Below are 65033 nucleotides of genomic sequence, written 5' to 3'. Positions count from 1 at the left end.
TAATTTTCTTGCATTGCATCCTGAATGTTTGAAAGTGTATCAAGTTATACCTTTTGTCTCTTTGAATTTCTAATCCTCCCTAAATTGATGAGTTTTTTTGTGAACGAGATGCAAATATAGCTTACACGTCACGTTGTATAAAATTTTTGAGAGGTCATGCGACGACTGACTTAAGTTTTGGTCATTCAAGAATTGTTATTTGCATATGCAAAGCTTATTCTACCACATCTACATTGCATGCGCATTTGACGCACACAGTCAGCAGATAAGTTCGGTTAAAGTCTCTCTAGTGAGCTGTAGTGTTCGGCAACCGGCATTATTCGGGTTCTGAAATTCCATACATCAAATCATATATACTGGTTTGACCCAGAAATGAAAAATCTTATATCTAGTGGGTGGATAACTAAGGCTCGTGTTTGGTACATAGAATTAGAATAGGATGGATAACCTATTAAATAAAAGGTATGTTAAAAAGAGAATGATAAAATTAGGATGATACATTTACACATTTATTTTTATCTCGCACACACTTTTATTAAATTATGGTTAATATCTTCTTCAATTTATTCGATCTGATGGCTGACAATTGAGAAGGTTGTGTGAGCAGTAAAAATGTCTGTGAATAGCACTATCCTAAAATCATGATCACGTAGAGGATAGAAAATGGATTACTCGTGAAGAAAATTTATCCATTCCTATCCTCCTTAATATGGTAGGGTCGGAAGGGTTGAATTTTCTGCATAGTCTCCTCTAATCCTTTCTAAATAAAAATTCATTCACTTCCATCTTTAATATACTTTGAAATGTGTGAGTTTGTTATTTCAATCTAATCATGTATACCAAATCAGTCCTAAGTGACTATTTTTGTGGACTATACTCTATAGTGTGGGTACTTATATTCACTTCTATTAAATCAAGATACAATTCTGAAATAGGCAAACCCTATTTATTAAGCCAAAGGTAAGTGAACACTGATAAGCTTTTAGGCCCAACATAATTCACTACTATCATCAATTATATTGTTTCAATTTAATCATTTATTATTAAATGTTGAATTTTTATTACAAAAAATCTCAATAATATCAAGCGTGGAAGACACCCATATCTATATATATATGTCGGGAATCGACATAAGATTTTATTTTTCTGCACATACTACATTCAAAAGATGTGAAATTGATATGACAGACGAAAAAAAAAATGTGGTGTGATAGTAACGATACTTTCATTTAGGATATAGGAAGATGTGACATTATAATTAAGATTGGATAATACGATTACAAAAATGAATTAGTGCTTAATAACATAGTATTATGAAAAAAATTAAAATTAATTAACAATAACTCCTAAATAATATATTTTTGTACATGTTTATATCGAGTTTAATAATATGAACTTTCCATAGGGTGCATTTTTAATATCAAATTTTTAATATGCATTTTTAATATGTATTTTTTAATATGCATTTTTAAAATGTATTTATTTAATATCCATGTTAAAGTTTGCTAAAATGAATTAAGAGGCTGCATTTGATTATATGATTACACTAAGATTCAATTTTCAAAAGACTACAATTAAATTAAAAATGCTTAAATATTGTTAAGTATTCTTAGCTATCCCATCATATTGAAAATTCTCGACTCCGCCTTTGATTAAGTACTAACGATTCCTCATTACTTCATTTAAGAATTATTCTCAATTGAATGACTTATGTATTTACACGTTTTATTTCTTTTTTAAAAGGGGTTAACTGGTGGGTTCGTCACGACAATCTATTTTTGGGGTCGGGAAGAGTCACAAGGACATTTTGGCATCTCTCTTCATTATCGTATGATTCACCAATATCAGAAATTAACCCAAGATGTGCCCTCTTAAATACAAATTTGAAATTCATTTCTAACCACTGGATCACACCGTGATAGTTATATTTACATGTTTTTAGGATTATGAACTTGTCAATCAATCAAAATCCTACTACTTAGAATAAATCATCAAACAAACTGACTTGTATGTAACCTATTTTGGGTAGATTTAGGTAAGGATTATCATTGATGATACCATATTCTTTTTTTTTTTCTTTTCATTTTTTCAACTGAAAACTGTAAGAACCTAACATCCACCAGACCATAGTAAAATAAGTAATGAATATTTTATTTATTTATGGGACACCACCTGACCTAACTAGCTTTGGCATCTACCGTTTCTCACTTTATATCACACCTAGACAGAAAGAGAGACATGTGGCATATATTTGCTGACATCTTCTAACTAACTAATTATGCCTACCTTCGATTATTTTTCTTATTATAATTTTGATCAGCATTTTTTTAAGAAATTATTATTGGTATTCTAAAATTCAATTATACACTTTAAATTTTTTATATTTACAATGAAAAATAATCTTATGAGAAGTACACAATTAAAATTTTGAAGTATCAATAGTAGTTCCTCTTTGTTATAGTTAGGAATGTAAGCTAGCTCGAAACAATTGGAGCCCACCTCAGGTCCGGCTCATGTTTGACTCATTAAAGTTCAGCTCATGAAAAAATCAAGCCAAGCCTAGTTCGACTCGATCAAGAAATAGTCAAGTTTGAGCATTGGTGTGTTTGGCTTGTAAAGCTCGTGAGTTGCTCTAAAGTTTTTATGAAAAACTCGAAGGAAGGCTTGAGCTAAGCTCGGTTGTTCAAGCTTGACAAGTAATTTTTTTTTTTTTTGATAAGGATAATAATGAATAAAATAAAAACATGTCTTCAACTCTTGATTAAATGTTTGGTAAGGATAATATTTTTGTTTTTTTTTTTTTGTACTTCTCGTATATGCGTATTTAGAGTGCCAAGTCCAACTAATTAACTAAATTAACCAAAAAAAAAGTAGAAAATATTGTTTAATAGGATTTTTGTTTTAATTCTTGTGGGCTTCAATGAAAATGGGACTTCAAGTTGACTCTCAAAAAAACCCTAAATCATACAACAAAATAAGCTAAACTAAGATTTAATTGTCGATTGTTCACTGTTCCATGTGCTAATATATGCTTTAGAACTTTTTAGAGGTAAGATGTTGCTATAAATTTAGTGCTATTATTTCCATGGTGATTTATACAGAATACTATATCATGATTTTTGTTTTTACAGAACATTATAGTATCATGATTACTGAATAGTGATTACTACATAACACATTTAGACATGTAAGTTTTGATGAAATAAACGTTTGCCAATTTTGTCAACAAATCAAATTTTGACCTACAAGGACTTACGTGCTGCACACAATGGTATAAATTGCACACAAGGGAGATGAAATCATAAAAAACTGGATGAGTTGTCAAGAGTTTACCTGAAACCTCCGTCAAACAAATAAAATCAAGTTCAAAAGGGAACAAAATAACCTTAATTTGATCAAATTATATCAATTGAGGTTTAATTTAAAGATTTTAATTTAGTTAAGAGCTAAATTAAATACTTAGTTCAAATCAAAAAATAAATCCCACAAAATCAATTGCTCGCCTATAAATACTAGGCTTATTTTCAAGAGATGGACTTTAGAAGAACTCAACCCCCTCTAGCCAAAGCAAACACCAAACACCCAAACACTCATGTTCTTCAACAAGTTCGTGGAGAATCAACAAGCACAACAAATGCATGTGCCGATTCATCCACTACTAAAGGCAAAGATCACTCACCATATTGTAGGATGAATTGAAGGAAAACTTTAGCTAAATGAAGATTATTTGAGCAACATACATTGATTACTTAACAATTCAAGTGCGGAAGCTAGTACACATGGACTAAAAAACAAATCTCAACCATGAAATTCAAAGCCTAGTTGTGTGGTGAACCATGACTAAACTCAAATTTACAAGAGAGGGTTGAGAATCCATTATGCCTTTATAGATCCTCTTTACATTTTCAAAGGCTTCACCCAAGGGAGGCCTTTTTTCCTTTGCTCTCATTTGCTGCTAAGCTTCTTGGATTTAGATGGTGGAATAAGAATCTCCAAGTTCCCAAGATAAGAAACCTCTAATTTCTCCACACGAAGGGGAGATGTGAAGAAGAGATGAGTTTGTTAAACCATTTAACTTATTGAGTTTGACTGATCAAGGCTCATTCGACTATTAAATCCGGAACTAACTTAAGTCTCATTTCGAACTTATTCATTTTGATTACTTATCTTTTAATTCATTCGCAAATCAATGTGTTCCTTCCGTCGTAATTCTGTCAAAATTTTTGTTATGTACTGATGTGGCATATAAATTGACCCACAAGTCTAACTAAATAAAAAATAAATTAGAAATAGGTCTAATACTTTAATAATTAATTAAAAAAGTTGTCAACCTAGAAACTCGGTCCCGCAATCACCTTTGATCCACCCCATACTCCTCTACCTCCATCTATGGTAGCCTTCGCCCATTTATTCTCTGGAAAAAAAAAAAAATTTCTCAAGACACCCATCTTTACACCCTTCATTGAATGGATTAGGATCGAGACCACCTTTGGTGACAGTTTGGATTGGTGATGATTTCTGTGACTCCACCATCAACATTTGGGCAATCAACAACTTCACAACCTTAATCTTGGAGAGCTTCTTGGGCTCTTCCCCATTGATCTTGGTGACACGGAGAACTACAAGCTCTGCCTTGAGATAATCTCACTGTGCAAAAAGGTGTTTTGCCTTAATTAATTATTAAACTCACATCAGCAGATAACATAATTTTTAACATAATTGAGACGGAATGATCACATTGACTTGAGAAACCTATTTTCAGGGACTACATTGATCAATTTTCAATTTCAAAGACCATCATGATTGTGTGGGTCAATCTCATGGATCATTTGTGATTAGAACTCTTACATCTTGTGGGCCCTATTTATGTGTCACATTAGCACATAATAGAAATTTTGACAGAATTATGACGGAATGACCACATTGATTTGTGACATCTATTTTCAGAGACTACATTAATCGATTTTCAATTTCAGGGACCATCTTAATGGTGTGGGTGAATTTCAGAGACCATTTGTGATATAAACCCTATTTGGAGTGGGGAAATGATATGTGGGGTATGGCTCCCCTAGGAGGAATTCTTTCTCAAGAATATGGGTATAAATTAAAACTAAAAAAAGTTGGTACAAATGTTTTAAAAAGTTGCAAATTAAAAAATGTGTATAAATTAAAAATATATGATACAAATTTTGGACATAAAATATAAATACATCAAATATAACGTTTCTAACATTAAATATAAATAAATACATTTAAAAATAGTTAAACAATATTTATCCATAATATTCAAATATGTTGATTTGTAAATATTTTATTCTTAAATAATAATGTGGATCAAACTCAAAAAAAATAAAAAATAAAAAAATAAAACTTCGACCAATGAAATAAAAAACTGACGAATAATTGCTCAATCTTGAATTTAATATTGTTTTTTTACCTCTTACACATCACTTTTAATTTATAGCATCAAATTAAATTAACTGAACAAAATCAAAATCAATAAACAAAAATTAACAAAAGTATGTAAAAAGTAAAAAAAAAAAAAAAAAAAAAAAACGTGTGAATAACGCTTCCCGTTAAAAATATGAGAGGGGGTGAGGATCCAAACTCAAAAGGATTAAATGGTGCTATATAACATTTATCTGTTAAGAAAGTGGGTCCGAGTGGTTAGGATTTATTTGGTTAACCAGAAAGCATAATACATTATGAATATAAAATTCTAGTGGGCAGAGAAGGAAAACGGAAGAAGAAGAAGTACATATATGCATGTGACATGTTACATGTTCAGAAGGTAGGTAAGCCACCTCCCATATTAAATAATACAAGAACCTAGCGGGAAAGAAATATAATAAAAATAAACAGTTGGTTCGTTAGTTAAGAGTTTGGTAGTGGTGGCGTGACTCATATCACTTAAAGAGAGAAGATCTTGTTGCGAATTTGCATGTGCACATACAGTGAGGGTATGGGATTCCTGCATTAATGTGAAATGCTAATTGGAATCTTTTAAAAGCGGGATTATCTGTCATCTCATTTTTTGCATAATATTTTATATTATTGATGCGATAATTGACGTTAAATTGTGAGGTATCAGAGAGTTTATAAAAAGTTCCATTTTTTAGAGAGATCCTTAGCATTTCCTCACTGAAAATTTTAGATTAAGGGGCTCTTTTGAAAATATTTTTAAAATGACTGAAAGTATTGGTTACAGGATTCACTTGCGTTTCTACTAAGATTGATTTTAAAATCATTTTCACAAAAAACGTTTTCAATCTTTTTAAATGAACTTCCAAATAAGCCTTTAAACTATCCAAGTTTTATCCTGTTTACGTACCGTAATCAAAATTAAAATACGACTTTTGATTACAAAGTATTCTTGTACTTAAGAGCCGAAAAGTAAGTAAGGTTTAGAGTTTAGAGTTTTCAAATGAACAGGCCCGATTCAACCCATTTCCACGTATAGAAGTTTTAATATTGTACATTAATTCTCTATGATAAATTCATCAAATTGTGAGAAAACAGAGAGATGTCAGACCAAAATGATGAGTTAAGTGTTTTAACTTTCAACATCTTAAGGGTAATGTTAGAAAGACTAAATTTTGTAAATTAATTGACACGAAAGTTAATGATTAGATTATTACTTAAACGTTGATTAACATACTTATTTCTTACTGGTGACATGTCATTTAGTTTGCAAATTTAGTCCACGAATTTAATCTCCCTAACATTTTTCCATTTTAATGTCAGACAATGTGATGCATAAAGTAGTATATTTAATCAACATCTAACGAGATAAAATTATTATTGACATGAGTTTATAAATCAATTGTCAAATTATGTGATGTTTATATGTGGTGTATATGCTATTGTAAAAAACTACGATTCAGGGACAAACTTTTGACACATATTTTGTTAAGCCACTGCGTAGTGTATTTCAGTGATCCGAACCATCTATATTTTAGTACATCATTTCTAAATTAAACAAATCTAAAATCATTAAGACATTCATTTGTAGTAAAAATGAATGAATACAGTACTATAAATAAATACTAAATTTAATCCAACGGTCATATGATTTCGAATTGACATGATTTTTTTTTTTTAACAAACGATATTAACTATACTAAGGGAGTGAGATTAGCCTCACAATTGACTAGTAATAATTTGATCCTAAGACCTCTTACTTACAGGTGAAGAGAAATATTACTAGACTGTAGTAATAAGTGGTAATAAACATGATCTTTTTAGTGAGACATAAAAAATAAATAGTCGATCATTAAAAATACGTTACATGATAATTTACATCAATCTTACATCAAATGATAAGAGAAATTGCAAATAATACTCCAAAAAAGTTCAGAAAATAATATTACAACCTTTGATCATTATTTCAAAGTTTGAATAACGTTTTTATTATTTTCACAAATAGTTTTTTGTGTCGATGTCAAAATATTTATCGATATTGTCATAAATATTTTCATACACAACAGATATTTAAAGCCTTGGCCGGCCAAATAAAGTATTTATTTTTGTTAAATCATAATAAAGGATTTTTCTTCCGCCATGAGGGTGGATCATTAAATTGCAGAGAAATCCAGCCTTTCATTGCTGGTGCTCTGATTGACTTTACAAACGTAGAGAGAGTAGTACACGAAAAACCCTAACTTTCAGTTTCTTTCTCTTTAGAGGTTCGTACGTAACCTCGACCTACCCCTTGATTTAGTGTCTTCTTTTGTCAAATTGATTGAATGCTTTTAATTTTTCTTTTATTTATCCAAACGTTAGCCACCTTTTTATTTTGACTTTTTCATTCTACTTTCTCTTCTTACTAGCTTTCATGCACGCGCACGGCGTGCTACTTGCAACTTACACGTTTTAAATATATTTATATGCATAAATTGACAAAAGTAAAGTCAAATATTTGAAGTAAATGAATAATTTTAGATCATGCTAGAAGAAAGCCTTCGTAAACCAATTAAAGCTGTGACATCCCACATCGCTCAATGGAGTGATCCTTATATGTATATTCTCATCTCTACCTAGCACGAGACCTTTTGAGAGCTCACTGGCTTCGGGTTCCATGGGAACTCCAAAGTTAAGCGAGTAGCGTACGAGAGCACTCCCAGGATGGGTGATCCATTGGGAAGTTCTCGTGTGAGTTCCCAGAAACAAAACCATGAGGGCGTGGTCGAGGTCCAAAGCGGACAATATCGTGCTAAGGTGGTGGAGTGGGCCCGAGAAGTGGTCCCCCCAGGGCCGGGATGTGAGAATTTGGTATCATAGCCTAACCCTGGTCGCGTGTGTGTCGACGAGGACGTCGAGCCCCTAAGGGGGGTGGATTGTGACATCCTACATTACCCAGGGGAGTGATCATTATATGTATATTCCCATCTCTACCTAGCACGAGGCATTTTGGGAGCTCACTCGCTTCGAGTTCCATGGGAACTCTGAAGTTAAGCGAGTAGCGCGCGAGAGCACTCCCAGGATGGGTGACCTATTGGGAAGTTCTCGTGTGAGTTCCCAGAAACAAAACCGTGAAGGCGTAGTCGGGGCCCAAAGCGGACAATATCGTGCTACGATGGTGAAGTGGGCTCGGGAAATGGTCCCCCCCCGGGCCGGGATGTGACAAAAGTAGTTAAATTCACATAATAAAATTGGTCTCTATAGAATTTACATTAATAATAGAGAAAATAATATTTAATAAACAATTGATTGAATCGTATTATGGCTAGCCTATTGTAAGACTAAGCCCACCCCCTTCCCCCTTAATGTAGATAATACCATTTATTTTAAACAAAAAAAAAACAATCATTTGACAATTAATTTAATCACATTATTATCCGTTTGCGAAAGATCTTTTTTATAACCGGCATTACACGTCTCTTAAGATGTTTTAAAGTGTTTAAAAATAAAGAAAATAATATTTAATAAATAACTGATTGAATCACATTATTGATAGCCTATTATGAGATACTAATAAAAATAAAGAAGCATAAAAAAGTAAATGATTAAAAAAATACTATTAAAATGATGAAAATGCCCCTATCTTATTTGATGCATTATTTTGGGATGCCTTTGAAGTTTTTTGTTTTGAGGGCATTTTTGTCCAAATATTTTTTTCTTGAAGCATGGTGACACCAAATCACTATTCACCTTTTCCATTCTCTTTATATATAACTAGCTTTGATGCACACGCTCACTCGCGTGCAGAAAATATTTTTTGAATCACGGCATGCTACACGCGACTTACACGTTTTAAATCATGTTAGAAGAAAAGTCAAATATTTGAAGTAAATGAATAATCTTAGATCATGCTAGAAGAAACCCCTCATAAACCAATTAAAGTAGCTGAAATCACATAATAAAATTAGTCTATATAGAATTTACATTAAGAATAAAGAAAATAATATTTAATAAACAATTGATTGAATCACATTATTGTTAGCCCATTGTGAGGCAAAGCCCACCCCTCCCCCTTAGTGTAGATAATATCGTTTGTTAAAAAAAATCATTTGACAACTAATTTAATCACATTATTATCCGCGTGCGAAAAACTTTTTTGTAACCGGCATTACAAGTCTCTTAAGATGTTTTGAACGTGTTTAAAATAGAAAGAATAATATTTAATAAACAACTAATTGAATCACATTATTGCTAGCCCATTATGAGACTAAGCCCACTTCCTTTCCCCTTAGTATGGATAATATCGTTTGCTACTAAAAAAAAAAAAATCGTTTGACAACTAATTTAATCATATTATTATCCGCGTGCGAAATTATAACCGGCATTACACGCATCTTAAGATGTTTTGAACGTATTTAAAAATAGATAAATTAAATCACATTATTGCTAGCCTATTGTGAGATACTAATTAAAAAAATAACAAACCACAGAATCATTAATTATTAAAAAAAATACTATTAAAATGATGAAAATGCTGCATTATTTTGGGATACCTTTGAAGTTTATTGTTTTGGGAGCATTTTTGTCCAATTATTTTTGGTAAAACATTATGACACCAAAACACTATTCTCCTTTTGTGTTCTCGTTATATATAATAGATAGATATAATATAAAATAATATAGATACAGATATAGATATAGATAATGTTGTTAGATAATAAAAAATATTATTTTCTAGAAAAAAATTTATGACCATTTTCACAAAAATAGCTAAATTTCAAAATTATTTACTTATTCATGATTATTCGATAAATAGACGAGCTATGTGTTTTTAAATACCGAAATTTTAATAACTTTACCCAAACAATCAAACGATTTATGATTTAGTTAATTTGTGAAGAACTAATCTTTAGATGGTGATCTAAAACGTAGACGACACCAGTTGCTAACTTCTGTATTTAAAAACAATAAATTAAAGAAAGAGCTGCGTACCTACTCATTTCCATGTGGGCTTTCGAGGTGGGACAAGAAGCAACAACATGATAACAAGCACAAAAGGATATAACTCTACCAGCTCCGAATGAACTCCAAGAGGCATGCACATGAATGACTATGAGAGAGAGAGAGCGATCTATAGAGAGAGAGAGAGAGAGAGAGAGAGAGAGAGTGCTTGTAATTGCATGGTTGGTAGTGGTTGTTAGAGAGGTGACGTTGGAAAGGCCAACTACTTGTGTTTCCCTTTCGAATTCATCAAATCCTTGGGGGTTTCTGGGGCCACTTCCCAATTGTGCTAACTTTTGGATCTTTCTGTTTTACCATTTTACCTCCTAAATGGTAAGTGCGGGGTCTCTGTCTTCTGAAAAGACAGGGATAAAGCCACGTCACTTGCACCTAAATCTGGTGGCATTTGGCTTCAAGACAGAGGACCGTGACACAACCTAAATCTAATATATGCCCACTGTTATCGGCATGGCAAATAGCAGACATTTGGGGCCGACTCAATGAATATTTTAAGTAGGATTTGACGATTATATTTATTTATAGTAGGATAGAGAATGCTAAATTGTAACACATTCAACAAATCAATGATACTGAAAGATTAGGCAAGATAAAATACACAAAAAAGTTTGGTCGTCGGAAAGTGTTTGTAGTCTTATTCTCCTTTCGTTTGATACAGGTGGAAAGAACCAAGATCTCCAAAGTAAGGTCGTCAAACTATGTACTTGAACAGTGTCAACTTACTAATAACTATATACGTGTATGTAACATCTTTATCTTTTAAACATTGCAACTTAGGTACATAAATTTAGCTTTCGTAGCATCTCTGCATTTTAAACAATATGAGCAGTTGAACACTGCCAATCTTCTGATAACTATGAACTAATGTACATAAATCTAGCTTTCGTAACGTCCCTATCTTTGAAGCAATGAGTAGTTGAGCACTGCCAAGCTTTTGATAATTATGAATCCACCTTCTATAACATCTGTTTTCATTATGTATGTATTTTCAAAACATTTTACACGCAACATCGCGCAGACACTTGCTAATTATAACTTGTAATACAAGAAAGATCAACACTAGAAAATAAATTCCACAAAAATTGTCCGTTAATTTCATTTCTAATCAATTCCCAGTTTTCTCTTCTTTTCACTAATGCATGTATCAGCTGTGCTTGTATACAAATTATACATAAAACATATAAATTTCACTTGGTTCTTCCATTTCTCCCACCTTTTCTGCTAACAGCTTCGCAGAGTCTGCACGGTAATGTGTCGAGGCTCAATGCGCGGGTTTTAACGTAATTAGCCATTACCCCGCATCTTCGCCACGCATGGTACTCGGCATACGCAACTGGGTCGTTGGCGAGGGACTTCACGTACGACGCCAATTCCTCCAAGCTCTTAAATTTAGTGCCATCGATTATCGAATGGGGAGGAACAAAGTCCCAGACATTAGGGGCACCAAAGTAGATTGGAACTGAACCGGAATCTAGGGCATAAAATAGCTTCTCCGTCACGTAACTCTCTGTCATTGTGTTTTCGATAGCAAGAACAAACTTATAGTGAGACATGGCACAATGCAAATGGTCCCACCATTTTTGGGTGACAGTATCACCGGCACAATCGGGGTAGAAAGAAAGGGCCATGTTCAAGCCACCGACGTTGTTCAAGCACTTGCCAAATGAATGGTGAGGTAATAAGCTGAGAAGCTTATGGGCAAGAATATTTCTTTGAGACAGACAGCGCGATGATGACCAGTAAACAAGTGTGTCCTTCAATTAGAATTTCAGATAAAGTCATACAACTAGCGGTATATATTTGAAAATGTACATCATGCGACAGAGATGAACAGAAATAAGTAAAACAGTATGCAAAGAACACAGAAAGAACAAGAAACCAAGCACTTACATTGTTTTTATAGGGAGACACATGATAATTTCGACCATTGTGAAAGAGTGCACCGGCATAGGTGGACTGCACATCATCTTTGGCGTGATAACTTATAAATATATCCTCAACACCAGATCGCTTCCGGCCAGCCTCAAGATCCATGTACACGCGAAGTGGATCTCCACTGTGTCTCTAACAAAACCAAAAAAAGTATTAAGGCAATGAAGTAGACCTAGAAAACGACATACTAAGACAATGTATGTAGATAATGCACAAGATAAGGCTGTAGCAAGATTACTGCCCATGTTAGCTTTCTAACCCGGTACAAAATAAACAGAACAAGGAATACTAATGAAATAAAAAATGAAATAAAACGAAGAGGACCACAAATATAATGCCAGAAAGGAAGAAAAAGAAGTCCAAAACCAAAGTAAAAAAAGAAAAGAAAGATGAACTAAATAAAAAGGTCATATAAACTAAAAGCTTATTTATCAAAACTCCACCGGAACATACCCCCCTCACTTTACCCCCGGCTTTTGAAAATTAATCACTTTTTCCCCCTGAACTTTCACTTTGTGTTTCACATTACCCGAGTTTGTTAACTCCTTCCATTTACTTGTTAACGTTTGATTACTCGATTCTCGAAATGCCGAAAATATGTCATCCATATTATTGACATCATGATTATGTCAATATCATGGAGCAAGTTAATTGTACAGACTGAGTATTCTGGAATAGGGAATGAAATCCAGGGGAAAAGTGATATGGTTGCAAAAGAAGGGGCGAAAGTGATACAGTCGTGATACTTCATGAGGCATTTTGATAATTAAACCTACATTAACGTAAAATGATGCATACCTATCTCTAAAAAAAAAAAAACTTGTCTTACACAACAAATTAATAAATATTCACCTTTTTTAATTAATTTTCTTCAAACTTCCTTCTAATCTTTCCTTTCTGTGAATTTATATTCCCAGAATATAGCATGTAATAAAATAAAATAACACAAAAAGTGTATTTTTCTATAGAAATATCAGAATTCTCTACAGGTACAGAAAGTGAAAACTTATCTGAAAATATCTAAAATCTCATTTGGCCTAACTTGTCCTGCCCCTAAGAAGCCTGGAGGGTGAGCATCAATGGGCCAAGTGAGTATTTTTTGTATCTCCTAGTCAACCAGAGTCATTTTACACGCTAAAGAATTTCATATTTATCTTAAAGTATAAATCACACTGTATCATAGTACATTGTCCCTTTATATTTAGAATAGCTTCATAACATGGGACTGCCACACGCACCTAAATCATTTTGCTGGTTTATGTTGTCCCCATGTAGCACTTTTAACTTCAAAACATGAGATCGCCACCTACACCTAAACTGCTTCACCGCCTTACGTCCCCAGAATTGCTTCACTGCCTTACATCCCTATATTACATTGTCTTTTTATATTTATGTTAACTTCATAATATGGGGCCACTATGTGCACCTAAATCGCCTCACTGGGTGAGACTTCCACTTACGCCTAATCACTTCACTGCCTTACGTCCCCACATGGCACTTTTATCCCCTCAAATAACACATCAGTGAAGTTCTCATGCTTCATAAATAATCTCAAAGTCCATAATTCCATATATCAATCTGGATAAACCCCAAAACATTTCAATAGACTTGTCTAACTTCAAAAAGAGTGATATTGTATAAACAAAAAATCCATGGAAAATGTCACGGTTTTCATACTTGTAGCAAGATAGATAAATTTTATAACAGTATCATATAAACCCCTTACCTTGAAGTTGGGCCCTAAGCTGATAGTAACTCATTCCATCTTGATCAGTAAAAAAAAAAAAAGAAACTACTGAATTTCTTAAAAACTGAATGACTTACTGACTATGAGGAAGACCAACTACAAGCCTCACTTTCAGTTTTGATGCAGGAACCAGGTTGAAAAGGACAAGAAATAAGGGTCTCTCAAGTTTCTTATGCAATAAATGCAGTTTACAAAATGCATACGTAGATTCATTGTCTTTGAGTCTCCGTATGTAACAAGATTAATGTACTTGGTCCCATAGATTATGTCATTAAAACTCCGAAGTATATTTTCCAGATGGAACAGTGAATAACATCAACTATGACTTAAAATGACCACAAAGATAGTCCAAAACTGAACTCTACCCTCAAGTGATCAAACCCCACCCATCACATAAGTTTCGAAGATCCTCTCATTCAGCTCTACCAAATAACCCTCAAAATTACCATCACATATCACTCTACAATGACACGCATCAAAGTAAGAGAACCAAATGTAGATCCCAAATTAACTTTGCTTTACTCAACAGTTTGCTCCATAAGATCAAAGCACAGTAACTATTAAAGGTCCAAATATCTTCCAAACTCATTAATACATTCAGAGAAATGCTTAGCATAGTAACATCTATCATTCAAGCTACATGCATGAGCATCCCCTTGCAGGTCCCCCCATCAATGGGTAATTGAAATTGATTGTTTGTGCAGATGTCTTTGGCAGGACGCAGGAGCATAGTGGGATGAAAACATCAAAGAATTGATGAAAAGAAATTCTAAGATAGCAAGCACTAGCTCCCGAGTAGAAGAAAGATCAGTAAGGCAACCCTTCAGTTTCATAGACTATAAAATACACAAAAACTTCCATCCTACTGGACATTTTTTCCCCTTCCACTTTTACGAATATGACTTGTATTTCCTATCAGAAAAGAAAAACAAAGTATTCACTTCCAGCTTTGAGGAACTTATTTCATTCTTTGATTTTAGAGAACATATTTATCATTTATATGACTTGTATGCTTGAAATGCAACGTAGAGGCTTTTACTTCTCTTTATTCCAGCAATAAACTCACCACAGTTAGAACCTCATTAGCTAGATCGTTACCTCAAGTGCAAAATATAATTTTACTTCTTGTACTTCTCTTTATAGAAACCCATGCATCGTGCATATTGTGTACTAGTTTCATTATATATTTGAGACATTAATTTTCCTAGAGTACGAGCATTTTATGGTAAATCAGCAGATTGCCACAACGAAGATACAAAGAACTGCAATTGAACAAAAAGACTTCTTAGAACATCACTCATCTAGTCTGGCCCAAGCAACATTAAGAACACCTGGTAGTTCAGTAACCTTTTTCATATGAAAACGGTTGGGGCTGTAATTCCAATACGAGTTACAAGCTGTACAAACACAGAAAACAGGAGAAAATTGTCTAGTTCCACTTTAGTTTCACAAGCGCACTCTTCAATCTATCATTAAGGTAGGTTCTCACAGGTCCTAGTTTTCTATTGTATGATGAATCCCTCATCTTCAGGAGGAAAGTAAGAGGAGAAGCCTACTTATCCTAGTGAATTAACAAGGAAAACATTGGTAAAGCGTTTGCAGAACTCAAACTCCTATTGCATCTACCAACCAATAAAAAATCCTATTGTAAAGTCGCAAGACACCAGAGTGACATTATAAACTGTTGCCACAAGTACGCAAGGGAATTTACATAATGCTACTGCAAGTATATAATGGGAGTGCAAAGTGCTAACCCAAGGCAGTAACCATAGTGGTCTAGCTCCTTTCCCTATCTTGTGGTAGTAAGCCTCGTGCACTTTCCAAGTAAAAGAATCAAGTAGCTCTTAAATACGAGTTAATCATGTAAAAGCATGGACCAGAAGAAACTGGATACATATATAGCTCTTGACCTGCATTGAATGTAGTCTTTTACTACTCCCTCCCATAACCTCAACACAGAAAAAGTGGGGAAGCAGAGTCTTCTTCCTACCGTGGTGGATCAAAAATGGAACGGAATGTAGTCAAGCGACCGCACCAGTTCAATCTCTTCGCATTATACTTCTAAGGTATTTTCCCTTTAATTTCCGGTGTTCTCCCCCGAAATGTTTGAAGAAAAAGAAAGCTTAAAGAAGCAACTTTCGTAAGGAAAGTAAAAATTGGGGCATAATTTCGGACTCACGAGGAAAAATTCCTAGATCTGCCACTGTCTGCTATATTTCCGTTTATCGTTCCAAATGCTCGCCCTATAAATGTGTTCTAAAATAAAAAAGAAAATTCTTGGAGATTTAACCACATTCTATCAATAAATCGTGATCCGAAGAAACCAAGCTATCCATGAAAATGTAAAAACACACATATACATACATATATACATATAATACGAATTAATTGAAATCAATGACAGTTACAACATTTAGAAAGAAAATGGAGTACCTGAAGGGGAGGTGTAGTAGTCTCATACAGCAAAGCATCAGGCTTGTCAGCAAGAACAGGAGATTTAGTCCACAAACAGCTCAACCCACACGAGCATGAATACAAACTATCCAAATTATCAGGAATCCAAGTCCACCCTTTCACCAGCACGCTAACATGCTCCGATTTCGCCTCCCCACACTCCGATTCGCCGCGAATTTGTTGCAGAGAAGAAGACTTGTTCTGCAACATCTGCAGCTTGTGCTTCTCTCTGAAACGAGAGCAACCCACTTGGGCATCCCACTTCCTGAAGGCGCCGATCAAGTTGGTAAACGGGTCGGGTGTGAACTTGGTCGGATCGTTGATGGGTTTGATTGAGGTTGATAGAAAAGGGAATTCGAGGAAGCTGCAGAAGAAAACGAGCAAGAGTGCGCCGCTCATCATGAAGGCGATGCTGAAGGAGTTGAAGGGCTTTAACTGCATACTGGGTTGGTCCCGATCGGCGGCGATTTTAGCAGTTGCTCTCTCCCTCTCTCCCTCTCTCTATCCCCGGAAAGAGAGGCAGATGAAACGGTCCATCTGGTGCATTAGGCGTCTTGACCAGCACAGTCCCTCTCTTCTCCCCGTTTTAAAATTATTTTCCAGTTTACCAACCAAGACCAGGTGGTGAGCGTTTACCGAACATATAAAAATATAGAGTAAATTACCGTTTAATCCCTAAACAAATTAGCCATTGGTTCAGTTCAAGACTTAGGCCCTGTATAGCAGATTGGATAAAGAATCGGATAGGACTAGTTATACAGACCCTGGTGTTTGGCGTTCACTCGTACTAAATAAGCGCTGGATTAATTTAACCAGTCTACTTATTTAACACGGTATACGCCGGATTAATTTCTCTCAGCATCGTCGTCCTACCCGTCACCTTCTCTCACCATCGCCGTCCTCCTTGTCGCTTTCTCTCACCGTCGTTTTCTATCGTCGTCACTTTCTCTCGCCATCTCTGCTCTCCTAGTCTTTGTCGCCTTCCTCGTCGTCCTTTCTTTGTGGCCTTCCTCATCGCTTACTCGTCGTCCTCCCTTGCAACTGGGTCTTGTAAAGAAACATGGTGCGGCGGAGAGATGATTTCAATTTGGGATTCTTCCGCAATTGGTTGTTTGAATTTATTTCGGATTCTTCTGCAATCGGGGAAGAAGAAGAAGGGAGATAGAGGGGTGCGGCGGAGAGATCTGGGAACAAAAGTGATGGTTTCTGTTTTTTTTTTTTTTTTTTTTAATTTTAAGTTTAATTTAATTTTAAGTTTGACTCCTCCTATCCGGTATAAAACCAAACACAGTATAAATAATATGGTCATTAGTCCGATACTGTACCAAACGCCCAACTAATTTAGTCAGTACTATCCGGTGGCTATTTATCCTATCCGACAAAAATACTCAGTACAATCCAAGCTGCCAAATGAGGCCTTAAGTTTCACGGCTTGGACTATTTTTTTTAGTAAATTAACCCATGAACTATTTGAAATCAGCCAACTAAACCTCTTACTATTAGATGCGATAAATTTCATCCACTCTGTTGTCTAATCCTGACACAATTATACACTCAAGAGTGAATCGTGTGTTTGTCACGTGCCAATATTTGATGACGAAACGGGTAAATTTCATCGAATTTGATGGGAAGTTAATTAGCTAATTTCAAATAATTTAGGAGGTTACTTTACTAGAAAAAGGGTAATAATTCAGGAGGTTAAACGGTAATTTACTAAAAAAATATATGACAAAAGAAAAAATAATTTTCTTATACAAATAATATTTGACACTAAATTAAAGGAATATAGATTCGTAGTTGGGTGTGTGTTTGTCTCCATTGGTTGCTGGGCCTTTAGATTGTCATTATTTTTTAGTATATCGATATTTTTACGCTAGGAGGAGAAGGAATTCGGCCCAACAACCAATGGACACAAACACACACCCAACTACGAATCTACACTCCTTTAATTTAGTGTCGAATATTATTTGTATAAGAAATTTATTTTCTCTTTTGTCATATATTTTTTTAGTAAATTACCGTTTAATTGTCACCAAAATAAAATTATGACATATTTTCTTTTTTTATTTTTAACTTGTTAAAAAATGGTTATACGGTTACGGTTAAATGGGTACGGTTAACAGTTTATAAACGGTTATGGATATGAGCATATCTGTTTATACAATTACCCAACGGGTAAATAGTTATACGAGTAAGGGCTTAAATAGTTATGGGTAAATAACCGCGGTTACCTGCCCGCCATAACCAGTACCCATCCCTAATAAGGAGATAAGGACTTGGGTTGGCCATGGTGAGCTTGATGATGACCAAGGGAATCCATTTTTGTTTCCCTTGATTTCTAATGCTATCTTCTTCCTTATATTTGAAGTTCACGGTAATTGACTTGCACAAGTAACCTTATATTTGTAGTTCACGGTAATTGACTTGCACAAGTAAACTATTTTTTTTTATTGGTGGTGTGTTTCATAACTCTTGCTGGGAGAGTAGAGAAGCAGAGAGTAGAGTAAAACTAGCAATAAAACAATCACACTCCGAGTTCAAGCGGTTCACCAATTTGGCTACGTCCATTAGAGTTGCATATGCATTTGGATTTCACTATGTACAAGAGATTTATAAAATACAATGAAGATAGTCTAGAGCCTTTACATAAGGTAAAAGAAATGAATGGTGGGGAGAGTGGTATGAGAAGGAAAGATCTTTGTTGTTGTTGCTGTGGTGGTGGTCTTGCTGCTCTGTTCGTGCTTCCCCTCTCCCCCCCCCCCTCCATTATACAGAGATGCATCAAGACTGATATCGGATGCTTTGGAATCTTCACTTACGTCTCCATTAGTCCAACTGTTATCATCTCATTGGAATATTTGGAAGCTTGATTGAGTAACATTGAAGATAGAATATTTTCCAAATGATTGAGATTCCCCTAGGCTAGTGAGTAAGCACTTCTAATACCATAAACATTGCCTCATGCATGCTAATAGACTAACATAAACATGCTATAGACTCCACCTCTTCACCCTCATTATTAGCTTCTATTAATTACCAACTTCCACCTCACCATTTGGATAGAATATCAAGATAAAACTACTCAATTAGTCCTACCTCAAACTCTCGGCCCTCTGTGAGAAAATAGTAAACTCACTCTTCTAACAAAACTCCCACCTCTCACTCCATTAGTAATTAGGTATATTTGTCCAATAAACCAAAATAGAGGAAATACAATTAAAGAGGGACACAAAACTTTTGTAATATAGAAATAATACGTATACATATATATTTTTTTAATACAAAGTATTACAAACTAAATGATGGTGCCATGAGTATAACTGATGTTTAGTGTGCATTTGCTCTTTGTATCAAGACGGATGCTCGAGAAAGAAAGTGTTTTTTGTGGACATGCCACCATTGGATGTTGTCAACGCGCAAGAAACATTAGGATTAGTATGTTGTGTTTGTGTCAATTTATTCGAGTTCTAATCAATTGATTTTGTCATGAGTGTGATGCTAGTTTAGTCAGTGTTCATTTATATGCCTTGGATATCAAAGACTTCATAACCTATGTCATACTAGTAATCCTTTCACTTTGAAATGTAACTGTGGTATATTAGAGTATTTTCTATTTAAATTTATGACATATTTACGTAAAAGTAATCAGAATAAATAAAATATTAAATTTCGATTACAAAATACTCTGGTATTTACCAAATATTTGTAAATCAAACATTTGATGTGATGTGATTGACGCATATTTTAGAATTCAACTCCAAAATTTAAGGGAAATAGATCCAACAATTTGATGGTATATGGATCTCTGATTGCGGGGTAATCAAAATGGACTTTTTCTCCCCATTATGACCTCATTTATTTTTAAATTTTCAAAATTGCCCTTAACCCATTGAAAGGGCTGTCTCACTTTCTAGTGCAACTCCTTTTCTCTTAGCAGCAGCTCTCGACAAGGGCGTATAAAATTTTATTATAAAACAAGCATGTAAATGTTGTAAAATCGATGTTTTGTGTAGTAGAATAAATAAACAAGACACAAAATATACGAGATTCTTCTACAGTTAGTGTGGTTGGAGTACGTCCTCGGAGCAGCAGTGATGCTTTTATTTATAATCTGGATTAATAAGATTACAACGATAACTCTTTTTATTCTCTCCTCTCTTTTTCTTCTCTATGCTGTGAGCCTTGTGGCTTCTCTCTTCTTCCTTCTTTCTTTTCTCTCTTTTCAGCTGTAAGACTTTGTGTTTTTGTGTGTGATTTTATATGGAAGGATGAGGCAGCAAGTGGATTAGTGGACAAACATGTAGAGTTGCAGTAGGTTGGCCATCCACACATTAAATGACTTATAAGATTACAACAATAAAATATTTGATTTGGAACAAGGTAATTTAGAAATAATAATATTACGATTCTACTTAATTAATAAAATAATTTTATGAAATCAATTTTATTTTTACTCCAAATTCAAAACGTTTTAGTAAACAACTTTGAATGAAATTTTAGATTTTAATTATCCTCAATTAAATTCTTTTTCAAGACACGATATGAAAAGCTAATGTAATGGAAAGACTGAAATCCTTGGCGAAAAGAAAAAAGACTGTAAAACTGAAATCAGATAAACAAGAAAGAAAGAGAAAGAAAGTGAGAGGGAGATTGCGACGATGTCGACGATGCGCATGCGCATAAGGGCGTTGTGTTGTTGGCTGCTTCTGATATTATTAACAGCACTAGATTGGCCTGCAGTAGCAGCGTCGTCGTCGTGGACGGTGGACGGGACGGTGTTGGAGCTCGACGATTCCAACTTCGATTCCGCCATCTCCGCCTTGGACTTGGTCTTGGTTGATTTCTACGCCCCCTGGTGCGGCCACTGCAAGCGCCTCTCTCCTCAGGTCTCTCTCTAGAATCCTAATTTTCAACTTTCACTTAAGATCTATCTCCATCCATGTTAATTTTGATGATTAATTAACACGTCTTGGTTAGAAATTTGTTATTTATTTACATTTTAATCGATTTCATTTCTGTAGTTGGATGCAGCTGCCCCCTTGCTTGCTGGGTTGAAACACCCAGTAGCGATTGCAAAACTTAATGCTGACAAATTCACCTCTGTAGCTCGAAAATACGAAATCGAGTATGATCCCGTTTCTTCAAATCACTTTTATATCCATTTCCAGTCAGAATTTTATTTAATTTTAATTTATAATTTTGTGTTGATCATTGATATAGTGCATATCCTACCCTCAAACTGTTTATGCACGGCGTCCCCTTAGAATATAATGGACCCAGGAAAGCGGAATTGCTAGTTCGCTATCTGAAGAAATTTGCAGCTCCTGATGTTTCCATACTTGAATCAGACTCTGCTATTAGTGAATTTGTTGAAGCTGCTGGCACTTACTTTCCTATATACATTGGTTTTGGCTTGGACGAGTCGCTGATATCAAAATTAGCCATAAAGTACAAAAAGAAGGCCTGGTTTTCTGTTGCAAAGGATTTCTCCGAGGATGTAATGGTGTTGTATGATTTTGACAGGGTTCCTGCTTTGGCATCCCTTCATCCAACGTACGATGAGCGCAACATCTTCTATGGCCCCTTTGAAGGTTAGGTTGTTTTGGTTGATCAGTCCTAGTTCACCACTAAGTGCATTCAAATATGAATATAGTATGTTAGTGTGACCTTTTTCTGAGTCATAATGATACATCATATCATAAATTCACAAATTTACAGTATTTCTTCAACTTGCACTGTTTTTAGGATCCGTCTTTTCATAAGGAAGAATACATTTTGACATAAAGTCATAGATGTGGTCGAGTAAGCTTTATGAGATTGCTTTTCATGCCATCTTGTTAGCACCCTTTTCTTGCCTAGTTCCTTTTGTGCTTGAGATGTGGACAAAAACCCATTGCTTGTGAAGTGATTCTAAATGAAATAAGGGATGCAATCTCTTCAAGTGAAAGCTTCTTCTTTTAAAAATCATAAAGGTAAGGTGAGTGTAATAGTTTAATTCCCCCCACCCTCTCGGACAGGCTATTAGAATTTGCCAAAATAGAGTTAATTTCTTGATCTATTCATCTCCCAATCGGAGGATTTATATAGGAATACAAGCAATGATGATCAGGTATGAAACCAGTACAAGAAGTCATAAAAAACTGCTATGAAACTACTATATTAATTACAATGGATTTCACCTAATTCTTTAGCCAACAATGGCTGCTTCTTTAGTCAATAATGGCTGGATAAGTCTACAATGGCTGGCTGCTTAAGTCTACAATGGCTGGCTGCTTCAGTTAACACTCCCCCTCAAGTTGGTGCATAAATATCTCGAATGCCCAACTTGCTGAGTGAAAGATGGAAAATCCTACTTGACCCTGCCTTTGTTAAAATATCTGCTAGCTGGTCATCACTCTTCACATAAGGCAAGTTAATGGTACCATCAACCAACCTTTCCTTAATAAAGTGCCTATCCACTTCAACATGTTTAGTACGATCATGTTGAACTGGATTATGAGCAATGCTGATGGCGGCTTTGTTATCACAATAAAGATTTGATGGCTTTGTAGAATTGAAACCCAATTCTCTCAACAAAATCTTGAGCCATAACAATTCTTGCACGCCGTGTGCCATACCTCTAAATTCAGCTTCAGCACTGGATCTAGCCACTACATGTTGCTTCTTACTGCGCCAAGTAACTAGATTTCCTCCAACAAATGTAAAGTATCCAGAAGTCGATCTGCGATCAGTTACTGACCCAGCCCAATCTGCATCAGTGTATCCTTCAACTTCTTGATGTCCATTATTGGAAAACATCAAGCCTTTTCCAGGAGCAGACTTCAAATACCTGAGAATGCGTTGTACAGCATCCATGTGGGCTTCACTTGGCCTATGCATAAATTGACTCACCACACTTACAGCATAGGCTATGTCAGGTCGTGTATGAGACAAATAAATCAACCTCCCAACTAATCTTTGGTATCTTTCCTTGTTAGCCGAAACTTGATCAGGATAGTCTCCTAATCTATGGTTTTGCTCAATTGGTGTGTCTGCAGGTTTACAAGCTAACATCCCAGTCTCAGTTAATAAGTCTATAACATATTTCTTTTGAGAAAGAAAAATGCCATGCTTTGATCTTGCAACTTCAATACCCAAGAAATATTTCAAAGTACCCAAGTCCTTCATTTCAAATTCCTTGGCTAGATACATTTGAAGTTTTTGAATTCCCTCGACGTCATTACCTGTAACCACCATATCATCCACATAAACAATTAAGGCTGTAAGTTTACCTTTATCATGCTTAAGAAATAAGGTATGGTCAGCCTGAGTTTGCTTGAACCCATAATTTCTCATGGATTGAGCGAACCTGCCAAACCATGCCCTTGGTGATTGCTTCAATCCATACAAGGACTTTCTCAACCTGCATACTTTGCCAATATCACAAGTGGTAGTGAATCCAGGAGGAAGATCCATGTATACCTCTTCATCCAAGTCTCCATGTAGAAATGCATTTTTCACATCAAACTGTCGTAGAGGCCACCCCAGATTTGCTGCCAATGACATAAGAACCCTAATAGTGTTGATCTTTGCTACCGGCGCAAATGTCTCTTGATAATCAATGCCATAGGTTTGAGTATAACCTTTGGCTACCAATCTGGCCTTGTACCTCTCCACTGAACCATCAGCTTTATGCTTTACTGTGAACACCCATCTACACCCAACAGGTTTCTTGCCTTCAGGAAGTTTAACCAGTTCCCAAGTGGAGTTTTTTCGAAGAGCTTCCATCTCTTCAATCATAGCTTTTTTCCATTTTGGATTTTTAAGAGCATCCTGTAACTTATTAGGAATTGAGACTGATGACAATTGGTTTGCAAAAGCTATATAAGAGTCTGACAAGCGATGAGATGAAACAAAATTAGATATGGGATATTGAATACCCTTTGTAGAAGAATAACCATAACGAACAGGGGGTATCCCTCGATTTTCTCGAATAGGATAACGAGAAACAGACTCATGATGTGGTTCATTTGGATCAGCACTTAAAACAGACTCATGATTGGACTCATCAAATATAGTAGGCTGAAGAGAAGGAGAATGAGTGGTTACCTCAGGATAATTCGTATGAGTAGCAGCTGATTGGTCAGAGAGTTGGTCAATGAGGGGATCTATATGTGGGTGGTCTATCTCATCAGCACCTTTTTCTTTTTCTTTTCCTTTATCTCCCCTTTTTCTTGTCCTCTCATATACCTTCAATATTTTTCCACTCTTTGCCTCATCATTAGGCAAGTTTGGACCATCACCGGCATCAGACAAGTGTTCATCCGAAGAATGCATACCACCAATGTCAAGTGGCCACTGCTCTTCCTCCTTACTCCCCATCTCCCCCTGAAGAGAAGTGACCGAATCTCCCTCTGAAAAATAGGCCTCTTGTTCCTGAAAGGTAACATCCATAGAGACAAAAATTTTCCCATTGGGAGGATAGTAACATCGATACCCTTTCTGAGTAGCAGAATACCCAATAAACATACATTTGATGGCTCGAGGATCCAACTTATCACGATTTTGCATGTGGACATGAACATAGCAGACACAACCAAACACTTTTGGAGGAATATGAAGGAGTGAAGGAAGAGAATGATACTGGGAAAGGGTTTGGATAGGTGTTTGAAATTGGAGAACACGTGATGGCATGCGATTGATAAGAAAAACAGCTGTGTGAATGGCATCACCCCAAAAACGTTTAGGAACATGCATAGCAAAACATAAAGATCTAGCCACATCCAAGAGGTGACGATTTTTACGTTCTGCTATACCGTTCTGTTGAGGAGTATGTGGACAAGATGTTTGATGAATGATACCTTCTTGTTGAAAAAATGTTCCAAGTCCATAATTCAAATACTCTTTCCCATTGTCAGATCGAACAACTTGAATTTTAGCATTAAATTGGGTTTGAATCATTTGATGAAATATTGGAAAAACAGACATAACCTCACTCTTATTTTTTAGTAAGTATACCCAAGAAACTCGAGTGCAGTCATCAATGAAAGAGACAAAGTATTTAGCACCAGTATGAGTAGGAATATGAAATGGTCCCCAAACATCAGAATGAATAAGAGAGAAAGGAACATCACTTTTATTGGAGCTTAAAGGAAATGAGACACGATGATTTTTAGAAAAGATGCAAGTTTCACAATGGAAATTAGAAACCTTGACTTTAGAAAATAAAGAAGGGAATAGATATTGCAGGTACTGAAAGGAAGGATGTCCCAATCTTTTGTGCCATAACCAAATTTTTTCAGAAGCTTCAAATTGTTTAGCTTCCACTTGACAATTGTAACTTGTCTTCTCACAATCTGGTGGTAAGTCCAAGTAGTATAGACCTCCCCTCTCTCTACCATGACCAATCAACGCTTTCGTTCGAATATCCTGAAACCAACAATGAGTAGGAGAAAAGATGGCAAGACAGTTTAGTTGATTTGTGAGTTTACCAATAGAAAGCAAATTGTGAGAAAGATTAGGAACATGTAAAACAGATGAGAGAGATAGGCATGGTGTTAATGAGATGGAGCCTGCTCCAAGCACTGGAGTGGAAATACCATTAGCAACTTTAACGGTATTTAAAGGTGGAGTAGTGTGAGAAGCAAACCATGAAGAGTTATTGGTCATATGGTCAGAAGCCCCCGAATCAATGATCCAAGGTTTATTTGGAGCACCAAATGTGGTGTTCAAGGCAAAACCAAAGTTACCTGCGTCGACTAAGGAAGTGGAAGCAGTAGTAGGAGAAACTGAGTGAGCAGATTGATCTACTCGAGGCACGGAAGGCGTTGGTGTAGACAGGTGTGCTTGTGATCCAACAATGCTTTTCTTTTGATTTTCCTTCTTTTGAACCCACCAATCAGGATATCCATGCAACTTAAAGCAAGTGTCTCTAGTATGCTTATCCTTGTCACAATAAGTACACTTCCTTGTATCAGTAGCTTTAGATCCCCCTGATCGAGAATTCGAGACTCCACGGGGAAATCGAGACGGAGCAGCTACCATGGCTGATCCTTCCACTTGTGGGCCAACCAACATAATGGTTTGCCTACTTGCTTCAGCATTCACAAGAGCATAAGCAGCACGAACAGATGACAAAGGTGTTTGAGTCAAAACTTGACTGCGAACATGATCTAAATGAGGATCAAGGCCAGCCAGAAAATCATACAATCTTTCTTCTGAAATTTCTGTCTCTCGAGCAGCAACATCATCAGCACATTTCAATTTTCCAGGACGTAAGAAATCTATTTCTTGCCATGTTTGCTGGAGTTTACCATAATATGCAGATAAAGGCTCACCATTCTGGCGAGTCGCCAGTGCTTGACGGCGAAGTTCATATAATTTTGATGCATCTTTTTCAATTGAGTAAGTTTGGGTAACAGCATCCCAAACATCTTTTGCAGTGGAGAGTCGGAGAAAAATGGCCCGCAAATCTCTAGTCATAGAGTTGAGAAGCCAAGATTGAACCATGGCATTCTCTTCCTCCCATATAGCATACGATGCATCGGCTTCTGCTGGTGCCTTCTTTTTTCCACTGACATAAGACCATTTGCCTCTGCCAGTGATGTAGATGCGGACACTTTGGGACCACGAGGAATAGTTGGACCCATCCAACTTGTCTGGGGTGATATGCAGAGACATATCATTTTGTGTAACAGCAGCTGAAACAGTGGTCTTGGAGTCACCCATTACTACTGCAACAAATTCTCTTTATTGAAACAATAGAGTCTCACTGAGAGGGATGCAGGAACAAAATGCAAGGAGGAAGAGGCAATGGCACGGGTTTGTTGGGTGATTCCAACGGGTATGGTTTATAGGGTATGGGGTAGTATTTAAAATTTTGGGTTTATAGGGTGTGGGTTCGTGGAGATATTGCAAATGGACAGAAGATGGGTAGAGATGCAGCGGAATGTATATGGGTAACAAGCTCAATATGGGTAGTGATGTTGGCAGATATGGCCAAAGAGAGATTGGATTCGTATGAAAGTAGAAGGCCTGCTATTCTGCAGGTCTTATGGGGTAGATGGCAGTAGTGCCAGTAGGTTAATTAGAATAGAAACTCCTTTTGGATCAGAATGGCTCTGATACCATGCCAAAATAGAGTTAATTTCTTGATCTATTCATCTCCCAATCGGAGGATTTATATAGGAATACAAGCAATGATGATCAGGTATGAAACCAGTACAAGAAGTCATAAAAAACTGCTATGAAACTACTATATTAATTACAATGGATTTCACCTAATTCTTTAGCCAACAATGGCTGCTTCTTTAGTCAATAATGGCTGGATAAGTCTACAATGGCTGGCTGCTTAAGTCTACAATGGCTGGCTGCTTCAGTTAACAGAATTTTCATTTTTAATAATACACTTGAATGAATCGATTTAGCTCTTCATATGCTAGTTTTAGTTTATTTACCTATTAGCTTATGCTAGTTCCTTATACTGAACTGAGCTATATGGTTCATGCTTACCTAGGAGACAATGGTGGCTATCTCTTTTATTTAGAGTTAGATGTGTGGTGAGTTTAGAAGTTGCTGCTGAATTTTATCCCAAAGTTAAACTTTCTCTAATGTGAGCATATCATATGACATGGTGTTGAAGGAAGTGTTTTGTGCATTGTAAAGCTAACCATCATTTAGTAAAGCTCAAACACGACTCATCTATGTTCAGCCATTTTCTGTCTCTTACTTCTGTTTTTTTTTTTTTTTTTTTTAATGTACAGAGGATTTTTTGGAAGATTTTATACAACAAAGTTTGTTCCCTTTGGCCATGCCCATAAATTATGAGACATTAAAGTCATTGAGTGATGATGAAAGAAAAATTGTTTTGACAATTGTGGAAGATGAGGATGAAGAGAAGTCAAAGAAACTTATCAAGATTTTGAAATCAGCTGCATCTGCAAATCGGGACTTTGTATTTGGTTATGTTGGGATCAAACAGTGGGAAGACTTTGCAGATACTTTTGGAGCCACCAAGAAGACAAAACTACCAAAAATGGTTGTCTGGGATCGAATGGAGGAGTACTTTACAGTAAGTGATTAGTTATTAGAAAGACATATGTTCTTTAGATCTCCATGCTAAATTTAGTATAGACAATGGTATATGGTTGCTGATTTTTTTTGGGTGAATCTATGTTTCATATATTTGGGTAAATAATTTGTGACCATCGGTGCCTTATGAAATTCATTATATACATAAGTTTTGATGAAAAATTGTGGTTGGTAATGGGAAGATGTTTGGGAGGGTTATCCTCTTCCATCTTTATTTCCTTCCTTGTATAGTCTCTTTGACCAACAATGCTACCATCCACTCCTTAGCCTCCTTATTGTTACTGGGTTCCATTTCTTGGAATTTTAGGTTTTGTGGAAACTTTAACAATAGAGTTCCTGGCTTATGTAAACTTGTTTGCCCTTTTAAATATTATTTGTTTGCATTCTAATTGAGTGGATAAAGGTTCTTGGATTGTTCATCCTTCTGGTCATCAATCGTGTAGATCCTCCTTTCAAGCAATTTATGTTGAATTGGACAGCTGGAATTCCCTCCAAGATACAAATTTTCTCTACGGTAAGTGGCTCACAGAAAGATTAAGAGTTAATTTAAACATCAGACATGTCCAACAAGGGAAAACATTTAAAATAGAAACCCAGCAAGATGCCACCCCAACCCCCCTCTCTCTCGCTCACTGGCCACCGTTGATGTCCCCCAAGCCTTGCTCTCTCTCTCTCTCTCTCTCTCTCTCTCTCAATGATTCATAGCCTTCTCATCCTAAGGGTCATGACCTCACGGCCATGTGGGTCTTCCTAATGGTCATGACCTCACGGCCATGTGGATCTTCTTCTAGTTTTTGCTTTAGGATTTTGGTAATGATGCATAGAAGATATGAGTTGTGATTGGGAATGGTGGCTCTTGTGGGCATGGATTATTTTGAGGAGAGATAGATTTGAATTTTGGAAGACTAAAGCAGATGTCTGTTGGATGGATCAAAAATTAAGATGAAATACTCAATATCCACAACTAATTAATTAATTATCTATTTGATTAATAACTTAGAAGGATCAGTACACAATAGAGAGTGAAAATCCAAAAAAGATGGGGCTGATGGAGAAGACTGAAAACAATGGCGGCCCACAGCCTGACATGGGTGAGGAGCTGGCAGCAAGAGGCTGGTGCTAGGCTTCTGTTGTATGTTTTATTTTTTTTTTTCTTTTGGTAATTATGAAGGGTTAAATAATGAGAAAGGAACTTTGGTGAGTGTTCTTAGACATGTGTGGTGTTTAAATAGAAAACCTCAAGATTAATACCTGTGACTTGATCCAGAAAGATCTCTCTTTCCTTGTTTATCTACTCATTGGTGTGTATTGTGTAAAGAGGAGGGGGAGCGGGCGAAACATTTAGTTTTGCACTGGAGACAGATTTTGTTTTGGGGGTGTTTGGTTTGAGGTGGGTTTGCTGAAGAAACTGCAGTATGGTGTTGTCAGAAGGTTGTTTGATTAAGCGGGCTCATAAGAAGGTGCTCACTTTGTGGAGATGTGTTCTATCACTGTGGTGGTGTGTTTATCTCTATGTTCCCTGTCAAAATAGGTCAAGAATATTTCTTTTTGTTTGGATTTTGTGATTGCAGGTGCTCTGTATTGAGAGCACTCTGGGTTGGTGTTGTGGTTTTTGTGCGCTTCTAATGTGTTTCTTGTTTCTCGGACTACTTGTCCATGCTTATTGTATTCCTTGTGTTTCTGTTTATAATGTTTACATGTTTCTGACATTATTTTGTAAAATAGGTAAATGGTTCGGAAAGCATTGATGAGGAAGATCAGGCATCTCAAGTCTCACAGTTCCTCCAAGGATACGAGGAAGGAAGAATAATAAAGAAAAGAATTGGCGGTCCGTCATTTGGGAGTGTTATGAATTCATTTTTAGGGATGCGAACTGTATACATAATGGTTTTTTTGGTTATAGTAACGATGCTTATTAGATCAATCAGTAAAGAAGACGACGAACCTCCTGTTGTTCGTACTGCAGACCAGATTGATTCCGCTACAAGCTCTTCCACTGAGGCTGAAAGCAGAGAGCATAGATCTGGAGAAAAGGAAGATTAGATCTGGCCTTTCGGACTTATAACCAGATCTGATTGGGGGTAGCTGCCAGAGAAAAACGAGAGTTTATTAAACGCTTAAATGCAACTGTGCAGTTTGCCGGAAAGTTGCACTGTGGAGTATGAAACATCCATGATTTTGTAGAGACTAGAGAATGATGAATTCCCGCGCACTGTTATGCGTACGCCTTACAGAAATTCAGCTCTTGTGTAGTGTCTTAATTTGTGGCAAACCACGATAAACACAGCGTCTCTTTTTCCTTGTGTATCTGTTTAATTCGTGGCAAACTGAATTCATGTATTTGTGCTGTTGATTCTGTTTTGTGTGTATTTTCATGGGTTTATGCTAAGACCACCTATATCGAGCGTCGAGCTCTCCTGAATGATGTTAATGATGTGCATGTCTCTCATGGTCATCTGCCCTCGGTCGTTCCGGGGGATTTAACGGGAGCGGTGTTTATGTGTACTTCGTGACCGTGTCTCTTGCACAAACTTTCTAATATGTCTATACAAACTGCGGGTTGCTTCATTTTCCGACCAAAGGTTTGCCTTGTGCACGGGTTCGTCGTGGTCTGAGGCAGAATGTTGAAATGCGGTCGGATAGGTGTGTTGGAAATTCCAATGGTTCGATTCTTGGGCTCAATATGAATGCAACACTTTGGACACGTTTGTCGTCGGATCATTGCCGTCTTCTTCTTTCTTTCAGACGGTTATTAGTGGTTCCAAAAGCACCTTTTCGATTTCAAGGGGCGTGGTTGGAGGATGTGAGGTTTTTACTGTTTGTTTTACTTATGTGGCACTTCAGTCTTTTTAACGATGAATTCATGAATATGTTGAAGAAATAAGAGAATGCTAGTAACTTTATTTTTTATTTATTATTTTTTTTAACAGGCTTAAATGTCAAAATGGTTCATGTATTACAGTCATATGGCCAATTTAGTCTTTGTGTTTTCGATTTGGCTAATTTAGTCCTCGTGTTTGTCTCTGTTAGCCAATTAAGGACATTTCATTCAAATTTTTTTTTTTTTGAAATTCATAAGAAAAATCATATGAGAAATAATTATCTTTTCTCTTTACAGAAAATTGTAAATCAATGACAAATAACACATATAAGAAATAAAACTTTCAATTTGAAGAATGATTAAGGTTGTGACATAAAAAAGAGGGGGTAATGTTAGGGAGGAGGTCAAAGAGTTGGGAGGAGAATAATTATTCTTTTAATTTTTAATTTTATTTCATTCTAATAGAGATAAACACAATGATCAAATTGACCAAATTGAAAACACAAGGATTAAATTGACCCAATGACTAAAACATAGGAATCATTTTAACATTTAAGCCTTTAAAAAATGACGTGTCAATACATATTTAATGCCTTTAAATATTATTTTGGCTTTTTGGCCAAATAATCATTGAGATTTGCCTAATTTCTTACTTTGGCCTCTGTGATTTGAAATCAATAGAAGTGATTCCTTCAATTGTCCATCATAAATCATTTTGGTAATTCGACGAAAAATTATGTTAAATAAGATCAAAATGACAAAATTACCCTCAATATAATAAACAATATGCCAAAATGATTAGACACAAATTAAGGGTGTTTTTGTCATTTTATCTTTATTTTATGAAGATTTTTCACAAAATGACCAAAATGATTTATTATGGACAAATTCAGGAATAAATTCTATTGATTTCAAATCGCACAGACTAAAGTAAGATGTCATGCAAATATCAAAGATCATTTTAATTAAAAAGCGTATTTTTTTTAACTTTCATCTTTAATTCTTAATCAAAAGCATTAAAGTTTTTATTTTTTTTTTTATTTTTAAAATGACATGTATTATTTGTTAAAGTGAAAATGTCAAAATGCAAAGATTGATTGTGTGCGCTACGTATTATAATATAATTAGCTGATAAATTTTTTTTTTCAAATTATCAACGAATTACATTATTATACCTCCTACTAGATTGTTTCTAGCACTCTGAAAAATCTCACATTTAATTTCTTAAGTGCTTCTTCAAAAAGTATTTGAGTAATGTTAAAGAAACTAAATTTATAAACCAAATTTTATAAATTGAATGACATAAAAATTAATGATTAGACTATTACTTAAATATTGATAAATATACTCATTTTTTATTGATGACACATAATTTAGCTCGTAAATTTAATCTACAAATTTAATCGCATTATCATTACTTCCCTCAAATATTTACTCAATGACATTTCCACCAAAACGTCTGTAGTTAAAAGCAGTTCATGGTAATCTCCGCCATTGAAATCCGAAACCAAGTGGTTGACGTTTTCTTCTCACACAACTACCCTCGTTACTGTCGTCCTCCTTCGTCTTAAACACCCCCTTCCCCTTCGCACAGAGACACAGATCACACCTAAATCCTAAGTCCTAAGCCCTAGGAAATGTCGACCGCAGCTTCCTCCGCCTCTCTCACTTGCCACTCCCCGCTCCTTCACCGCCCAAATGCTCCCTCCCGAATCTCTGTCGCCGTCGCGATTCCCAGATCTCTGCCGCCGTTGCCCCATTTGAAAACTAAGAGGAGGAACTCAACCACCACCTTTTGCTCCGCCGACGCTGCGAAAGACAAAGACACCACTCCCATTGAGCTCAGTAAGAACTGAACCGTACTGATTTCTGCTTTTCTGTTCTTTGATTTCTTTGATCATACCTCATCAAAACTTCCATTTGTGCCTGTGCAGGATATGAGGCTTTTCCTACCGTCATGGACATCAATCAAATTCGGGAAATTTTGCCTCACCGGTCTGTGCCTTTTTCTGCACCATTTCCTGCGAAATTCGGTTTCTTTTCCAAATCATTTGAACTAATTCCAGTCTACATTTTGTTTGTTTGATTGGGTTTCTGGGGGTTTAGGTTTCCGTTTCTGTTAGTGGATCGAGTGATTGAATACAATGCTGGAGTTTCAGCTGTTGCAATCAAGAATGTCACCATCAATGATAATTTCTTTCCCGGGCATTTCCCCGAGAGGCCAATCATGCCTGGTGTTCTCATGGTCGAGGTAATCATTTTTTTCGTATCGTACTAAAAGATACATGAGTGTGTGTTTGTGTATTTTATACGTATATATTAGAATAAACGTGCTTTCGTTAATAGAACAAGCATATGAAACTTACAAAACAGGGGACACAATATCCGCTAATCTATCTAGAGTACTGATTTACAGCTAACAAAAATAATAGCAACATTAGTAATATGTTAAAAATGTAAAATTAATGGTGAATGTTAGAAAACTCCCCTACAAAAACATGCATGTCGAGTTGTACATATTCCACTCTGCACAATGTTAAGCCTTTTCTCTTTCCCTAAGTCAAGGACATGTCAATGCTACTCACTGAGATGGTGTCACTGAGTGACAGTAACATGAAAACATTGCAGTAGATTTCACTTCTTTTTGAGTTCTGATTTGTGTGATTGTATGTATTCTAACTTGTAATTATTGAAAAAGATAAGATGACATTTGTGTAAATACCATATTTACTCGACTTGTTGTATACAACTGAGCAACTAACTTGTACTGGCGTTTGGTTTAATGTCTGGTGATTGCCTGGTGGCTATGCCAATTGATCAGCAACTGAAAAGTTGACCAAGTTATCTTTCTTTCCACACCAAAATCCTGCATTAATACATATCAAGGGTTTGAAAAGTCCACTTAAAGTTGGACCAGATTGTCCAGCAACTGGTTATATGTGGATCAAAAAGAAGCATTCAGAATGCTGAAGCATTTTTTTTCTTTCTTCGTAAAGGATACTCCAACTTGGGAGCGAGAATTTTCAGTATTTATTTATTGTAATTGGGATGGGATTAAATACTTGACCTATTCTAAGTTTCTAACTGTAATCTTTTCCCTCAACCGTGAGCACCTTGGTATATGAGGAGCTCTTCTAGCTGTTTCTGTTACTAAGTTATGAATTGCTTTCACGCATGAAAATTGTGATGGATAAATGTCAGTTTAACTATGGCGGCTCATCAGTGAGATATATTTTTTCCTTTTTGATGAAATTTTTATAACCTTTATTTCCTTCTACTATATTCCTTTATTGGTACATTACGGAGTTGTGAGTGGAGGCTTGAGAAAATTGCAATACATCTTTTTGTTAACCCTAGGTACATTTACAGGATGTTTTTCGCTGATCATGCTAACTTTGCAACTATTTCTAAGCTATCATGTTCTTTCCCATACTTGCAATTTAAACTAGCAGGTTAAGGCTAACCCATTTAAGTAAGATGTTCAAAGAAGGCCCTAAGCACTATCTTCTTGCATCCTCTCTGTATCAAAATAATCTCATCACCTTGTGCACCTCAATAAGTTTGTGATCTCCACCATCATGTTCTCTCTAAGATTTCTCCTAAAACTGATATCCCAGCTATTGCAGAAGGAGCATGTATTTGTGCAATTGCAGTGGAGAGAATGTATATGTATTCCTAAAGTGATAATATGTGTCTGAACCCAAAATTGATGCTCTGACTGGTTTTATAACTATTTCGTATGGGATTCCAAGATAGTTGCAGATATTCTTAATCCCAACTAGTCAAGAACTCGAGATATTTCTGAATGGCTCAAATTGTAGTCATTGGAAAGATATTTCCCTGGGTTATATATATATATATATATATATATATTTTTTTTTTTTTTGGGGGTGTTGTCATTTTGACCTTTAGGGAAGATGAAATTGAATTTAGGGTGGCTGCGTGAAACTCTTTACAGAATTTATTTCCCTGGCTTTATAATATATCTAAGGTTTCATTATAAGACTATTTCTAGTCTTATGAACTCTGCTGAAATATCCTTGAGTTGGGATTTTGGCTTTTGAAAGAATTTGGAGCAGGTTTCTAAACTAGAGCATGTAGATTGGAGTCCTATATATGAGAAGGAGGCTTGGTCAGAACAATCATTTGAAGGAAGAGTTTGCTAGTACAATTTTTTGAGTGTGGCAGTAAGAAATCATTTGGACTGGGCATCGTCTATTTGGCGGGTTTTAAGAATTGTAGGGAAGTGGTTATGGAAAATCTTGACATTTTCCACGAGTGTTTGCAAGAGAATTGTCAATTTATTGTACTAATTAGACCTATTTAATTTGATCCCTAATAAACCTCATTGTGAACGACTTATGTCCTATCAACTGGTCTGGTTTGGGATGCATTATTAATGTTGTCTTGCATCCTGTCTTCTTGACAGAAGTGTCTGGGGGCTATCCAAGACTCTGGGGTTTTTCTTGCAAGTCTTTCTGTCTTTCTTTGCTCGATAACCCAAACCATCCCACCTTTGGTCCTTAAAAGTTTATTTGGGAGTCTCGGTTCCCATTATAGTTTTCTTTGGCTGATAGTTCATTGCAATATCAATTCATGTGATATGCTTTGGAATACAAGGCCCTATGCTAAATTATATCATAATTGATGTCTACTCTGAAAAGGTATGGCTGAATCTTCTGAACACATTTTCTTGCACTGAGCCTTCACGATATTGATTTGGAACAGGTAAGTTAGGGCCTTTGGTTTGGACCAGGTCGCTTCAAGGAACTATTATTCTTTTCGGAGTGAATTTGGCCTGGGGAGAGGAGATAAAAAGAATGCTATACCCTGGAATTTTGCTATGCTTGCCTCATTCCATGGTCTGCCTTTGTGGGTTAGGGGTTCTGTTTTTCACTTAGTTTAGTTTTTGGGGTTTGGTTGTTCCTGACGCACCATTTGTCCATTCATTCTTCTGTGGTTTTCTTGTAGTCGTTTGTTATTCCATTCACGAGCACCTAATCATATTTTTGATTGATGGTTCTTAACAAAAGTTCAGAGCAAACGTAACTGTTTTAGGATATACTTGTTGTAGAATCACATTTTGTATGCTTCACAGCAAGATAATGCGTATTGCTGCAGTCGACTAACACTTGGCTGTTCTGTTTGGATTAGTAATGATAAATGTCAATGCTTGTTGTATCTAGGCAATGGCACAGGTTGGTGGCTTGGTTATGCTGCAACCAGAAGTGGGAGGCTCTCGTGACACTTTCTTTTTCGCTGGAATTGACAAAGTTCGATTCAGGAAACCAGTGATTGCCGGCGACACATTAGTGATGAGAATGACGCTTATTAAGTTGCAGAAACGCTTTGGAATTGCAAAGATGGAAGGCAAGGCCTACGTTGGAGGTGAAGTCGTATGTGAGGGGGAGTTTTTGATGGCTACTGGTACCGGTGGTGACTGATCTCAATTTTTTCGGTAATTTCAATCATTGCTAAAGCTGGTTTCATGTACTTTACTCGTAGTACTTTTTTCTTCGCTTTGTTTTTGATCCTCTCGCGTGTATGCGTTTTTCGGTAGTTAACATTTTGTTAAAGAGATTTTTATGGTTAATTCTTGCCATGATTACGGAGACAAGATGTTGGTAACGACACTTACGTAGCTATTAAATTGAATTATCAGATTGATTATAAACAGATTGCTTGTCCTTGTGCTGGAAAGGATAACAAAATTGGGTAATTAATTATATCTACATATTAAAAAGTAAATGCCAAATGGTTTACAAGCCAAGAGCACCAAGGGGTGTCTTTCCTTGTCCAGCTTCAAAGTAGAATATAAGCATAGCCAACATAGCAATCCTTGCATGCTTAATCTCAGCCAGTTTCAGTCTCTCCAACTTTTCGCTATCTGGAACGTAAACCCCGTCCTTGATGGAGCCGGCAAGCCCCAAGGGGTCGAAGAACTTGCCTCCCGGGTAGCCTTGCTCTCCGGTGGCGTTGGCAAAGTTCTCCGCAGTCTTGGACCAGGGTGTCGCCCACTCGACGGACTGGGACTCGGGGTTGTAGAAGTCCACCCATCTTTTGCTTTCCACCCACCCCATGAGCAAGAGCTGAGTGCCGAGCAGTGAGCCGAAGGAGAAGGGTGCTATGGCGCTGGGGTCAGCTCCGGCTTCGAACCAGGGGACACCGCTCCAGGCCTGGCCAACAAGGATGCCGACGACCGCGGTCATTGCCCACCGGCCGTGGATGAGCTCCGCCTCTCTGTACCACTTGAGGAACGCCGGGTCCTTGCCGAGTCCTAGTGGGTCAAAGCCGTAGTCCCCTGGAAGCCTGCACGCATTTATCGGATCAGATTCATATGTGTATGTGTGACAAACTTAGAATTATAATATGGTGGATAATATATGAAACTCACGAGCCATCGAGCCACTCGGGATTGATGAAGTTGCCGCCGGCTTTAACCCCTGGGAGCCAAGACTTCTTTGCGGCAGCAGCAACCGCAATGAACCTCTTAGGAGCAGGACCTCCAACCCTGCTTCCAACAGTGGCAGCGGAGAGCAAGGCCTGACTTCTCTTGCCTCCGCATAAGAAAGCTGCCGAGTTCAACCCGTTGAGCACTGCACCGGTGGTTGCCGCCATCTCCTCTCTCTCTCCTCTCTCTCTCCTCTCTCGAACGAGCAAAAACAGAGACTCAGTGAGTGTTTCTGGTGGCAATGAATGTTTGAGATTGAGAGTGGTTTGTTTGGGTGGTGTTTTATCACCATTGAGTTGGAGAGAGAGAATCTAAAGGGTGGCATTGGGAGTGGCCAACTAGGATAATGAAATCTGACTTGGTTGTATTAGATAGATTACGGACCAATCGGAACTGGACCTCCATCCGCATCCATATATTCCCTAAAACCACGTGGACTAGCCATATAGGCTAAGGGTACAAAATATCATCGAGGTCCTTGGAATGAGGATCCTCTCCAGATTTATCCTTTAATTATGTTTAGTCCTACTCTTACATTGTGCGGTCAGAAATTATTTTAAATTATTTTATTTAAAATTGAATATAAATAATATCTGATAAAAATTAGCTACATGATGTATCATGAATAAACACAATTAAAGAATTTTCAGAATCTACGAGGATTCAAAGAGGATTCTCATTCAAGTTGTACACAATGATAGAATTATACTATCCACTCCTCTCTACTTTTTTGAGTTTAAAACTTACACATACTTCTATTTATTTGAACAAAATACTGCCCTGGCGGTATATACCATGTGAATCTTTCTCCATTAAACATTTATGCCCCGCATTATTTAAAATATTCAAGAAATTATTGATAATTCTATTGAAATATGTTGATAACCCTCCAATTGCAAATATCCATAATTTCCATCAAAATCAATCGATATCACTAATAATATATTTATCGATATTTCTACATATATTGATATTTTAAAAGGAAAACTAACGAAGAGTTCAAAAAAACTTTAATTTTAATAAAAAAAATGTGTAATAAATAGTACAAAAAAATAAAAATATAATTTTTCGTTAAAATAAACGGTACCAATATCCACAACAATAATGTCTTTCAATCGCTAAATCTCTCTCTCTCTCTCTTTCACGAAAAAACCAATATAAAAGAAAAAAAAAAAAAAAAAAAAGCATTGTAGATTGCCTTATACGATGACGTAATAATAATAAAAATCAGGAAAATGGGTATTCCGTTCGTGGGAAGCGGATTGAGCTTCTCCGTTCCAACCAGCATTCTTCCGCCACTTAAACCCCTGCACGAAACACTCCTCACTAGGATTCCGATTGGATTTCCGAAGCACCGCCGGACGCTTCCGCCGCACTCATCCTCCTCCTCAAACTTTGCCATCATTTCCACAACCGGTATGTTTGTCCCCAATTTTCTGAGGAAACAAACACAATTTTCTGAGGAAACGAACAGAGTGTATGTGTGAGTGCGAGTATCAGTTACTAGTGTTATTTATTTGATTGCTTTTGACTTGTGTGTGACAGAGTCGTGGGATGGCAGCCTTCTCTTCCGCTTTGGGGACGAGAGCGAGAAATCTGTTACCACTGAAACAGAAACTGATGCTCAAAGTCATCTGGAGGATCCCGTACAAGATTCAGAATTGAGCCAAACATTGTTGGGAAGAAGACGGAGTGGTGGTGGCGGTGGTGCTGCCGCTGAGGCCGATGAGACTGTTGATGCGGTTTCAGCGACGAGCACCGACAATGCTACTGGCGGTGGTGGCGAAGAAACCACAACCACAAGGTCCATAACCACAATCACAGCCACAGAAGATGAAACTCAACTCAGCAATGAAATTCATGCTTTTCCAGCGATTGGCACCGCCGCCGCTGAGGCCAAGGAGAATGCTGTTGATGTGGTTTCAGTGACAAGCACCGGCAGTGCGACTGGCCGCGGTGATGGTGGTGAAAAACCCACAATTACAACCACAACCACAACCACAACAACCACCACAGCGGATGGAGCTGAAATCAGCAGTGAAATTCCTGCTTTTCCATCAATTGGCAGCGCCGAGGCCGAGGAGAATGCTGTTGATCCGGTTTCGTTGACGGGCACGGGCATTGCGATTGGTGGCGTTAGTGGTGGTGGTGAAGAAACCACAACCAGAACAAATGAAACTCAAGTCAGCAAAGAAATTCATGCTTTTCCAGCAATTGGCACAGCCGCCGCTGAGGCCAAGGAGAATGTTGTTGATGTGGTTTCAGTGACGAGCACCAACAATGCGACTGGTGGTGGTAGCGGCGGTAGTGAAGAAACCACAACTACAACCATAACAGATGAAACTCAAGTCAGCAATGAAATTCATGCTTTTCCAGCAATTGGCGGCGCCAAGGCCGAGGAGAATGCTGTTGATGCGGTTTCAGTGACGAGTATCGACATTGTCACTGGTGGCGGTAGTGGTGGTGGTGAAGAAACCACAACCACAACTACAAGAACAACCACAACAGTTGAAAGTCAAGTCAGCAATGACATTCATGCTGAGGGCGAGGAGAATGCTGCTGATGCGGTTTCATTGACGAGCACCAGCATTTCGACTGGTGGCGAAGAAACGACAACTACAACCACAACTGAAGAAACTCAAGTCAGCAATGAAATTCATGCTTTTCCAGCAAATGGCAGTGGCGAGACGGAGGAGAATGCTGTTGATGCGGTTTCAGTGACGAGCACCAACAATGCGACTAATGGTGGTAGTGGCGGTGGTGAAGAAACCACAACTACAACCACAATTACAACCACAACCATAACAGATGAAACTCAAGTCAGCAATGAAATTGATGCTTTTCCAGCAATTAGCAGCGCCGAGGCCGAGGAGAATGCTGTTGATGCGGTTTCAGTGACGAACACTGGCTTTGCAAGGGGTGGCGGTAATGGTAGTGGTGAAGAAACCACAACCACAACTACAACCACAACAGGAGAAACCCAAGTCAGCAATGAAATTCATGCTTTTCCAGCAATTAGTGGCGCCGAGGAGAATGCTGTCGATGTGGTTTCAGTGACGAGCACCAGCACTGCGACTGGTGGCGGTAGTGGTGGTGGTGAAGAAACCACAACCACAACTACAACCAGAACCACAACAGATGAAACTCAAGTCAGCAATGAAATTCATGCTTTTCCAGCAATTAGCGGCGCCGAGGCCAAGGAGAATGCTGTTGATGCGGTTTTAGTGACGAGCACCGACATTGCGACTGGAGGTGGTAGCGGTGGTGGCAAAGAAACCACAACCACAGCTACAACCACAACCACAACAGATGAAACTCAAGTCAGCAATGACATTCATGCTCATGCTGAGGCTGAGGAGAATGCTGTTGATGCGGTTTCAGTGACGAGCACCAACAATGCAACTGGTGGTGGCAGTGGTGAAGAAACCACAACTACAATCACAACCACGGCCACACCAACCACCACATCAGATGAAACTCAAGTCTCACCAGTGGTTAGTAAAGCTAATTAAGTCTTGATTCTTGCCTTGCCTTACCTTTTTAAGAAATTTTGAATTGGTCAGCTATTTCGCAATCCTAGTCCAAATATAGACTACTACACCAACACCAACACAGGCACACATGGATTCGTATCGTGGATAGATAGATATCATGATTATCCACTATTTTTGTAATTCATGTTATTGTTTCAATAACTTGTTATCGTTTCTTCTCAAAAAAAAAATGTCTAATGACTAGAAGGGATGCTTGAATGGGGTTAGATGCTATAAGTGAATATTTCAACAACTGAGAATCTTTCAGTTTTCTAGACGGGACTTGTGGAATCTAGTGCAAGGAGTGTCTAAGGCTGGTTTTCATGGGACTTTTGTCAAGGAATATGCTAGTTACTACTTACTAGTAAGGTTTCTGGGGCTACTCCCTTTTTCCTTTTTCGTTTTTGGTGGTTGAGAGGAATCATTTTTACAAGTGCAGCATTGTTTTGCTGAGATCAATTTCAAAATTTTCAGATGGTTATTTGGCTGTATTTTCCGTACTGTTCTCAAACCTACAAGGTATAACTTGAAATAGACCAGTTAAAGCGATTGAGGGCATGGAGCTAGTGTCTAATTTGGATTTTGGGTTCAGTATGCTTTCAACACCCTACAAGGGTTTACCACTTCTTTCTTCTCATTTTTGTCTGGAGTACACAATAATTACAAGAATTTAAAGATGCAATGATAGAGGCTACTAATTGACATGAATAATAGGTATGTGTTTGGTTCTTTATTGTTTTGTTCTAAATTTTTAATAAAGCTACTGATTTTTCGGACTCAATAATAAACATGGTGGAAGAGTTGGAAGTTTAAGAAAAGCAGAAATTGCACTCAAGGTTCATTTTTATATTTTGTTTATTAACTTTGTCACTGGGACTTCTGCATCAATTAGAGGGTTACAATCGAAGCTACTGCAAATTGGATGATAATTTATATATCCTGATGATCTGGATGGCTATTCCTTTCCTCTTTATGATTGAAATATGAAGGTCCAATGTGTTAGCAGTTAAGCTCTTACGGAGATTTGTACCAACTACCAATGGTGTACATTACACACCCGCAATCCTCCTTGGTGCAGATAAGGAGGCAATGGTGTACATTACACACCTGCAATCCTGCTTGGTGCCTTTTTACGAATTAGCTATTACTAGAAACGTGTACATTGCTCTAGCAGATACATGATAACTTAGCAGTGGGGGATCTGTATTTTGTTTTATAAGACCCCAAGAGACAACTAGATTAAATTCCCAAAAGTCTTGAATCTGCACATACATGCACACCCGCACTCCTGCACACATGTTTTACATGTCTTCTTAATTTATAGCTTGACCTTTACTTAAACTTGGCAGCTGGCTCATTGGGCATACAGTTACTTTTATTTTTCAGTCTGGCACATCACATAGTTCTTTAGTATTAAGGATCACATGCTTTTGTTTTGTATTGTACATAGTTAGCTGAGAATGCCCCTTCCACAAATCCAGAAGATGAATTCACAGAGGGTAAAGGTGATACAACAGATGTTTCAGGAATATCAACTTCTAGGATAGTGGAATTCAATACAGTTGAAGGCGCGTCTGATGGGTATGCTAGTTTTTCTCTTGAATCTTGATATACCTCTAATAAATAATATTCATATACTTTTTCTGCTTTTGAAGTTCATCTTCTTCTAAGATATAATTTTCTGTTTGAAAAATGAAAGGACAGTAGAATTCACCTTAGGAGTTAAAAAATGGTGCAGCTGTCTGTGTACAATAGGTGCACGGACAAGGATGGCATGAGTTTATTTGTCATACGAAATCGGTTCTTGGTAATGGTGGTGAAAGGATTAGATTTTGGGAAAAGCCTGGTTGATGTTTTCGTTCATGCTTTGTTTTCCTAACTATGTTGTTTGTCTATTGCTGAGGATTTTTCGTCAATAAAGCACACTAGGACACCTTACCCATTCTTTCTTCCGCAGGGAGGACGTATCTGCAGCCGTTCTTCAACTATCTTCTGGTGCTGCTTTATTACCCCATCCCTCAAAGGTATCTTCTCAAGTTTACAAATTAATGTTTTAGTACACACTTTATATAGCTTTTGGATAATTTAGAGTGGTACCTAATATTGTGAACGTTTACTTTCTTTTTTGATAAGAAACTCAAAACAGTGAGGGGGAACATACTGAATGCTACACTAACTCATCTGCCAACATTTTTGCATGTAATATTGACAAACAAGTTTGTGTTGTATTCAATATGTTATACTTTTACAAGAAAACAAAGTTTCAGTTCAGTCTGACTTTGGTCTCATGAATTCCCTTTCAAAATTATATGATACGTGCCCTATTCACTTTCATTTATGCCCCATGTGAAGGAAAAAATGTAGAAAAGTTCTAAATTTTTTAGCTAAAATTGCTAGCAGAGTACCAAAATTTATCCTTTTGAAGTGGACATGATAACTCGTATTGCCTAATAGCGGTATGGCATCTATCAATGCATTCAATTGTATGTAGGTAGACAGTTACACATATCTAACCCACAGATGCATATTTGCGTAAACGAGCTTTATGTTCGGTTGGTCTTGAATGCTCTCTCGTTTATTTATACGCAGGTAGACACACACACACACACATGCATACAAACCTGCGTGCACACACACCATACTTACTTGACCTTTCGCTTGCATTTAGCATAACTGTAAATAATTTACGAATTAATAAATTCCAGGCATTGACAGGTGGGGAGGATGCTTACTTTGTTAGTTGCCAAAATTGGTTAGGTGTGGCCGATGGAGTGGGTCAGTGGTCACTAGAAGGTATCGCCACCTTGAAGTTTAATTTTGCCCGATAAATACTGTTAGGAATATTGGATGGCCATACCTATATCTCAGCATGTTAGACTACCAGATTCTTTTCCAAATGCTATCACTAGTTAACCCACTTATTTCAACGGTGAAGCCAAAATATTTTACATATTTGTCCGTTAAATTATTCACTTCTGATTACGCAATATGAAGTTAAACTTGTTTGTATGTGGGTGTATCCTTGTGTCTTTTTGTGTTCACGTTTTTGGTTCAGGGTTCCCATAATTGTTAAATATTTGGGAAAATTCTTCTATGCTACGAGTATTGGATGACCTAAATTGGTTTGGATTATTGTTTTTATTGTGGTTCCGTGAATCTAGACCATCTAATGGTCATAGCATATAACGATACATAGCATGGAAGTTGAACTGGAATAATTGATAGCCTGATAGCCATACTTATATCTCAATCTCCATTTGTTAAATAGTCTTTTTTTCCATGGGCAAAAAGCTACTGCTAGTTAACCCACTTACTTCATCGCCGAAGGCAACGGCAAAAGTCAAATGTTCTTTCTTATTTGTGCAATATGCCTTAAATCCTAAACCCTCTGTTTAGACAAAATCTAGATTAAATTTGTTATACTTTGCTCCTGATATATTCAGGGGTTAATCCTGGACTATATGCTCGTGAACTCATGGAGAATTGTGAAAGGTTCATATCCGATTGCAAAGGTTTACCATTGACTGAACCAGAAGAAGTCCTTATTAAAGGTTCATCAAATACAAAATCTCCTGGATCATCCACGGTTCTGGTTGCTTATTTTGATGGTCAGGTATGAAGTTTTCCTTAACTAAGATTATTATTTCTAGTCTTCCGTAAATGAAGTACCCACGAGAAAGGAACTAGAGGGGAGAGTTGGTTGAATCCAAAATTAACATGCTAATACCTTAAACAAGTGCAAGTTACTTTTATATGTGCCCAGGTATACAAAGGTTATAGACAGATCTTATTTCGTGTTATATATTAAACATTCATGCAGTTCTCCTTTAGTTATTTATAGATATATTTTTTAATCCCATGAGGGTGGTATTACTAATTATCTCATATTTTTTTCTTCCTCATATAGCATTATGGGGTGTTCTTTCGTGAACCATGGTTTGGTTATGCATATGACAACCTTAAAATGTAATATTTGAAAATTTTGATTTCAAGTTCAAGGGTAATGAAAATTTGCTTTTGCAGGCTCTTCATGTGGCCAACATTGGAAACTCGAGATTTATCGTTATTAGAAATGGTGCTGTCTTTGAAAAATCATCACCAATGGTTCACGAATTCAATTTTCCAGTACGGGTTGAAAGAGGTGATGATCCCTCAGAACTTATAGAGGTACGTGTATTATAAATTTATCACCATATCTTGTGCCCAAACAAATTTTCCATAATGCTAGCTCCTGATATGTTATCATTCGTAAGAAGTAGATTTGAACTTTTTACCTCCCTTATCCGTGGAAGATGATGGCAGAAACAGTATATTTTTATTTTTATTTTACCAACTCTTTTTGTAACTTGCTTGTTTTACACGATGAGAGAGATCATGGTAACAAGAATAATCTGTTTTCAGAAATACCAAATTGATTTGGATGAGGGAGATGTGGTTGTCACTGCAACAGATGGCCTCTTTGATAACTTGTATGAGCAAGACATCACCTCAATTGTATTGAAGTCACTGCAAACCGGATTGGAACTACAGGTGCGTAGTCTCAATGGTTTCTTGTATATATTTCTTTTCTGTAAGCTTTCTTTGAAAAGGAAACCGAATAAGAAAAGAACTGTCATGCATTCGCTTAAAGGTGCCACAGACATTGCACAAAGGGCATTTGGGGAAAGCATACATGGCTTGATGGCGGTGATGCCGTATCTTTTCGTTCACTGACTTTCATATGTATAATTTCCGATTTTATCAGCAAAATACTTGAGCTAGGAAAACCATGATTGCTGGTAAAACAGACAGCTTTTGTTTTTAAGTACTTTGTAGTGGTTTCTTATATGCATTTTCTTTTGGTTGTCTGTGTGTGCAACTATTCAAAGGACATAGCAGAGTTGTTAGCCACTAGTGCACAAGAGCTGGGGCGATCTAAATCTACAAGGAGCCCATTTGCTAATGCAGCCAAGGCATCTGGGTATGCCGGATATAGTGGCGGCAAGCTTGACGACGTGGTCGTTATCCTGTCATATGTAGCAAAGGAACCCGTCGGTACCTTAAGGTAAGTAATATGTATATGTATACAGAGTAATGTTAGAGAGACCAAAATTCTAAAATTAAATTTTGTAAACTAAATGACATGGATGTTGATCATTAGATTATTACTTAAATGTTGATTAATGTGCTTATTTTCTATTAGTGACCCGTTATTTGGTTTGCAAATATATATATAATTTAAATAAAATAGTATGTCTAAAGCAATTGTGATGTCAAAGTTTTGGTCCTTGATTATGTCAGTGATTAGCAAATGTGGAAGCTTTGAATTTCTCTTTTAAATGAAAATCTACGTCATGTGTGTATATCCATGTAGAGTGGGAAAATATTCCACGCATTTGATTTCTGAAAGAAAATGATTTACGCGCACTCATTTTATGACGTAGTATTGAAACTAGAGTGCGAAATACGTTTCTTCTCGTAGAATTTGTGAAGGAGAGAGGAAAACAGAATGTAAACGAAAATTGAAATAGAGTGGTGTTCGGCCTAACGGTTCGCGGATGGTGTTATTGTCATGTTTGCCCAAAATCTGCCCTCTTCAGAAGTCAGGTTCAACAAAGTTGAGTAAATCTTACGACGGAAGTGGGTAAGCGTGCCACTTCTAGAACAAAAAGCTAGTATTGGACTCCAAAAGTTATTTTTAGGGCTCAGTTAATTTAGGGACTGTTTGATAATTATTTTGTTTCAATTTTTAATTTTTGGTTGTTAGTATTTAGTTTTCATTATTTTGAGAATTGAAAACTTGTTTGATAACTAGCTCAAATTTTTATTTTTATTTTTTAAATTATAAATTAAAAATTGAAAATAAAATGGTTATCACAACGGCTCCTTTGCTTTCAGTTTTTTACACCGGTTCTTTGAATTTGGAGTTGAACGTACAAAAGCGGGCTTTCTTGGTGGTTCTAGGCTGTTTGAACATTTGATTGACTGCGATGATTGTGATTAAAAAGTGTGTAGGGTGATTTACTTAGGAGCTCTCAATCAAGCGCAATTATGCGGGAAAGCTCCATGCTTGCCAGGCAAAAAGATGAAAAGGAAAAGGGAAGGAAGCTCATGATTTTATGCCCAACTTTACAAACAACGGCTGCCTATGATGATCATCATTTGGCAAATGGCAACACCTTTTTTCCTATGATATTGCTGGCTTTCTTTCACAACTCATCATCTCCATCTGCACCGATTTTTCTTGAGTAAGTGCATGCATTCAGTGGCGACACATATTTGATGTTCATAACAACATTAAGTGTTCGTCTTATGGAGCTTATATGAAACAGGTTTAGCACCACTGTAGCGTTCTATTCTAATAAAACCTTGCTATGTGTACGTTTTTTAACACGTTATTGTTTTAGTACATTGAGAAAGTATGTAACAATAAACTCGTTTCATATAAATTATTCTCACCATCTCTCTTTTCTTTTTTCAAAGTAGTAGTCAACATTCAAAGTCAAAGTCTTGTAAAATTTTTGATAGTTGAGTACATTTTAAAATACATATAAATTAAGACATTATATAACCGTAGATCAGTTTTATATAAGTTTCTCTCCCTCTTTTCATTTTCAAATTATACTCGAGATCCAGAGTCAAAGTCTTGTACGATTGTCGACAGTTTGAGTTTGGACCGAAATAAAAGTCGGTCAAACGGGAGTCGTTATTCATTTAATACGCATAAAAGCAAGTTAGATTGGAGAACCAAATAAAAAAGAAAAAATAAAGAAAAAAGAAAAAGAAAAGAGGTTTGGGGGATTAGATTTGGATACAACAAATCGCTCCTTAGCATTTCTCGAAAACATAAAAAAATGTTATTTCATCAAATACATTGTCATAATATAGTGAAAACATAAATTAACCACATCAAATAAGAGAACGACATATGAACTTATAACTTAATATGACGAATTTATCATTGAAGTTGTGAGCATACCACACCAAACCTTAAGGGGCTAAGCATCTGCTTGCCTTCGTACTCATACACATATCAATGCGCCCTTCGAGCCCATGATATCCCTCTCCTGCCACCGTGTCTTTCCTGGCTCAATGAGGCTGCAGAGGTCAACTATTTGAAGTCTTTATTGAGTGCCCTTCTCTATGGGGCATACACTTGCCAAAGCCCTACCACCAGGGACTTATCTTATTTTCTGACTTAGGCATCAGATGCCTTTTGGTTGACAAGCTCTCCTATTTTCTCGTGTGTTTGTCAATTAGGCTAACAATGTTACTTGTTTTATATATGTAATTTTGTCAATTACCCTTAGACGAAATTTGCATCCACAATATACATATTGAGGCATGTGGCGAAAGAGGCAGAATTTGAAAAATTGTGATGCTAGGGATATTAAATTTTGTAAATCATATATAAACCCTCCTACTCTATTAAATAAATGATTCATATATGGTCTACAAAATATAATCTCTAAGGCCATCTCAAACCAATCAAGTATGAGGGTCATAGAGCAAAAAATAACCCGAAATGACACAAAAACCGTCTCCAATCGACGGTTAGGCCAAAGGGCTTGTGGGCCCCACTAGGCCAAAAAAGGAGAAAATGGCCAACCGGCTGGCCCAACCCTGTTAAACCCTACCCTAAATAAATTGTATTTTCATTTATTAGAATTATGAATTTTCATTTTTACCCCTCACTTTCCACCCAATCCGGATCTACTTTTTAGATTCTCCCCTTCCTCTAATTGCCACGTGGCAGGCCTTAACCCACACCTATCTTATTCTCTCTCTTCTCCCCGAACTCTCTCTTTCAGCTCACTCATTCTCTCTCATTTTCACTCTCCCTCTCGGACCCTCTTCTCTCTTCTTCTCGATCGACACCCATGCACACCCAAAGAGACACCCCGATGAACCCCTGTGACTCTCGAGCTAAGTCTGGCCACACCTTTGGCCCTTTTCACAACAGATCTCAGGTACCAATCTCTCTCTCTCACCGTTTTGGTACCTATATCATAGAGTAGGGTGGTGTTTTGGTGTTGACCGGAGCATGAGAGGCTCCGACCTTCGTTCCTCGGTGAGAAACCATTCAATGACCCAAACCCAATGAACCCAGGCCCTTTGGGCCGTGTAAAACTTGGGCCTTAGGCCCGTTAAACCTAAACCCAAACCATTTAATTAAAATTTTTTTTTGAAACCTAATGACCCTTGGGCCGGGCTTTCAAGCCCAAGCTCATTAGAAACCCTTAACCCAATTAACCCTAGGCCGGACCCTTGGACCCTAGGCCTTTGGTCTGTGCAAGATTGGGCCTTCGACCCAAGGAACCCAAACCAAAATCTGATCCAACCCAGAAGCCCAGCCGCACGTGAGCCTGCTGGTGCCGGTGCCGGTGCGTGGCAGCCGGAACTGCCACCTTGTGATGACGCGTGGGGCGGCTGTGGAGGGTACCCGAGGTTCACCCTAATGTTTTTTGACGTCCTGAATCCGTTTATGATGTCCATTTTCAAAATTGAATCATTTGAGTATAATTTTATTAATTAGACCCTTTATGTGCTTAGGTGTAATTATTAGCGGCATTTCCGTTCTGCCTATTTCGTACGACTCTTCAATGAAGGAATATTTGTGAGTGGACCCATTCTAAAATGCATGTTTTAATAGTAAAAATGCATACATGAAAAACATGATTTAATAATTACATTTTATGAGTCAATTAGATTTACACCTTATGATTATCATGCTTACTGAGAATATTTTGGAATACCATATTCTATCGAACTTATGTTCTTTGTAGTATATAGATGGATGACTATATACTATTTATGACCATGTTTTTACACACTCTTTGTAGTATATATGATGGATGACTATATATTACGAAGTGGTTTTGAGACATATGTATTTATGTTGGAAAGACTATGTTCAATGTTTTGTGCTTATCTAGTGGTCACTGTTCTGCCAACGGGCAAAGATACTTATATTGCCTTCGGGCGGGCGTGTGTAGAGCACTATTCTGTACGTATGGACGACGATACTTATATTGCCTTCGAGCGGGCATGTGTAGGGCCCTGTTCTGTGCGTATGGGCAATACTGATACCACTAGTTAGCACATTATATATGAGATATGTTTTATGAAAGGTCTTATGGCATGCTAGGGTTTTCGACAAAATATGTCACCTATTATGCTATTAGTTTTCATAAAACTTTAGGGGTTAATATGTTGATAACTGTTTCAGTATTATATATATATATCAACTTGGTCCACTCATGTTTGTTTTGCGCCCCCTCAGGACATAGGAACAAGGCTTACGATCCGCACTATAAGGCTTTCCCCTACCGGTGATATTGTGCCATCATCTTTGCTTTGACATCATTGTAATAGCACCTTCCGTTGTATTTTGAATTAGATGTATGCTCTAAAAATGTTATGCACTATCACTATTTTTATCATTGTTGGCAATTGAATATTAGTATATTATTTTATGTAGTTCGAACGAAATTTATACGCATGTTTTACATGTTCTCAACATATGCATTCATTAAATGGCTTGCGTCACCCTCGGGTGTCGGTCAGCACGTGGCCATCCTAATGTCTGGGGGACATTGGGATCGGGTTTTGTCAAAACCAGCCAACCAGCCAGCCTCAAGGCGGTCCAGCAATTTGAATCCAAAAGCTACTTGCTGACGTCAACCAGTTGTTATATTTGAAATTTTTTTTTTTACAAAATTAAATTTTTTTTTTTAAATTCTATTTTTTTTCCCTATAACTACCTAAGCCATTAAACAACATTAAATAACATTAAACAGCATTAAACAACATTTAGTAATATTAAACAACATAAAAAAAATATTTAACAGCATGGAACTTAAACAACATTAAAAAAAACATTTAACAACATAAAACTTAAACGCCTACTCTATACTTCTTTTGGCCCAGAGATGTGTAACAAGATCATATTGTAGGTACTTGTTTGTGGGGCAGGAACGTATCATCCTATGGCGCCTCATGTACTTATTTAAAAATATATTACCAGTTCTTAGATTTAAAGACAAATTAGGCCCATCATATATTTTTGCATGAGCCCTTCTTGACTTATTTGGATCCTGTTGGTCGTCATCAGACTCTCCATCAATATACCCATCTGGCTTATCCTCTATAATCATGTTATGTAATATGATGCAAGATATCATGATGAAGTCCAAATTTTCTTGACTCCACCTTCTTGCTAGTTCCTTAATGATCTTCTACCGTGCTTGTAAAATACCAAAAGCTTTCTCAACATCTTTCCGGTATGCCTCTTGGTGTAAGGTAAACCACTTTTCGACGTCATTCATAGGGTTTGCAATTGCTTGGACAAGTGTCATCCACTTTGGGTAGATGTCATCTGCCATGTAATACCCCATGTTGTATTGACGCCTGTTGACGTAGTAGTCAAGTTGAGGTGATTTACCCTCTGTCAGGTTATTGAAGATAGGTGAATGACCAAGAACTGTAATATCATTTTAGGATCCTGGGACTCCAAAGAAATCATGCCAGATCCATGTGTCAAATTATGCAACCATCTCTAACACAATTGTTGGCTTTCTCGATCTTCCGCTAAAGCCTCCTTGCCTGTCGGTGGGACAGTTCTTCCACTGCCAATGCATGCAATCTAATGACCCTATCATGCCCGGAAAGCCACAATCTTCAGTTTTACGAAGGAGCCGATCTAGATCTGCTTGATTTGGTTAATGGAGGTACTCCTCTTTGTAAAGCTGAACAAGTGTTTGACAGAATTCAGCAAGAGTATCAAGGTATGTAGACTCAGACATACCATATGTATCATCCATCGCATCAGTTGGGAAGGCATAAGCCAGCATTCAGAGTGCAATAGTAACCTTCTAATGAGGTGAGAAACTAGGGTGGCCTGCTCTATCCAGTTTTTGTTGAAAGTATGGATTGTCATGTTAGACATCGTGAAGTACATGCTTGAAGACATAACGCCTCATCTGGAAGCGACGTTTGAAATCCTCTTCATTGTACATCGAGTTACAGTTAAAGTAGTTGTTCATCAGATTCTGATGCGCCATCTCTCTATTTCGTGGCTTGTAACCATGACTAGTAATAGAGCCACCTCATTGAGGTTGTTCTTTAGTTGCTTGACAAGCTATGACCCCAGCCATGGCTACCATATATGATGTATTGTGCCATACTTTATCTTCTTCATCGGATTCCTCATCTTCTTGCCTCATTTGCACCCATTTATCTTCTAATTCGGAATTGGAAGAAGATCCCTAGTTAGAACCCGAAGAGGATCCAAAGTTGGAATTCATTGCAAACTTGAATTGAAAGAGATATTGGAGAGGGCAAAGCTGAATGTGTGTGAATAATAGGCCAATATCCACCATATTTATGGACATTGGAAGCTGAAGATAAAGAAATGTCACACAGATAAAAATCCTATCAAAAATTCCCACAACCAATTACATCTCGATACGTGGCACTCAAAATCCTATCTGAAAAATTATTGAGATTCCTTATCGACAAAAAATTTGCAAAAATCTGCAAAGTTACTCATACATCGACATATGACACTCGAAATCCAAGATGTAAAATTATTGAGGTTCCTTATCGATAAGAAATCTGCAAAGTTAGTCACATATCGACACTTGACACTCAAAATCCGAGACATAAAATTATTGAGATTTCATCTTGAAAAATTATTGACAATCCATAACGTAAAATTATTGAGGTAGTTTAATTTAAGTAACCATATTAATTCAATTAAAATAATAAATTATGTTTGACCCTATGATTCTTTGGCCTCCTCGGTTGAAGATGATTTTTTTTTCACATTGCTATGTTTGACTTATGACCCTCTGGTCACTCAGTTGGATATGGTAAGAAAAATGACTTGACATTGTTTATTAAAATATTAATTTTTAGAAAGACGATAGGGACAAAGAAAACTCTCTAACCCTCGGTCTGTTGAAGATGACCTATTGCTTTTCTTTAAGAAACCTGTGAGTAAAACGAGGTGGGAGGCTTGCCACGTTGTCCGTTAGAACACCTAGATCGTGGTGAAGTAAATTGGTGGGCATGTGAAGAAACCTCTCCTTGGAGAATTCCCAGCTTAATCGATCAATGGGGACAAATTAAAATTGTGGTCCCACTGAGAAATTAAATTGGGTACTTTCTCCACACATGGGAGTTGTGAACGTGGAATGACGGAGGAGACCCATATGACCTTTTTCTTAACATGCGACGACAATAATATTACGTTTGAGATATATGCTTTGCGTGGTGACCTTTCTCAAAATCAGATATATATATTTTTTTAAATGTGATATTCATGTACTTTATTTTACTTTTTATACATTTTTTTGTTAATTTTTATCTGTTGATTTTCTTTAATTTATCCGATCAAACGGCTGAACATTAGAAGGGTGTATAAAAAGTAAAATGAGGTATGTGAATATCACACATTTTTCTTTTCCGTCTTTTGATGTGACTAAGCTCATCTATTTTCTTTTAGGGTAGATAATATCGTTTGTTTAAAAAAAAAAACAATTAACTCACACATCAAAATATATAATAAAATGAAAAAGTTGCATGTACTATTTTTGGATGGTGCTATTCCACACTTATTTTTACATCTTACACATCTTTGTTAAATTTTTTTTATTTGATCCGACTATCAAAATTGAGAGAGATACGTGAAAATAAAATTGGTATGTAGATAACAATATCCTTATTTTTTAGGTCACTGTTGAACAATTTAATCTGCTAACGTTACAAAAAAAAGTCATTATTGAATAATGATTTGAAATTTTCCAGCTGTTGAAAGAAATTCGGTCACAATGACGGTGACCAGCGACAATTTTTCGCATTTACACCGGTGGCATGTCGATCATGTGGACTAGAACAAAAATATAAACGTTCATATACGTCTATGCTCACAATTTGTGGCTTATTCAAATAGAATGTGAAAGGATTGATAGTTTTCTTATATTTTTTTTTAAATTAATATTTAATCTGAATTTGTCTGAACTACCATTGTTTAGTAGTACTATTCTTCATTTGTAAGTGAGAAAAAATTCGATGGATGAATTTCATTTTCTTTTTAATAAGAGGATATAATTACATTAAGGTGTTTAGGAGGAATTTAAGCTCATCCACGCTATGGATCAATCATAATAAATTTGTATGAGCTCGTTATCTACGAAATTCAAGCTTAAAGCATCTCACTTTTGAATGATATGAAATATTAGTAACATGTAATAGTAAATTAGTAATATTTGACGATTTTTTTAGTTAATTTGTCAAATTTTCAAAAGATTGTTATTAACACTCTAAAATTCTCAATTTATACTCCAAATTTTCTAAATTTAGAAAGAAAATACACTTAGAAGGAGTGCAAAATAAAATTTTTAGAGTGCTAATAGTAGTTTTCTTTTTAATTTTTTTTTTATTCAATCGAACCACAAGAAAATAGAGAAAAATGTGAAAAGGGCACATAAATGTTTCTTTGGTCACATGATGATTAAAGAATACGACCACTCTCCATTAAATAATTAGATTTTGGGAGAGACGTGATTCGGTGAGAATCGAACATATACTAAGATTTATAAACATTACTATTTTCACTGTTTAGTGAAAAATAAAAATACCTCAGCAAGTCTTTTTTCACCTCAAAAAAAAAAAAGATTGTTATAATAAAACTACCAATTAATCTTTTATTTAAAAAAATAATCATAACAACTTACTGTTACTGTTATACTCTCCACGCGCACTCTCCGTCGAATTTGATGTCAAATCTAGAAGGAAAGAGATTTTTTAGTGTGGCTGATACACGGAATGATATCACGTGTCATTATACAAATGATGAGATATATGCGCTAAAAAATTAAAAGCTTTAAAAATAAAATTTTCCATCATCCCTATTAAAATATATAATATATTATTTATGTTCATGTCACAATTAAAAATTTCCCTTCGAAGTGACCATGTACAATCACCGAGAAAATGAAACTTGTTTTAGGTCAAGAGAAAAAGAAGGGGCGTAGAAATCATTTCAAATAGAAAGTAAGGCCTTTGAAATTTAAATGGCATGAAACAAGGAGCACGCGATGCGATACACGTATAGACCCATTCATTGCACCGACTACCGATTGCGCCCACTGTCCTCTTTCTCTCTCTCTACTCTCTACTTTACCTTGATGAGAGATAAAGTCCATTATCTTTTGTTGGGAGTTTGAGTTCTTCACTTGGTGCCATCATCCCTTCCCACTACGCCACTTAATCCCCTCCCTTATATATATTAATCCTACAAAATCCCAAATCCCATCCCTCACCAACCCACTTCCTGCTTCTGTTGCTTGTTACATTCTTCAGTTTTCACAATACCACAAGAAAAAAATGGGAGCAGCAGCGAGGGTTTGGATGAGCACTCTGGTGGTGGTGATGGCGGTGTTGGTGTTTGGACTTGGGGACTGCGCGGCGCCGGCTCCTTCGGTGGACTGCTCGAGCCTGATCTTGAACATGGCGGACTGCTTGTCGTTTGTGTCGAATGGGAGCACGGAAACGAAGCCGGCAGGGACTTGCTGCAGTGGCCTCAAGACTGTGCTCAAAGCCGACGCTTCCTGCCTCTGTGAGGCCTTCAAGAGCAGTGCTCAGCTCGGCGTCGTTTTGAACATCACCAAGGCCACCTCCCTCCCCGCCGCTTGCAAAGTCTCCGCTCCTTCTGCCGCCAGCTGTGCATGTCTGTCTTCCTTCTCTCTTCTCTTTTTATCTATTTTTATTTTTTTTTTATAGATTTTTTGGGATTTAAGATTGACGAGTAAACCTTTTTTTAACATTTGTTATGTTGGTTTTTTCAGCATCTATCAGTCCTGCTGGTGCTCCTGGTATGTTCCTGTTATTATCTTAACGCTGCTCTGCTATTTGTTTAATTATTTGTTTGTTGTTTAATTATTTGATTAATTATACCAAAATCTGGACAGCACTCAAGAATATTTAAAGTATTTAGTTTATATTATATTTAATTATTTATTAATTTGGCTGATTTGTTTTGGGGCATTTTTCCTCGACGGATTCTTTTTGAGGATTTCTAGATCCTTTATGAATGAATTGGGCGTTCAGAAATCATTGTAAATTTTTTATTTAAAATTGAATATAAATCGTACCTGACGAAGGATCCTCATTCTTTTTCTTCTGGACTTTGCTTGATCCATACACTATAGGATACTGTTTAGAATTAAACGCGTGTGTTAATCTTGAATAATAATTTAATGAAGGAAAGCAATTTCTGCACATGGTTCTTTATTTCTGTCTCTTTTAGTGCAAGGAGATCAATGGTGTGCGAAAATTACTTTACTTCGATGAATTCATATTACTGCAAACTCCGAAGTGTCCAAATTCACTGTGTATTATACGAGTGCGTATACTTGTTTTGATTTCAACTTTTGGTGGATTTGTCCTTTGAGATTAATGAATTGTATGCATATAGGTGGAGCAACTACCTCGCCGGCACCTTCTCCAACTTCAGGTGCTGACATTGGTGGTGCACCAGCGTCCTCGACTGCTGGAGGGGAGCAAACAACACCTGCTGCATCTCCTCAGGGAAGCTCAGGTTCTCTTATGCTTGCTAGTTCGGTTGGATCCCTACTTGTTGGTCTTGTAATTGCATCATTCCCTTGTTTCTGAGAGCCGAGTTTGGTGGTGCCATTTTTGTGAGTAGAGAGGGATGATGTGATATATGGCACTTGTGATGTTTATTTTACCATTGGGGTTAGTTCATTCTGAGGGGTGACTAAGCTAGGTTTTAACATTGTTTTCGGGGTCACTCGAAACCTGTTTCGATGGCTTAGTTGGTTGGACGACGTTTTCCTAATGTATTAATCTCTTATCCTGTTTCAGTATTTATGTACATTTGTGCTCCCTTACCTATTGAATTTGACGTTTGAACGAAACATTTCTCGTGTTGTTGGGCTGCATTTTGCGCAGACACGGCATTAGGAGAGGGCAACCGAGGGTGCAGGGTAAATGTAAGATGCATGATGTTGTAGATGTTGAGAATCATTAGGATGTGGTTCCACCTGACAACCATGTCCCAGTTTCAATCTTCTTAAGAAGACAGCTTTTAGCAAGTCAGCCTCTTATCATTCTGTTTGCAATGCCCCCGCCCAAGCAGGGTGGGAGAGTAAATGTAAGATGCATTTTAGAGAGGAGAACCAAACTGACGCTTACCGACTTGGAAATTGAGTTATCCTGCTCGAGATTAAGAAGATGACGAAGTTATAAAGTGCAGTGATGTGGAAAAATATAGATAAATTAAAATTTTGGAAGTGACTAAATACAAGAGTGTGTGAGCGGGATTGAGCATAGTAGAGTACAATAAAAATTATACTATTAAAAATAAGGATAAATTACATTTTCATACCTTAGGTTAAAAAAAAAAAAAAAATGAAGTTAACCATCCCGTCATCCCTCCAATCCTCGTTGTCCTCTCAAAACCAAAACCCAGAATAATCCCACACCCCACATCTCCACCACCACCGCCCCACCTCTCGACGCCCGCATCTCCCCCACCCCAAAACCAGAAACCCATAAACAATTAACACACCCCACCCCCTCCCACCCACCCTGCACACCCCCACCCCAACCCGTGACCCTCCCTCCCACTGCACCCATCCTCTTCCCTCCCTCCGCACCCATCCTCTTCCCTTCTCTACACACCCTCCACTCTCCTCTACACACCCCCTCCCCCCCACCCATTCCATGAAACCGGCGATGGCGAGACGGGATCTGAGTTTTTTTTTTCTTTTTTTCCCTGGGTTGCAGGTAGGGGGTCGGGGGAAGAAGATGAAGATGGGGGAGAAGGGGGGAAGACAGGTTTTTTATTTTATTATTTTTTTCTTCTTCTTCTTCTTTCTGGGTTGCATGGAAGAAGATGAAGATGGGGGAGATGGGTTTGGGGTTTGCGGGGAGAAGACAGGTTTTAGTTTTTTTTTTTTTTTTTTTTGAGAAAATTCAGGGTTTCAAAAAAAAAAAAAATAATATTATTTTTGTCACGTGACAGACATTTGGCGGTCATGTGGCATATATGTGGCAGCCATATCAGTACTTAACCGATCAATAAATGAAAAATATAACCGATATATTATTTTGAAATAAAATAGTACTTAAGGTATGAAAGTGAAATATTTTAAAGATGTTGTAAGGAATTAAAATAAATTCCAAACTTGAGGTATGAAAGTGTAATTTACCCTAAAAATAATCTCTTCTATCAACTTTTGCCAGAAATCCCGAAAAACAAGGGTGAGCCGGTGGAAGAGTAAATGTAAGATGTATGATGATGTTGTACAAGAGGTGATGCAGGAGTACAACTGATAGTGCCATGCTTTTTAGAGGGGAGGAGAAAGGGGCCCTGAGTACAACCGTCCGCTAACGAGGGTACCAGCGTATTGTTGGTAGTTGCTGGTAGTTGTGTTTGTTGATTGTTTTATAATTTTCATACTTACGAGTTATGGGATTTACGGTTCATCCGGATTTAAATTATGGGGATTCTTAAAATTTTTACATTTTAACCGTTTATCGTATATTATGAGGTTTAAAATTATTTTAAATTTTTATTTAAAATTAAATACAAATAGTACTTAACAAAAACTGATCGCATGATGAACGAAAAACGGCAAGAATATGAGGATTCTTAGGATCTCCACAAAGAGAATCCGAAGAGGATCCCCATCCCGAGATATTAAGGGTTCTAGCTTAGCTAGTAATGTTGTAGCATTGGAAAGATTTAGTTTATGTAAATTGCATTTACTGTAAGGTAATAATTAAATGCCCCTCGCGGAAGGGTAATACTAAGAGATCAAAATTTCAAACCACATTTGTAAATGAAATGATGTGGTGGTTGATGATTAGATTATTATTTAAATATTGATTAACATGATTATTTCTTATTGGTTTGTAAATTTGGTTTAAAACTTGGGTAATGCTAGAAATATTAAATTTGTAGACAAAATTTGCAAATTAAATGATGTGTGTGGAGCAAAAAATAATCAAGAAAATTATGGAGGTGACACGTGGACTTTTGGGTTAAAATGACAAAATTACGCTAAAGGCGTATCAGGATTCTCACACGCATGCAACAGACAATAACGACTCAATCAAGGAATAGTCAAAGGTGATCAACTGATATTTATTCAAATTTCTCTCATCACTCTTCATCAACTCCTTATTCAAAAGGTAACTTCCAAATTTCCTATTTAATTTAGGATTAATTACCATGTTAATTGCAAGATATTATTTCACATAATATCTTGCAATTATTCTCACAATTTCACCATATATGGCCCGCCATTATTCTTCAAATAGGATCAGCCACTCCCCTATAAATAGCCTTATTCTCCCACTAAAAAACTAAGTCATTTGCTACTCACAAACTTCTAAACACATTCTTTTCAGAATTCTAATTTTGGTATCAGATATTCTTTGGCCAAAGCCCCCCATTCATCATGGGCGCGTGAGGTTTTTGGCCTTAATCTTATATGTTATTATTTTGTAGGTGCATTTTCGTCAAAAAAGAAGACGGTGAAAATTTACATCCACAATGTGTCCCTAATAGAAATGAGCATGTTTATCAATTAAGTAATAATCTAATCATCAACTTACATGTTATTTAGTTTACATAATTTTATCTAAAATTTTAGTCTCTCTGACATTACTCTTAATATTTGGTCTTCCTAACATTATCCCTCCCGGAATGAATTTGGTAAAGTACCCTATGATATTGTGCATCCAAATAACATTAGTTAACAAATTAATCGAAAGTGATTTTTACACATGCATTTTAGCATTGATGGTGGCAAAGATAGTGTGAATACTAAAGCCTCAAAGCTAGCGACTAGATTCTAAAGTAGTAAAAAAGTAGAGGATGACTGAATGAGGATATATGTTGTGCAGAAAGGGTGGGGAGGGAGGGGCAGCGGTAGGTTTTGAAAGGGGGATGGGTCTGCCGGTTGGTGCGAAAAAGAGGGGCTGCATTCTAGCAGAAATTTTATTGGATGACAGATATTATATAAACACTAACTCTAAACTAGGGGTTTCAAAAAAAAAAAAAAAAAAAAAACTCTAAACTAGGCCACTGGTGGAGCCACTATGGGCCTAGAGTCAAATTTGGTCTTGAGTTTCTTTCGTCAAAAGAAACTTATTCGAGAAGGGCGACAAAAGTGAGAGAGGAGCTCAATCTGATAATGAAGGAAAAGGATATTTGTAGTTTGGACATGGTCGGGCCTGTAACGGTCTAACGATCACTACTAATCAATATCAATATTATTATTTTACTTAAAAGTAAACTTTAATTGCGGAGATTTCATAAGCAGTATAATAGGTCACTACTAATCAATATAGATATTATATATGTTGTTTGTAACTTAACCACTTGTACATCGTAAACACTCAAAACTGGGAGGTCAACAGACCAGTATAGTCAACCATTGGGGGTTTTTGGGACCAAACTGATATGAAAACAACAAGATTTAAGTGGTTCACCCGTAAGAATGAGTTGTGTCCACTGGAGTAATCTGATATATATTTACTGCGAATTACAATAACTCTCAACACACAGTAATCCAATTCTATCCTTGTGGGTCTGAACCCTTCTAAAGAGTACCCGTCTCCTTTATACAGGCTCAGTGAACATAAAAAGTCTTGGGCCAAGTCTCTCACCACTCCATTGGTAAATGGGTTGTGCAAGTAGACTTGGTATAGATGCTACTTCTCCATTGCCCAACCGACACGTGGATGAGAAGTGACATCCACGCAGGGCTACTTGCTTGGTTTCTCTTGTTGACACCTTCGAGCGCATCGCTCATTCATGGGTGGTTAGAAAACACTTAAATCGAGCACTGCATATGATAGCATCTGTATCATTTTATAGACTTCCTTGTTTAAGGTCGACAAGTGGCTTGGAGTTGACGTTTTGACATACCTATCCTTGAAGCACCGTATCAGAAAGTTGCCAAGTCTACTAACTGGATTGAGCAGTCAAAAAGTACTTTAAGTCCAGTGCTCGTTCCTTCTAGTCGGTAGACAATCTTTGATAATTAGCGGTCGTAGGTAATGCTCGTCATTTACCATTGAGATAGCATTTTGTCTGCTAAATCTTTTGGGCTGGCATGTGGGCCTAGTATCTCACTTATCTAACACTTGTGGGCCTTCTCCTAAGGCCCATCTTTGAGGATTAACAACTATACATTACCTATAGGCTTAATTGGGTTATTGGTTTCCGTAGTGAACGAGTAGTTGAAAGATAACCTCTGTGGTAAGCGAATTAGAATTTAAGCTCATGTTGTGAAGTTAGTTAGGATTTAGGCCCAAAATTGAAAGTTTCGTCAACTCTCCATTAATTGTTAGCACATAAAGGCTCATATGTAAGACTAAAATAATAAAGTTATCCTCACATGCAACTCCACTTGCCAACAATTAGCAGAGAGTTCTATTTTAGCCTAATATATGTGGCTCACGTGCTAATAATTAACGAAAAGTCGACGGAATTTTCAATTTTGGGCTAATCCTAATAGACTTAACCACAACAGTTTAAATCCGAATTTTTTTTTTTACCACAAGGGCTATCTTCAAACTACCCTATCACCACAGAGACTAATAATCCAATTAGGCATTATTTATAAGAGGAGTGGAACTGGCAACTTCTTTGGGAGATTTATTCTAAATCAAAATTTACTATATTAGGAGATTTATCAATTTTTTTTTTTTTTTTTTTTTACAATATTAAGAATATATCAATAATTTTTATCCTAATTAACAATAGATTAAAGACATTTGTCTCAGTACTGCATCGTTAATTAGCTCATATAAAGTCTCTTTATTCTCCGGCGTTAGATATGCAACCTCAACGACTAGTTTAGCAAACTCATCGGCCACCTGATTCCCCAGTTAGAAGTTGTGAAAGAAAAGGAAGGGACACCAACATATTACCACAGTAAAACATCGATATCATCAATAGTAGAAGTCGGCTATGCGCGAGAAAGGATCTTGCCGGATCTTTTTACGAGGATTCTAGAAATTTCGTGATCGTTATCATTTATCGTACATCGTGTAATCAATTTTTATTAAATACTATTTATATTTAATTTTAAAATTTAAATTTTGAAATAATTTCTAATCGTACAATGTACGATTGTACAATAAACGATCACAATCATAACATCCCTAAGATCATTAAAAAAAGAAGCCTGCAAGGATTCTTTTTCCTGCGCGAGGACTTTAGAAAACAAAAAAAATCCCCCTCAAAGTATTCCTTTTTCTTTTTTCGTAGAAACCAAAGCGGCTTCCGCTGTATTTTGCTTTCGGCCGGGCGTTTCTTTTTGGTCAGTACAGTAGACCATGGAATTTTTCTTATTAAAATTAGGAGAACTATTTATAGGGAATGATTTTATTCTTTATCCACTAATATATTGTTCAATACAAGTTTTTTTTTTCTTTATATGATAATGTATTATTAATCGGAAGATCACGTGATAGTAAATCTGTTTCATATAAGTTACTTTTTAATCAGTATAACAACTTGTTATCAAATCTTTTTAATCCACATGGTTCACCACCAATATCATCGATATTGTCCCAACTTAACCGCATATTAATAGGTGATTACAAAAGTACTTGGTGATGTTAGAAGTGGACGTCTCACATATAAACTGTATATTATTTTGCTATATTTTCAATATGAAACTCTATTCTTTAACACTTATATATTACGAGTACACCGTCATGATGGCGTTCTAATAATATGAGAGTACAGAAAAATAAACTCACACATATTTTTTATGTTACAATACGGAACTCTACCATAGTGGTGTATTCATGAATACAAATCCTTCTCCAAATGCAGAAAACATTGTGCAAGACAAGACGACAGTTTATGATTCAACGCTGACCAAGTACACTAATTTATATCATCATCATAATCTCAACGCTAACAAAGTGGCTCGATGGTTATTATGGAGAAAACGCGTTGTGTTTAGAAGTCACCGCTGCCTAGTAATAATTTATTTCCTTCTTTCCCTAACCTTGTCTTTCTTTCACACCTTCCTTAACCCTTTTTTAGTGGTTGGATGATGATATATAATTAAATATTATACAAGGATCGGATATGTTCCTTGTATATATTAGCCTCAGTCCGCATAACTCTTTCCCATGCATTTTGCAGAACATTCACATAGCCATGAACACCTCTCTGCTGACTTCTTCAAGCTGCATAAACCCTAGTACCAATGCTGCAGCTGCTAAACCTAAACCTTCTTTTCTAAATTGTCATGCACGCAAAGCCACTAAAATTACATGCAGATCCACGAATAGTTACGAGAGCGGTAGTGCTAGTCATACCAATTTCTACAACCTACTTAGTTTGAATCCGAATACTAACACGAGCAAAGACGAGATCAAGCGAGCTTATAGAAGCATGGCTCTTCGCTATCATCCAGATGTATGTTATGATCAACAGAATTCTAATATTTTCACCGAGCGATTTGTGCAACTGAACGAGGCTTACAAGACGCTATTAGATCCTCTGTTGCGCGATGAATATGATTACGAGTTGGGTTTGAAAGATTATTGTAACAATAGTTGTAATAGGAGGACCACCTTCACCTACAGTATGAATAATTCTGTCAGAAATAAACAAGGTGCACAAAACAGATGGAGTCAACAAATTCTTGAGTTGAAGAGAAGGTCACAAAAGGAAGGATCATGGGCCAGCAGAATGAGGAGAGCTCGCGATATATCAAACCATTGACTAGTTACTCTATCTCCTCATTTCATAATTTCATTCATTCACTTATTTCCTTTTTACTAAATTCTTGGACCAATTCTGTACTTGCTTAATATTCTTGATCAAATTGAGCCTGTAAAATTATGGGGCCGATCTACTTCTTTACGAATTTATTTTTTTCTTATTTTATATTGTTAATATTCTTTAGATTTACAATTCAATGTAAAATGTATTGAGTGAGTTGGCTTTACATAACAACAAATTTAGAACACAGTTTTACACAAGATTTGACAAAAATTTTAAGCCATTAGATTATCTATTATTAATGGTTAAGATTTAACCTTATAAGACAATTAATTTGATTTTTTTTAATAAAAACATACATTAGAAATAAAAATATGAAACATTTTTTTAAATTTTGACTCTGATTCTCTCTCCCAATCCCATTAACTTTCCATTTCTTTCTTTTCTTTTGCTTTCCCATGAGCAACCAGCAATTTTGGTCATTTGAGATTTGGTTGCCTGACCATTAGTCACATTAGGCTGCCATTTTGAAAATACGTTCTTGTAGCTTCCTATTCTGTTTGTTTGCGTCTTCTTTTAACATCTCCAAAATTTCTCGAATCCAGCTCTTGTATCTGGTAAGATAATTAAATGGGCTCATTCATGAATCTTAAGACCGCGTCTTCTGAATTCTGGAAATCGTATGGGATTTGTATTCCATTGAGGCGTTTTTGGGGTAGTGAATTCTGCATTTGATAGGAATGTCATTTAATCGCGTAATCAAAATGGCAGCACTCAAATCTCGTGTTCTGTTGTTTATAGTTGCGAACTCATCTAGCAACCTTACTGGAACCCAA

At 36.7% G+C, this 65033-nt stretch overlaps 8 protein-coding genes across 11 annotated transcripts; 5 read left to right on the top strand and 3 right to left on the bottom strand.

The window, feature by feature from the left end:
- Positions 1-11490: 11490 nt before the first annotated feature.
- LOC137740873 (alpha-(1,4)-fucosyltransferase) lies at positions 11491-17171 on the bottom strand. Its single transcript, XM_068480680.2, has 3 exons — positions 16532-17171; positions 12310-12483; positions 11491-12173 (listed from the first exon to the last, which is right to left on the bottom strand). The coding sequence occupies exons 1-3, from the start codon at positions 16991-16993 to the stop codon at positions 11607-11609; spliced, it is 1203 nt and encodes a 400-aa protein (XP_068336781.2). The 5' UTR covers positions 16994-17171; the 3' UTR covers positions 11491-11606.
- A 3877-nt stretch (positions 17172-21048) lies between these two features.
- On the top strand, positions 21049-31010 carry LOC137735162 (protein disulfide-isomerase 5-2). Its single transcript, XM_068474558.2, has 5 exons — positions 21049-21438; positions 21574-21677; positions 21773-22143; positions 28294-28601; positions 30347-31010. The coding sequence occupies exons 1-5, from the start codon at positions 21211-21213 to the stop codon at positions 30662-30664; spliced, it is 1329 nt and encodes a 442-aa protein (XP_068330659.2). The 5' UTR covers positions 21049-21210; the 3' UTR covers positions 30665-31010.
- Positions 31011-32899: 1889 nt separating this feature from the next.
- LOC137710872 (uncharacterized) lies at positions 32900-37116 on the top strand. Its single transcript, XM_068450027.2, has 4 exons — positions 32900-33287; positions 33377-33437; positions 33549-33693; positions 36629-37116. The coding sequence occupies exons 1-4, from the start codon at positions 33080-33082 to the stop codon at positions 36884-36886; spliced, it is 672 nt and encodes a 223-aa protein (XP_068306128.1). The 5' UTR covers positions 32900-33079; the 3' UTR covers positions 36887-37116.
- Positions 37117-37145: 29 nt separating this feature from the next.
- On the bottom strand, positions 37146-38238 carry LOC137710861 (chlorophyll a-b binding protein CP24 10A, chloroplastic). Its single transcript, XM_068450017.2, has 2 exons — positions 37837-38238; positions 37146-37751 (listed from the first exon to the last, which is right to left on the bottom strand). The coding sequence occupies exons 1-2, from the start codon at positions 38058-38060 to the stop codon at positions 37202-37204; spliced, it is 774 nt and encodes a 257-aa protein (XP_068306118.1). The 5' UTR covers positions 38061-38238; the 3' UTR covers positions 37146-37201.
- An 849-nt stretch (positions 38239-39087) lies between these two features.
- Positions 39088-47866, top strand: LOC137710895 (uncharacterized). 4 transcript variants are annotated; one of them, XM_088685891.1, is made up of 11 exons: positions 39088-39309; positions 39439-41387; positions 41695-41790; positions 42877-43007; positions 43384-43450; positions 44132-44219; positions 44870-45039; positions 45450-45593; positions 45828-45956; positions 46295-46470; positions 47421-47866. In XM_088685891.1, the coding sequence occupies exons 1-11, from the start codon at positions 39129-39131 to the stop codon at positions 47518-47520; spliced, it is 3231 nt and encodes a 1076-aa protein (XP_088542017.1). In that variant the 5' UTR covers positions 39088-39128; the 3' UTR covers positions 47521-47866. The 4 variants fall into 4 exon arrangements, with proteins under 4 accessions (XP_088542017.1, XP_088542019.1, XP_088542018.1 ...); XM_088685893.1 differs by having other exon boundaries at positions 47414-47866; XM_088685892.1 differs by lacking the exon at positions 41695-41790 and having other exon boundaries at positions 47304-47442.
- Positions 47867-51310: 3444 nt separating this feature from the next.
- LOC148690363 (uncharacterized) lies at positions 51311-51802 on the bottom strand. The gene is made up of 2 exons (XM_088686426.1): positions 51664-51802; positions 51311-51552 (listed from the first exon to the last, which is right to left on the bottom strand). The coding sequence occupies exons 1-2, from the start codon at positions 51800-51802 to the stop codon at positions 51311-51313; spliced, it is 381 nt and encodes a 126-aa protein (XP_088542552.1).
- Positions 51803-55465: 3663 nt separating this feature from the next.
- Positions 55466-57349, top strand: LOC137734968 (non-specific lipid transfer protein GPI-anchored 11). The gene is made up of 3 exons (XM_068474314.2): positions 55466-56139; positions 56258-56284; positions 56887-57349. Exons 1-3 carry the CDS (start codon positions 55797-55799, stop codon positions 57081-57083), a joined length of 567 nt encoding a protein of 188 aa, XP_068330415.2. The 5' UTR covers positions 55466-55796; the 3' UTR covers positions 57084-57349.
- A 6267-nt stretch (positions 57350-63616) lies between these two features.
- On the top strand, positions 63617-64413 carry LOC148690362 (chaperone protein dnaJ 20, chloroplastic-like). The gene has a single exon (XM_088686127.1). The coding sequence runs from the start codon at positions 63628-63630 to the stop codon at positions 64195-64197; it is 570 nt and encodes a 189-aa protein (XP_088542253.1). The 5' UTR covers positions 63617-63627; the 3' UTR covers positions 64198-64413.
- The last annotated feature ends 620 nt before the right edge of the window (positions 64414-65033 follow it).

The sequence above is a fragment of the Pyrus communis genome, chromosome 15 (assembly GCF_041283825.1).
Source record: "Pyrus communis isolate YQ-2024b chromosome 15, ASM4128382v1, whole genome shotgun sequence".
In the NCBI taxonomy this organism is placed as follows: domain Eukaryota; kingdom Viridiplantae; phylum Streptophyta; class Magnoliopsida; order Rosales; family Rosaceae; genus Pyrus; species Pyrus communis.
This window is presented reverse-complemented; position numbering and strand designations above follow the sequence as displayed.

Coding starts and splice junctions, on each gene's coding strand:
- LOC137740873 (XM_068480680.2), bottom strand. CDS start 16,993: ATGCAGTTAAAGCCCTTCAACTCCTTCAGCATCGCCTTCATGATGAGC. Junction 12,484..16,531: donor CTACTACACCTCCCCTTCAG/GTACTCCATTTT, acceptor TGGTTTTGTTAG/AGACACAGTGGAGATCCACT. Junction 12,174..12,309: donor TGTCTCCCTATAAAAACAAT/GTAAGTGCTTGG, acceptor TTCTAATTGAAG/GACACACTTGTTTACTGGTC.
- LOC148690362 (XM_088686127.1), top strand. CDS start 63,628: ATGAACACCTCTCTGCTGACTTCTTCAAGCTGCATAAACCCTAGTACC.
- LOC137734968 (XM_068474314.2), top strand. CDS start 55,797: ATGGGAGCAGCAGCGAGGGTTTGGATGAGCACTCTGGTGGTGGTGATG. Junction 56,140..56,257: donor TTCTGCCGCCAGCTGTGCAT/GTCTGTCTTCCT, acceptor TGGTTTTTTCAG/CATCTATCAGTCCTGCTGGT. Junction 56,285..56,886: donor CAGTCCTGCTGGTGCTCCTG/GTATGTTCCTGT, acceptor GTATGCATATAG/GTGGAGCAACTACCTCGCCG.
- LOC137710895 (XM_088685891.1), top strand. CDS start 39,129: ATGGGTATTCCGTTCGTGGGAAGCGGATTGAGCTTCTCCGTTCCAACC. Junction 43,008..43,383: donor GTTGAAGGCGCGTCTGATGG/GTATGCTAGTTT, acceptor TTTCTTCCGCAG/GGAGGACGTATCTGCAGCCG. Junction 44,220..44,869: donor GGGTCAGTGGTCACTAGAAG/GTATCGCCACCT, acceptor TGATATATTCAG/GGGTTAATCCTGGACTATAT.
- LOC137710872 (XM_068450027.2), top strand. CDS start 33,080: ATGTCGACCGCAGCTTCCTCCGCCTCTCTCACTTGCCACTCCCCGCTC. Junction 33,438..33,548: donor CGGGAAATTTTGCCTCACCG/GTCTGTGCCTTT, acceptor CTGGGGGTTTAG/GTTTCCGTTTCTGTTAGTGG. Junction 33,694..36,628: donor CTGGTGTTCTCATGGTCGAG/GTAATCATTTTT, acceptor TGTTGTATCTAG/GCAATGGCACAGGTTGGTGG.
- LOC137735162 (XM_068474558.2), top strand. CDS start 21,211: ATGTCGACGATGCGCATGCGCATAAGGGCGTTGTGTTGTTGGCTGCTT. Junction 21,439..21,573: donor GCAAGCGCCTCTCTCCTCAG/GTCTCTCTCTAG, acceptor TCATTTCTGTAG/TTGGATGCAGCTGCCCCCTT. Junction 22,144..28,293: donor CTTCTATGGCCCCTTTGAAG/GTTAGGTTGTTT, acceptor TTTAATGTACAG/AGGATTTTTTGGAAGATTTT.
- LOC148690363 (XM_088686426.1), bottom strand. CDS start 51,802: ATGGGGTATTACATGGCAGATGACATCTACCCAAAGTGGATGACACTT. Junction 51,553..51,663: donor AGATGTTGAGAAAGCTTTTG/GTATTTTACAAG, acceptor ACATGATTATAG/AGGATAAGCCAGATGGGTAT.
- LOC137710861 (XM_068450017.2), bottom strand. CDS start 38,060: ATGGCGGCAACCACCGGTGCAGTGCTCAACGGGTTGAACTCGGCAGCT. Junction 37,752..37,836: donor CCCGAGTGGCTCGATGGCTC/GTGAGTTTCATA, acceptor AAATGCGTGCAG/GCTTCCAGGGGACTACGGCT.